We start from the raw sequence: 71,765 nt of genomic DNA, 5'->3' as shown, positions 1-71,765 counted from the left end.
TTGCAAAAAACAGATGGCGGCGGCAGGAGGAGAACTCTAAAGGCGAAAAGGCTGAACTGCCTTTTTCTTTTCTGGAGAATGAATGAGATCCTATCTCAATTCGCAGGAGATATCCTATCTCTTCAAGGTGGTTCGAAATCTGAAATTTTCTCTTTCTTGGTTAGGGTTTTTCCTCCTTTCTTCTTGATTAAGAATCCTCCTAATTAGGAGTTATCCCAATCCAAATCAGTATTTGGATAGGGGATAATCTTAATCCTGTCTGCAGATAAAGTTAGCTTACTCCTGATCTTATCAGGAGGTTACCAGATTCAAATCTAATTTGAATTTGGTCTCCAGGAGTGGATAAGGCTAAAGGCCCAATCCTTTTACTAACATTAATCTCATATTCGCCCCAAGGATGGGTGATCATATCAGCCCACCTCAAAATGGGCTTCTGGCCCATTAAGTGTTCAGTGTCTAATTACTTTCCAATCTGCTGCCCAGTTGGGCTTCTTTGTATGGCGTGGGACCCAAGCATTGATCTACACACCAGCCACATGGGTTCGACCCAGCCTCTAAAACAAGGCCCAGCCGAATTCACTGAAAAACTCAATGAACCCCTTGAGTCCATCATATGGACCCTATGGGCCCAACACTTACATTAAGTGGTCCCTGGGCCAAGCCATCTTATAAAAACCCAGGGACTGTGGGCAGGTGCAAGATTAGCCCATCAGGTATTATCCTCAATGGTCTTACACTTAACCTCTCAGCCCTTAATGATCAAGCACTGCCCGACAAGAGAGGACCTCTCCCTTGGCTGCAAGGAACAGTGCCACACTCTCCTCTCACATGGATCCCGGGAATTAAAACCATTTGCAAACAATTCGAAACCGTACATATATATATATATAAATATATTAATTTTGCAAAACAAAATTCCAACGATTGAAATCAACTGCCGGCAGTTTGGTTTCCATCAGAGAGAGTGCATTCCCAATCATTACCCTTTGTCCGACAAAGTGGCTGATTCTGTCACTATGATCACCCACTCAGATGAATTCTCAAACTGCCCCAACATACCCAGGTTTTGATCCCCGCTAAGGATCTCACTGAATGGCATATCAAAGGCAGCCTGATCCAACACCTAGTGAAATGTCATAATCGAGTCTAGGGGTCAGGTGTAACTTTCCAGTTTTGCCCATCTATCTCCAAGGTCCAGGGCAATACTGGAAATCTGGTCCGGTTCAAGGATTCAAGTAATCCCATACTGCATGTGCCTCGGGTCTTACCCTGGTGGCTGAGACCGGCCATCCCAACACTTGGTGGCACACCAGTATCAGCCTTGGCAGGATAAATCTCCCCAGACTTATCCAACGGCTGTGAACATTTAAAACTAACATGAGTCTCTATAAATGTCCAGCTTTAGGGTTTTACACAGAATTAAACCAAACAACATGAATCAAACATGCACTTTATTTATTTCCACTAAATAACAAAAGTACATCAAATCAGATTGAAGCTAAGGGCATACAAAAAACTGTCTAACATGCACTTTATTTATTTCCACTAAATAACAAAAGTACATCAAATCGGATTGAAGCTAAGGGCATACAAAACTGTCTAACATCTTTAGTGAGTTCGATCTGATCGAATTGCCTGTTTATCGGATTGTCCAAAGAGGTTATGATATAGCAGCGGGCCAGGGAGTTTTTATCCTCCTATTCTTGGTATTCTCTCCTTTGGGCCTTAGAAGCCCTATCCCCCGGGCGATCCGGAGCAGGATTTTTAACCACCTTATCCAGTTTTTCTGAAGCCAGGATTAGCATAAGGTTTCTGTACCAGTTGGCATAATTGTGTCCCTTAAGCTTGTTGTCATCAAGCAACTTAGCAAATTGTCCGTTTTCCATTTTTTGGTAAAACAGCAAAACGTTAGTCCACAACCTTTAGTTTGATTCATGTTACCTACATAGATATGACTTTTAATCTATGTTCCATTTCCATTTGTTCATTTTTGAGATTTCCCTCCTATCTCAGTGACGGAGACGGTGAAATGTCTCTGGAAATGTAGGAAATCACATAGGGTGCATGGAGCGAACTGTATCAGCTGCATAACCCTACCACCTTTCTGCGACGGATCACATCCACTCATCGTATGAGTTTCCTTTTGGCCTTTGTCAGACAAGGTTCAGAGCCATTTTCAGGTAAACCTTTCTGTCCAGTGAGTGCTCACCCATCATATTCAGGTTACGCCAAGGTACCGTGAGAGAGTTCCCATTTCTTGGTGAAGCTCCTCCCACATCGGTCTATGACGCCTCTATCATCTTATGAAACACTCTGACAAACCCAACAGCAAATGGATAGCCCAATTTTATGGTGCGTTTCCTCATTACTGAAGGACCCATCATCGTGCTAATGATGGAAGGCCTTTAGAGAGTCCATCATATGGATCTCCCTATTACATGCACTCATATTACCGGAGGGAACAAAATTATGCCCTAGTTCTATTTTAGGTCAAACCAAAGTGGCTCCCACTGACTTTCATAAAATCAGATTTCTGGTGGGCCTAAATCGGCTTGGGTTTTCGCACGTACCCTTTTCAGGGTTGTGGGGCCCACCATACAAGGAGGGGTCATCCAATGACCTTAGGGGACACCATGGCAATGATGCGCATTCAGCCATGGTGTACGCAAGAGCCACTATTGAATCATCATGGGCCAAGTTCTTATGGCCCATGGTCGCAGCACATCAAACATCCACACATCACATGATATGGAAGAATTGATCCAATCAATCACTAGCTGTAAAGCCCATTAATCATCACAACAAAAACACAATATTAACAATTAATATCATCTAGGTATATGGACTGAATAGCAGTTAGCAGTTCGGCCCATATAGATTTTCTCACAAAAGTGGGCTTTTGCAGTTTTAACTCTTTAAAACTGGGATTTACAAGTTGGGCCGAATTAATCCCTGCAATTGAACATCAGATTTGGGCCTGAAAGTGTGAGAAATCTGGACTAAAAATAGTCCCCTTTCAAACCCTAGATTCGGTCCAAACAAATTTGGTCCAATCTGGTTTGAGATGGTCCGAAGCTGATTTTCAATTCAAGAATTAATTCAAGGAAGATCTGAAATTAATATTTCTGATTTTTAGACAATCATAAACCAGACATGGACTGTTTGCACCACCTGCAAAGCAGAGGTTAGTCACTAGGGTTGCAGTTTCATAAACTGCAAAACGCAGAATGCGATCCCTCCATATGCAAATCTCCAGTGCCGCCATCTTCTTCAATCAAGAACATAAAATAAAATAGAAATCCTATTTCTATTAATTAATTATATACTTGATTGAATCCTATACATTCAGTCTAGAAAAATAAAAAAAAAATATTTTACAAACCGAATTGAATAGAAATTACAAAAAGAGAATGCGCAGACAATCCGCGCCAAATCTGCACTTCAATCTTCAGGTACGAACAGTCCATTAAATCAAGAAATAAATCAAGAACCATTCTAAATAAATTTCAGATTTAAACAAAATTAATTTCAGATCAATCACCCTCAACAAGAAACAGTTTCTTGAAATAAACAGCAAACTGCGCAATACCCGGCTAGAAGAGCTTCTACCGAATTACGTAGGTTCAGATCTGAATTCTTGGTTCAAGATTAAAACCTGTGGCTCTAATACCACTGAAAGGGATGGTAGAATCCATCGTATGGATGCCAAAAAGGTTGCGGAATGGGTGGGCGAATTTCAAAAATTTTCTACCTACCTTCCAACTGGGAATCGCATTCCCTGTTTTAGAATCAAGATTCAAGGATCCTACTTGAACCAAAACCGAACCAGATCTGAACCAAAAGAGAAAGGAGTGATTATACCTGATCTACAGAAATAATATCTCCCAAAGTTGGTGTTCACGCCTAAAGAAGACACCAAGATCTGCTCCTGCTGAAGATGACACAGCAACTGTGGAACAGAACCAGCAGAGTGCGTCCAGCACACTGAATCCTTCACAAGAATCCCTTGGAAGAGAATGAGCACCAAACTGAATCAGCCTTTCAGTAAAGAGGGATATCAAGAACTCTTTCTTGATCTTTCTCTGACAGAGAAAACGAACTACAGTAGATGGTGGCAGCTGCAACAGGAGGAAGCTAGAGAAGAAGGTGGCGAACTGCTTTTCTTCTCTAGGGTTTCTGAGATCCTATCTCACAACTTGCAGGGTGTGTTTTTTCTATAAAACCTTAGGGTTTGAATTCCTGTAATTCGAATAGGATTTCCTCCAGTTGCTTAATGATTAAGAAAAATCTCCTGATCATATCAGGAGTTGCCCTTATCAAAATCTGTATTTGGATTAGAACTCTTCTTAATCCTAATCTCAGATTCGCCCCTTAATAATGACTGATCAAATCAGCCCAGTTCGAAATAGGCTTTTGGCTCAATAAGGTTATGTGCTCAAATGTCTTCCAAACTGCTGCCCAGTTGGGCTTCTTGTATGGCGTGGAACCCGAGCATTGATCTACACACCAGCCACATGGGTTCGGCCCAGCTTCTGTTACAAGGCCTAGCCGAATTCACTGGTGAGCCCAGTGAACCCCCTGACCTGAGCCCATCACATGGACCCTATGGGCCCAACACTTACACTAAGTGGTCCCTGGGCGAAGCCATCTTATAAAAACCCAGGGACTGTGGGCAGGTGCAAGATTAGCCCATTAGGTATCATCCCAAATGGCCTTACACTTAACCTCTAAGCCCATAATGATCAAGCACTGCCCGACAAGAGAGGACCTCTCCCTTGGCTGCAAGGAACAGTGCTACACTCTACTTACATGGATCCCGGGAACTAAAACCATTTGCAAATATTTTGAAACCATACTTAGATATATATCATATATAAAGATTTTGCAAAACAAAATTCCAACGATTGAAATCAACTGCCAGCAGTTTCGTTTCTATCAGAGAGAGTGCATCCTGATGTGTGGCTCATTGTGACACTAGCAAGTGCACTAGCCGTTCAAGTAATAAAGTAGTGAGTGAAGTATCGTTCCCACGAGGATTTAGGAAACAATTACCAATACTAAATTGAGCACTTCTTATCTGATCAACAAATAAATCAAAACTCTAATGAAAGCTAAGAAATCCTAAATTAAAATCTATCTAAATCATTGGTCCAATTGCCTTCAATTCAGGTTAGAAGAGTAAGCAGTAAATGTCAATCTCAGAATTCAGCAATCTATCAATTTGGATCATTCGAATAAATCATGATTGAGCCTTGGTTTGGTGAAACCCCAAGGTCATGAACAGCCTCTCTCAAGCGCATGTTCATCCTATGCATGAGTGACGGTTCTTCTATCTCTAGCAAGAATCTAATCCCCATGCATGCATTTCTTCAAACACTTCTAAGGCATCAATTCAAATCTGAATTGATCACCAACTGAATTGTGCAAGTTATCTCTAACCTTGCACTCAATTCAGTTCTTGAATAGTAGATCTGAATTCCTAGAGTCTCTCTCAAGCACTCTAGGAATTCCAAACTGTAGATTAATTCGCCCAATCTGAAAATTGCAGATCTGAATTCTCTTTCAAGCAATTCAGATCTTGCAATCTCAGATCTGAGAATTCAGATCTGAGTTTTGAAGGTTAGTTGGCTGAATTAATCTATAATCACACCCTTATTCAGGAAACTTCAAGTACAATGCATGACCATTTGAATGAATCAAAAAGAATTAAATTGCTGAACTGAAATTTTACAAGCTGAAATACATCAAGGAAGAATGGAAACAAGGAGAAAGAAGAAAGAACATATAACTAAGAAACTGAATTCAAATCAAAAGAGAATGAAACTACAAATGATTTATTACAAAAGATCTTCGAATCACAAACCCTCAATTCGAACTCACCTTCTTCTTCTAGCTTGCTTGTCTTGAACTTCCTTCAGCCCTTCTTCTTCTTCTTCCTTGCGCCTAGCCTTCTTCTCTTCTCTTCTCTCAAGGTGGCCGAACCTCTAAGAGTGGGAGAGCCTTCCTCTCAAGCAATTGAACAACTTTCTCCCCTCCTAGAGGCCTCCTTATATAGTTTTTCAAGGGGGCTCTTGCCCCTTCTTGAAGCCTCTAGAATGGGGTGTATTACACCCCTCATGAACCTTCTAGAGTGCTCCCTCCTTCTCTTCAAGAAACTCCTAGAAGTTGCCGCCCCTAGCTCCCTTTGGGCTGCTATTTGGGCTACAACTTAGCTTGGTTTTGAGCTCATGTGGGCTATACTCTATGCTGTTATTTGGGCTAAAAACGGGCTGGGCCGAAATTTCCTTCTTGCTAGGCTTCTTCCCTTGGATTTTTCAAAGAGTTTCACTTGCTCTTCTTGGGCCGAATGAAATTCTCTTGCTCTCATGGCTGGGCCGGACTGAAATTGGTAAATTTTGGGTTTTCTTTTCTTGCTTTTGCTTTCTTTTTATTGATTTGGCTCCCCCTGAAATCTTTCTTGCACTCAAGCTAAAATAGGGCAAAATTTAATTAAACCATCATAAAATTTCATGCAAAAACCTCATAAAATATAGATAAATTGTAGGTTCATCAAATACCCCCACACTTAAGCTTTTGCTTGTCCTCAAGCAAAGACATCAGTCATAAACTTAACATTCCCCCCTTCTGTTCTCACCATTTACCTGGTGAACTTTTTAAGATAGAAATGCATTAAGTAGTCGGGGAACTTTTGTAAGGGCTCAACTTTTATTCTTGTAAATTACCATTTAAGATATGTATCAGATCCAAGGAAAGAAGAATATGAATTTCATCATAGTCTAGCCTTCACTCCTAATTCATATATAAATCAGCTCCTTAATTGTCAAGGTTAATAATCAAATTTCACTAAGTTTCACATCTGTAACTAAATCTTAATGAGAGTTCAACTTTAGAGTGCCCCTTTGAACCTCGGTTGTCACCACAATTACTTATTTCTAAGGGTGAGTGCATTTTATGCTCCATCTCACCCTTTTTTTCTTTTCGGTGTGAGTGCATTTTATGCTTCATCTCACACTTTTCTCTTTTTTTTTTTTTTTTTTTTTTTTTTTTTTTTTGGTGTGAGTGCATCTTATGCTCCATCTCACACTGGTCACTTGCTTGAGGTAGGTAAATAGGACTCATGTTCTAAGCTGCTAGTTTTACTATTCAGCTCAGAATAGCGGAGTCAATTTGGGCTTTTGTCCTTCTTTGCAATTATTGAACCTCAAGAATCAACATTTCAGATGTGCACTAGTTTTCTTGACCATTAACAATGAAATCAAGGGCTTCCATACACATGAAGGAAGTTAGGGCTAGTCATGCTAAAAGGCATATTCAGCTCCCCTTTTCTCCTGCATATATCAAATTGGGTCATTGACAAGAATAAAAACTTAACAAGTACATCAGTCTCCCTCAACTCATTGAATTCCTTCTTAAAAAAAATCATCAAATAAATAGTAATGAACTTGAGGGGTTCCAGTCTTTTTTTTTTTTTTTTTTTTTTATGATGTCATTGCCTGCATATGTGTGTTGGGGTGCATGAGGTGCATGGTTTCAACCCCCATACCCTAGCCTCGGGCTCACTCCCCCACACTTGAGATGAACATTGTCCTCAATGTTCGTAGTGTTAGGGAGTCACACTTGCTAGAGAAAACTGAAGAAAAGAAAATGATGAACTGAGTCCTTAAAGAATTGGAATTTTGAGAAAAAGATCTTTATTTTACTAACTAATATTCTAAAAAGATAAATGACAAAAAGATTCCTTAACTTGTTCATGAGCAAGCATAAGAGATTATTGGTTATCTAGATAAACAGTGGATGGAGGGGGTACAGTACTGCCCATTAAATATGGTTTCAGGCGCTGATCATTTACTTTAAACGTGCCCTGAACCGGGTGGGTGAGTTCTATAGCCCCATGGGGAAAAACCTGTGAAATGGTAAAGGGTCTAGACCACCTGGATCTCAACTTACCTGGAAACAAGCAGAGACGGGAATTATATAACAATACCTGTTGGCCTACATAAAAGTCCCGTCTCAGCAAGTTCTTATCATGCCAGTTTTTTATTCTTTCTTTATAAACTTTGGCATTCTCATAGGTGGTAAGTCTGAATTCATCCAATTCATTCAATTGCAACCGCCTTTTAGCCCCTGTGGCCTGAATGTCAAAATTTAAGAATTTAAGAGCCCAATAGGCCTTGTGTTCCAATTCAACTGGTAAATGGCATGCTTTACCAAAGACCAATCTGTAGGGGGACATGCCAATGGGTGTCTTAAATGCAGTTCTGTATGCCCATAATGCATCATCTAATTTGATGGACCAATCTTTTCTGGCGGATGCTACGGTCTTTTCCAGAATTCTTTTGAGTTCCCTGTTAGCCAACTCCACTTGGCCACTGGTTTGAGGGTGATAAGGGGTAGCTAATTTATGTGTAATTCCATATTTCTGCATTAACCTCTCAAATTGGCTATTGCAGAAGTGAGTTCCCCTATCACTAATTATAGCTCGCGGAGTGCCAAATCGGGAGAATAGCTTCTTTAGGAAGTGTACCACCCTTCTTGAGTCATTTGTGGGTAAAGCCATGGCTTCTACCCATTTGGATACATAGTCAACTGCAACAAGGATGTACTTATTCCCAAAAGAATTCGGGAAAGGTCCCATGAAATCTATACCCCAAACATCAAAGATTTCACAGATTAAAATATTGGAAAGGGGCATTTCATTCCATCGGGAAATGTTTCCCGATCTTTGGCATTTGTCACATGTGGACACATACCGATGGGCATCTTTGAAAAGTGTGGGCCAATAAAAACCTGATTGCAAAACCTTGGCTGCAGTGCGACTAGCTCCAAAATGACCTCCTGCTTCTTTATCATGGCAAAATTGGAGTACCGACTCCATCTCCTCCTCGGGGACACATCTCCTTATGATCTGATCTGCACACAATTTATACAAAAAGGGTTCCTCCCACAGATAGTATTTTACATCAGAAAAGAATTTCTTTTTCTGTTGATATGAAAGGTTAGGAGGAAGGACTTGTGCAGCTAGATAATTAGCAAAATCAGCATACCAAGGATATGAGTATTTCTGTATTGAGTACAACTGCTCATCCGGAAATTCTTCTCGAATGTTGTTGGTTATCTCCTCTTTTGAGCTTACCGTGTCCAACCAGGAGAGATGGTCAGCAGCCAGGTTTGCAGCACCCTTCAGGTCTCTAATCTCAATGTCAAACTCTTGCAATAAAAGGATCCACCTGATCAGTCTTGGTTTTGAGTTTTGCTTGGTAAGCAAGTGCCTTAATGCCGAGTGATCTGTGTGGACAACAACCTTGGATAATATCAGATATGAACGAAACTTATCAAGTGCAAATATTACTGCTAACAGCTCCTTTTCTGTGGTGGTGTAATTGAGTTGGGGTCCAGTCAAGGTTCTGCTAGCATAGTAAATTGGCTGAAAATGTTTGTTCATTCTTTGTCCTAAAACAGCTCCTATAGCAAAATCACTCGCATCACACATCAATTCAAATGGGAGGGTCCAATCTGGTGCTACCATGATAGGTGCATGGATCAATTTGTCTTTCAAGATGTTGAAAGCATGAAGACATTCAGTTGAAAATTCAAAAGACACTTCTTTCTGAAGCAAGGTAGATAATGGCTTGAAAATTTTTGAGAAATCTTTAATAAACCTTCTATAGAATCCGACATGTCCTAAGAAACTTCTCAAAGAACGAACAGATGTTGGGGTTGGCAATTTTTCAATTGCCTCCACCTTGGCCTTGTCGACTTCTATACCTCTTTGAGAGATCTTGTGTCCAAGCACTATGCCTTCTTGCACCATAAAATGACATTTCTCCCAATTTAACACAAGATGTGTTTCTTTACATCTAGTAAGCACCTGTTCCAGATTATTCAAACATGCATCAAACGAAGAGCCAAAAACTGAAAAATCATCCATGAAGATCTCAATAAATTTTTCAACCATATCAGAAAATATAGACATCATACATCGCTGAAAGGTTGCTGGGGCATTGCATAACCCAAAGGGCATCCTTCGGTATGCAAAGGTTCCATATGGGCAAGTAAAAGTGGTCTTTTCTTGATCTTCTGGTGCAATTGGTATCTGGTTATACCCTGAATATCCATCCAAGAAACAATAATACTCATGCCCGGCTAGCCTCTCCAACATTTGATCCATAAATGGGAGAGGAAAATGGTCCTTCCGGGTGGCTTCATTTAATTTTCTATAGTCAATACACACACGCCATCCGGTAACGGTTCTAGTAGGGATGAGTTCATTTTTCTCATTTGGAACAACAGTCGTACCCCCTTTTTTTTTGGGCACAACTTGCACAGGGCTTACCCAAGAACTATCAGAAATAGGATAAATGATCCCAGCATCTAACAACTTAATTATTTCAGCCATTACCACTTCTTTCATGTTGGGGTTCAGGCGCCTTTGGGGCTGAACGGAAGGCTTGCTGTCCTCTTCCATCAAAATTCTGTGAGTGCAGATTGATGGATTAATGCCTTTGATATCTTCTACCTTCCAAGCTATAGCATTTTTGTGTTCCCGCAACACTCTTAATAATTTTTCTCTTTGTAAGGGATTCGGCGCTGCGGAAATTATCACGGGGAGATCTGATGGTTCCTCAAGGAAAGCATACTCTAAATGGGATGGTAATTGCTTCAGTTCAAGGGTGGGGGGTTCTTGGGGTGATGGCTTACCTGATGGTCCGGGCAATTTGCCTAAGTTCTCTAATTTAAGAAACCCCTTTCCCTTGAATTGAGGCTTATCGTTCAGGTATGCTATCATGAGGTTTATTTTTTCATTTTCTGCTTCTTCAAGTTCTCCCTGCTGGAGGCAGAGTTCAAGAGGATCAGTTATTCTACTTACCTGGAAGCATTCATCAATTGTCAATTCAATGGCATCAATCATAAAACAAGAATCATCACTAGAGGGTGCATGTTTCATAGCATCAGACATTTTAAAAATTATCTCCTCATCTTGTATCCTAAGGCTGAGTTGTCCTTGTTGGACATCAATCATTGCTTTCCCGGTAGCCAGGAAAGGTCTCCCTAGGATAAGCGGGACCTCCACATCTTCTTGCATGTCTAACACAATGAAATCAACTAGAAAAATGAATTTGTCAACTTTAACTAACACATCTTCTATGATCCCCCTAGGATGTCTAATGGATCTATCAGCCAATTGTAATGCCACTCTAGTGGGTTGGGGTTCATTCAACCCCAATTTCTTGAAGATAGAATATGGCATTAAATTGATGCTAGCTCCCAGGTCACATAAAGCTTTTTCAATTTTTAAACTGCCAATGGTACAAGGAATAGTGAAACTCCCTGGATCTTTGAGTTTCTGAGGCAGCTTGTTCAAAAGGATAGCAGAACATTCCTCATTTAATGCAACTGTAGCCACATCTCCCAGTTTCCTTTTGTTTGCCAATAATTCCTTCAAAAACCTTGCATAGTGTGGCATCTGGGCTAAAGCATCAGCAAAAGGAATATTAATATGTAAACTTTTAAATATTTCAAGAAACTTACCAAATTCCTTCTCCAATTTTTGTTGCTTCAGCCTATTAGGGAATGGAACTTGCGGTTGTTGGTGCATCCCTTGTTGTGCTTCTGGTTGTTCCGTCTTCTGTTGTCTGGTTCCAAGGCTTGTTTCTGCCTTGGGTTCAGCCCAATTCTTCTTTTCTACCTCAGGCAACTCTTTTCCACTTCTTAAGGTAATAGCTTGCACCTGCTCTCGTGGATTCACTTCAGTGTTGCTTGAAAGAGTTCCCGGCAGTCTGGAAGAGATTAATTGTGCCAATTGCCCCACTTGGTTTTCCAGGTTTTTGATTGAGGCTTCCTGGTTCTGGAACCTAGTTTCTGCACCTGTTATAAATTTTGTCATCAGTTCTTCCAAATTGGATTTTGGTTCAGGCTGATGATAAGTCTGGTGGAACGGCTTGGAAATATGCTGATTTGGCCAGGACTGGTTTGAATGTCCCCTCCATCCTGGATGAAAAGTATGGTGACTCTGGTAACCCTGCTGTCTTGACGAATTGCTGACATAGTCAACTTGTTCAGTAGATGGTCTGAACTGATTGCCAACTTGGCAGTCTGTACTGATGTGGCCTCCCCCACACAATTCACAATTAAGAGGCTGCACATGCATGGCAGCTATCTGCATTTCATCTATTTTTTTACTGAGTGCTCCTATTTGTGCAGCTAGTGCTGTATAAGTGTCAACATTATGCAAGCCTTGCTGCTTCCTAGTTTGAGTCCTTTCCGAATGCCATTGATAATTGTTGGCTGCCATTTCCTCAATAAGTGCATGGGCAACCTCAGGAGTTTTATTATTTATGGATCCTCCGGCTGCAGCATCTAATATGGTCTTATTTGAGTCAGTAAGACCATTATAGAAAGTCTGCACTTGCAGCCAAATGGGGAGGCCATGGTGAGAAACTCTCCTTAACAGCTCCTTGTATCGTTCCCATGATTCATATAAAGATTCCCCCTCTTGCTGGAAAAAAGTAGTGATGTCATTCCTCATTTTAGCAGTTTTAGAAGGGGGAAAATATTTAGAGAGAAAACGGCTGGCCATTTCGTCCCATGTGGCTATAGATCCTGCCGGTAATGAGTTCAACCAAGCTTTGGCTTTATCCTTCAAAGAAAATGGGAATAACCTCAGCCGGATGGCATCATCACTTACCCCATTGTGTTTGAAGGTGTCACAGATTTCCAAGAAGTTAGCAATATGGGCATTCGGATCCTCATGGGCCATACCACAAAACTGAACCGTATTTTGTATCATTTGGATTATGGCCGGTTTAATTTTGAAGTTATTGGCAGCAATAGTTGGCCTGATAATGCTGGAGACAGTCCCGGTGAGGGTGGGCTTGGCATAATCCATCATAGTTCTTTGTTCAGCCATTTCTTGTGCTTCTTGTCTGACTTGCTTAGCAGCTCTCAAACGGACACGGAGAGTCCGTTCAATCTCCGGGTCGTAAAGGATCTCTTCTAGTTCAGGTCTGCTTGTCATAAACTGTTAAAGTCAAAGCAATAAAAATGCCAATATTCACAAAAGAAAATAAATAACTAATCCTATCACACTGTAAAGTGAAGTATTGGAATACAAAACCTACATCCTATCATGAATAAATGAAGCCGATTATACTAAAAGCAGATTTAAACCAATCATCTTATTCAAGGTTCCTTTATCTACATCCATCGATTGCAACATCTGAATTCAGACCCAATTTAGATCTGAGTTCAGATCTACAAGTCTTTGGTATTGTTAGTCTAGAGAAATTAATAAATAATAATTCAGATCTGAGCTGGATATCTCATACACACTCATTGGTATACACTACAATATACATCCATTAAGGTTGGAATCAATTCTGTGATGCTTTAGGGCTGAAATCAGATCTGATCTGAAAAATAATTTAAAAGGATCTGAAAAAAAAAAACCAGTCCTGAGTTAGGCTTGGGTTAAAGATTTTAAACTCTACAATTGAAGCTCAAACCTGTATAGCTGATGCATATCAAACACTTGCTAAGACCTGAAAATTGGGTCTGCAATGTTTGGTATTGCAAGCTATTCGGTCCATACAACTTTTGTAGAAATCTGAAATCAGGTCTGCTAACTGTTGCACTATAGCAGCCCTGCTACAGATCTGAATGCTAAAAGAAATACTTGGAAAGTGCTAATTTTTCTTAAATATCTGAGGCATAACAATTATTCAATCCAAACATAAACCTCCTTAGCTAATGTAGCTTGGTTACAAGTGGGTAAAGCCAAGAATTCAGTCCACCTAGAATTCATAGTATGCTCTGTATCAGTTCAGTCCTCACATCATATCAACTGCATTTCAGATTTGAATTTCTCTCATTCCTTGCTATCCATTCACCCTTGAGGCAGGTTGGATGTATCATAGGGTGGATTGGGGTAGTGATGGCACCCAATTCACCTCAAACTTGCATCGGTTCAGATCTGAGTTCAGAGGAATTCAGATCTGAACTGAGCAGATCTGTAACAGCAGAATTCAGATCTGAACTCAAGTCTGAGTTTGGATCTGAATTCTCAATTGCCTTACCTTCAGTTATTGCTACCAAATTGTTTTTGGGGAATAGCAGAAGTGCCCTAGGGTGAATTGGGGTGGTGATGACACCCAATTCCCCTCAAAATTTCATCAGTTCAGGTCTGAGTTCAGAGGAACTCAGATCTGAACTCAGATCTGAGTTCTGATCCGAATTCTCAATTGCTCCTCTGGTTGTTCAAAAGATCTCCCCTTTTTTTTCATTTGTTTTTTTTTCTTTTTGTAATGAAAGAAAAAAATAAAAAAAAAATAAAAGTCTGAAACACAAGCAACTCTTTTCGGCTGAGTGCTGCAGATCTGAAATCTGCTGATCTGAGTGCCGAATGCAACTCAGATCTGCAACACTCATGTTTATGTGAATTTTTTTTTTTTTCTTTTTGAAGGGAACAACATCAAGATTGAATAGAAATCAAATATGCCTTTATTAAAATGAAACTGAAACCAGAAAAAGAAAGTAATCTACTTAAGAAAGAAGAAACATAACTACAGTAGTACAGCAGTTGCAGTCCAAGCTGAAATGAAAAATTTAGCAAATTAACCCAACTATGAATGCAATGCTGAATGAGATCAGATTAAGAATGCTCAATGTTTCCTAATATTGTTTCTCTAATTCCCCGGCAACGGCGCCAAAACCTTGATGTGTGGCTCATTGTGACACTAGCAAGTGCACTAGCCGTTCAAGTAATAAAATAGTGAGTGAAGTATCGTTCCCACGAGGATTTAGGAAACAATTACCAATACTAAATTGAGCACTTCTTATCTGATCAACAAATAAATCAAAACTCTAATGAAAGCTAAGAAATCCTAAATTAAAATCTATCTAAATCATTGGTCCAATTGCCTTCAATTCAGGTTAGAAGAGTAAGCAGTAAATGTCAATCTCAGAATTCAGCAATCTATCAATTTGGATCATTCGAATAAATCATGATTGAGCCTTGGTTTGGTGAAACCCCAAGGTCATGAACAGCCTCTCTCAAGCGCATGTTCATTCTATGCATGAGTGACGGTTCTTCTATCTCTAGCAAGAATCTAATCCCCATGCATGCATTTCTTCAAACACTTCTAAGGCATCAATTCAAATCTGAATTGATCACCAACTGAATTGTGCAAGTTATCTCTAACCTTGCACTCAATTCAGTTCTTGAATAGTAGATCTGAATTCCTAGAGTCTCTCTCAAGCACTCTAGGAATTCCAAACTGTAGATTAATTCGCCCAATCTGAAAATTGCAGATCTGAATTCTCTTTCAAGCAATTCAGATCTTGCAATCTCAGATCTGAGAATTCAGATCTGAGTTTTGAAGGTTAGTTGGCCGAATTAATCTATAATCACACCCTTATTCAGGAAACTTCAAGTACAATGCATGACCATTTGAATGAATCAAAAAGAATTAAATTGCTGAACTGAAATTTTACAAGCTGAAATACATCAAGGAAGAATGGAAACAAGGAGAAAGAAGAAAGAACATATAACTAAGAAACTGAATTCAAATCAAAAGAGAATGAAACTACAAATGATTTATTACAAAAGATCTTTGAATCACAAACCCTCAATTCGATCTCACCTTCTTCTTCTAGCTTGCTTGTCTTGAACTTCCTTCAGCCCTTCTTCTTCTTCTTCCTTGCGCCTAGCCTTCTTCTCTTCTCTTCTCTCAAGGTGGCCGAACCTCTAAGAGTGGGAGAGCCTTCCTCTCAAGCAATTGAACAACTTTCTCCCCTCCTAGAGGCCTCCTTATATAGTTTTTCAAGGGGGCTCTTGCCCCTTCTTGAAGCCTCTAGAATGGGGTGTATTACACCCCTCATGAACCTTCTAGAGTGCTCCCTCCTTCTCTTCAAGAAACTCCTAGAAGTTGCCGCCCCTAGCTCCCTTTGGGCTGCTATTTGGGCTACAACTTAGCTTGCTTTTGAGCTCATGTGGGCTACACTCTAGGCTGTTATTTGGGCTAAAAATGGGCTGGGCCAAAATTTCCTTCTTGGTAGACTTCTTCCCTTGGATTTTCCAAAGAGTTTCACTTGCTCTTCTTGGGCCGAATGAAATTCTCTTGCTCTCATGGCTGGGCCGAACTGAAATTGGTAAATTTTGGGTTTTCTTTTCTTGCTTTTGCCTTCTTTTTATTGATTTGGCTCCCCCTGAAATCTTTCTTGCACTCAAGCTAAAATAGGGCAAAATTTAATTAAACCATCATAAAATTTCATGCAAAAACCTCATAAAATATAGATAAATTGTAGGTTCATCACATCCCCGATTATTACCTTTGTCCGACAAAGGGTCTGATCACTCACTCAGATGAATTCTCAGACTGTCCCAACATACCCAGGTTTTGACCCCCGCTAAGGATCTCATTGATTGGCATATCAAAGACAGCCTAATCGGACACCTAGTGCAGTACCATAATCGGGTCTAGGGGTCAGGTGTAACTTTCCAGTTTTGCCCATCAATCTCCAAGGTCCAGGGCAATACTGGAAATCTGGTCCGGTTCAAAGGTTCAAGTAATCCTACACTGCATGTGCCTTGGGTCTCACCCTGGCGGCTGAGACAACCCACCCCAACAGTTGGCAGCATACCAGGGTCAGCCTTGGCAGGATAAATCTCCCCAGACTTATCCAACGGCTATGAACATTTAAAACCAACACAAGTCTCATTAAGTGTCCAGTTTTAGGGTCTTACCCACAGAAGTATACAACACAACAAGAATCAAACATGTACTTTATTTATTTACATTAAATATCAAAAGTACATCAAAACTAATTGAAGCTAAGGGCATACAAAAACTATCCAACAAACTAGTCCTAATCGCTCTTCGGCATCGGCGAACAAGTTCTAGTCGCCTCTTCGGAATGGGTGAATAAATCCCAGTCGCCTCCTCGACATGGGCAGATAAGTCCTAGTCGCCTCTTTGGCATAGGCAAAGTACCTCTAATGCCTAAGGCATAGACAGCTCGGATATAAGCCCTATGATGTCTAGCCTACTTCGGCATATAACAATAGGTTAGGACCATTAGGGACAACGGACACCTAAATGAGTAGCCCGTGCGCAGACAGGTCGGGTATATACCTTGCAATATCACTCACCTCGGCGTGCATTACGTGAAGTTACCACTGGTTACCCCTACCAATGGTCCGGGTAGACAATTCGGAGTGACCTCCACTTAGAAAAATTTTGTTTTTGGTTATCCTTACTTGTTGTCTAGCTCAGTAGCTCGACAATTCGGGGTAACCTTTACACCTACTCCTACTTTTTTCTGGTTCAGTTCGCCAGATCAGGAGTCATTTACACTTAAAATATTTTTGCACAAGGATTAATCAAAAAAGTTTGTATTTCATTGATGAAAAGATTTTAAGTGCAAAGATCTCATTATGACCCGAGCTCAGTGGCCTCGGGGTGTACATCCAAACAGTAAAACGAAGAAAAAGCAAGGATCATGCATGCGGACTACCAGGCAGGTCGGTCTCCATATGTTCCTCCGCGTCCTCTTGACCTGATGGGCCCGCCTCTAGGACTTCGTTGTCACTTTCTTCTTCAAATGAGCTGGGCTCTTTGTTTGCCGCCTCCGCCACCTCAGGAGTAATGCTAGACATAGAGACAACTCCATTGTCAAGATTGGGGAACTTCTGCTGCATTAGGTACTTGCACAGCTTGAAGCCGGAACGATAGGAGCTCGATCCATATTCGACCTAGAGATCGTGGAACTCGGAGGATTCTTTAAAGCGGTCGATGGTGTGGCTTCTTTCTTCAGCTCGCGCCTCTTGGATGGTGGTGTTGAAGATCTTAGTTCGCTCTCAGATCATTGCTTCATGATTCTTGATCTCTCATTGAAGTTATGCCTTCTCCTCGGTCATTGCTGATATCAGCTCCTTTTGCTTCACCTTCTCCTCAGTCATGAACAAGATCAGCTTCTGTTGGCTCCGAGCTCCCTTCTTGGCCTGAAGTACCTCACCCCGAGCTTTGTCTAGCTCACGATAAAGCTTTCGTGCCTTCTCCTCACCATCCTGAGCTTGTTTCAGGCAGACCTCGGACTGGTAGACCAACGAATGAATGGTGGAGTTCACCTAGTAAAGAAAACCGAGGTAAGTACCTTTGAAAGGTTGACAAGGAAATAAAAGGTAAAGTAAGATACTTACCACCATGCAATAGCTGGAAGCTCGGCCTCCAAGCTGGCTTGTAGGCAAGTCAACCCATTCCAAGACCTCGGCAGGAAAAACGACATCCTTGCTCTTGAGTAGTCCGAGCCAAGGGGTCATTATGCTTTCTTTGGGGGATTCGGGCTCGGGTGCGGAAGTGCTCTCCGACTCATGAGACTGAAGGCCTTCGACCTTGTCTTCGTCTAGGTCCACTGTGGGGGGTTGAGGGCGGACCTCCTCCTCAGGGAGCTCATGAGGGCAGACCTCCTCCTCAGGGAGCGCGACAGAGATCGGCTCCAGAGCAAGGACTTCGGATGTGGCGGGGGTAGAAGGATCGGCCTCCCGGTGAGACTTCTTCAAATCCTTCCTCTTCTTCCCTCTCTGAAAGCTCTTAAGAAGGTTCTTAGCATCGACCTATGGCATGGTAATTGCATGAGTAAAAGAAAAGGTTAGCTGCAAACTAAAGAAAACCTTAAAGTAATAACCGAGGTGGAGACCTACCGGGAGGGCTCAGTCCAGCTCGCACAAGCTTCTCCTCGGCCAAGAAATCTTTCATCTCCAGGCCGAGGTCCCTCCAAGAGTTGATAACTGCCCTAGTCTCCGCATCTAAGTTCACCCCGGGATCCTTAATAGCCACCCTCCAATGAGTTGGAAAAGACCATCCCTCAAAATTTTGGACAATGAAGTACCTCCTCTTCCAATACGGAACCTTGTTCGAGCTACCGAACCGGATTTTAAACCCGGGCCGAGGAGAGATGTAGTAACTATGTCTGATGTCCCTGCGCAGACAAACGGAATTCTTTTTGATTGAACAGATCGATCTGAAGACGTCTAGGGACAGAGGTCGGTTGTACTCATGGAACAGGAAGATGGTACCTACTATGTTTCGGATAGAGTTCAGGTGTAGTTGGTCGATGGTGATGTTCAAAAACTTGACTATCTCTATAATGAAGGGGTGGAGCGGGAAGCACAGCCCAGCAGCGAGCTGCTCCTCAAAAACCGCGAGCTCATAAGGATCATGAGCCCAAGGATACTGACCTAGAGGAACACTAAAGACTAAACTATCGGGAAGACGATAGCGAGCTACTAAATACATTAACCTATCCGAGGTCAAGGTAGAAGGACCAAAGTCGTCTGGATCCCTACCTCGGGAAGGAGATGGGACCTCCGTTCTAGAGGTCGGTCCCTCCTCCCGAGCCTCGCGCTCCCCAGGCCGAGATAGCCCAACTTCAAGTACAGAAGTTTCCCCTAAAGACCGAAGAGGAGAGTCGCCCAGCGACGAGCTAACCTCCCCAGCAGGGGCCGCTGACAACACCTCGGTACCCTCGACCTCACTAGAGTCACCTAAGAGCCTATCTATACTAGAGCTAGACATGATTAAAAAACATAGGAGAACAAACTAAGGAAAACATGAACTCAACAAGAGAAGAGCGACCTCAGAATACAAAGAAGGAAGTAGCGAGCTAAAAGACTCCGGCGCGACCTTAGAACGAAGACTTGCGAATTTGTGGCGAAGCAATGAGTCACGGGCCCCCTACTTATAGCTGCTATGTCCGAAAATCAACTATCGAGATCAAAACTGATGAGAGTAGAATTTATCATATTTTTATCCCTAATTATTCTGTCTTTTATACTGAATTAGCACCTAATTGGACTCATATTTTTGTTCAGGGCATGAAAGAAAGCATCAGGAGCAAAGAAAGACAAATCGGATGATTCTTCACAGTTTCGACATTGTTCAGTAATCTGGGCCTAACCCGCATATCCGAACTCCGAATGGGCTGATTCAAGATCCACTAGAAAGATAAGAGCAAATGCCACAACTTTCATGTTTTGGGCTTTCACAAATTCGGCCTGCATCAAAGTTAGATCCGGGCCCGAAGTCGTGGCAATTTCATAGGAAGGCCCAATCCGCAGCTGAAGCCCAACTCGCAGAAAAGCCTAACTGATGCCCTATTCGCAAAGGAGGTCTATTACGAATCCAAGAACAAGAAACTAAGAAGAATCCTTCTAGATTTAAATTCTTGATGTAATCTTAGAGTGATAAAAGGATTGAGTCAAGAGATAAAGAGATAGGATTAGAATTAGGATAGAACTTTCTATTTCTTGTAAAGATCAACTTCAAGAGAAAGTAGGAAACCACCCCCTCCCCTTTAATCTATATAATGGAGGGGGCAGACCAGCTTTAGGTATCACTTGATCACTTGATCACTGAATCATTCAATCATTCAACTTCTGATTTGAATCAAGAAGCAAGGAGCAATCAGTCTTGAAGGGTTCAAGAGAGGTTCAATAATTCAAAAAACTTCAAGAAGAGGAGATCTCAACACCATGGCCGAATTCAAGAGTTCTTTCTTCCCCTTTGTTTTAATTCTTTCATCATGAACTGATTTGTTTCTTGCTAGGGCTATGGAAAGCCTAACCATATTAATGAATATATTTTTATTTTCTTGATTTATCCAAGATTGTGATTTCCATATAGTCTATGAATTATTGTGCTTAATGCAATTAAGAGCTTGGCCACCTCTTAATTGATTTGGGTTATGTGAATGAATTGAGAGAGGAATTCACATAACTGACAGAATAATTCATAGTGTGAATTGAATGGTATATAGAGAAATATATACATGATTCACATGAATTTAATGGTTTTCTTGGACTTAAAGTACTTCCATCTTGAGAGCTCTACTCGAGAGATCGAAGGGTTACCTGATGGGTGTAGGTTTAGTATATCTCGAGAGAGAATATTAAATAAATTTGTGAAAATCTCAGCTTATGGGAATAACAATTAGTCTTGGATAATTGGACTCATCAATATTCATTGCATTGGTTAGGTGGACCAAAAGTCCTAGCGAATCCATCATTTGCATATTCGATTAGTGATCACCCTTGTTTTTTGATGAACCTACAATTTATCTATATTTTATGAGGTTTTTGCATGAAATTTTATGATGGTTTAATTAAATTTTGCCCTATTTTAGCTTGATTGCAAGAAAGATTTTAGGGGGAGCCAAATCAACAAAAAGAAGGCAATAGCAAGAAAAGAAAACCCAAAATTTATCAAGTTCAGCCCGGCCCAGCCATGAGAGCAAGAGAATTTCATTCGGCCCAAGAAGAGCAAGTGAAACTCTTTGAAAAATCCAAGGGAAGAGCCTAGCAAGAACGAAATTTTGGCCCAGCCCATTTTTAGCCCAAATAACAGCCTAGAGTGTAGCCCACTTGAGCTCAAAAGCAAGCTAAGTTGTAGCCCAATTAGCAGCCCAAAGGGAGCTAGGGGCGGCAACTCCTAGAAGTTTCTTGAAGAGAAGGAGGGAGCACTCTAGAAGGTTCATGAGGGGTGTAATACACCCCATTCTAGAGGCTTCAAGAAGGGGCAAGAGCCCCTTTGAAAAACTATATAAGGAGCCTCTAGGAGGGGAGAAAGTTGTTCAATTGCTTGAGAGGAAGGCTCTCCCACTCTTAGAGGTTCGGCCACCTTGAGAGAAGAGAAGAGAAAAAGGCTAGGCGCAAGGAAGAAGAAGAAGAAGGGCTGAAGGAAGTTCAAGACAAGCAAGCTAGAAGAGAAGGTGAGTTCAAATTGAGGGTTTGTGATTCAAAGATCTTTTGTAATAAATCATTTGTAGTTTCATTCTCTTTTGATTTGAATTCAGTTTCTTTGTATATTTTCTTTCTTCTTTCTCCTTGTTTCCATTCTTCCTTGATGTATTTCAGCTTCTAAAATTTCAATTCAGCAATCTAATTCTTTTTGATTCATTCAAATGGTCATGTATTGTACTTGAAATTTCTTGAATAAGGGTGTGATTGTAGAGTAATTCGGCCAACTAACCTTCAAAACTCAGATCTGAATTGCTTGAAAGAGAATTCAGATCTGCAATTTTCAGATTGGGCGAATTAATCTACAGTTTGGAATTCCTAGAGTGCTTGAGAGAGACTCTAGGAATTCAGATCTACTATTCAAGAACTGAATTGAGTGAAAGGTTAGAGATAACTTGCATAGTTCAGTTGGTGATCAATTCAGATTTGAATTGATGCCTTAGAAGTGTTTGAAGAAATGCATGCATAGGGATTAGATTCTTGCTAGAGATAGAAGAACCGTCACTCATGCATAGAATGAACATGCGCTTGAGAGAGGCTGTTCATGACCTTGGGGTTTCACCAAACCAATGCTCAATCATGATTTATTCGAATGATCCAAATTGATAGATTGCTGAATTCTGAGATTGACATTTACTGCTTACTCTTCTAACCTGAATTGAAGGCAATTGGGCCAATGATTTAGATAGATTTTAATTTAGGATTTCTTAGCTTTCATTAGAGTTTTGATTTATTTGTTGATCAGATAAGAAGTGCTCAATTTAGTATTGGTAATTGTTTCCTAAATCCTCGTGGGAACGATACTTCACTCTCTACTTTATTACTTGAACGGCTAGTGCACTTGCTAGTGTCACAATGAGCCACACATCATTTTTACTTTTCTTTGTTCCAGTTTTTATTTTCAGTAGTTTTGTTTCCTTAAATCTAAATTTCGACTGTCCAAATAATTAGGGAAGACTGTGATTCTAATACTTATTTTGTTAAATCCCCGCGGAAACGATTGAAGGGATGGGATATCCATCTCATGGACATCCAAGTCTTGCGGAAAGGACTGGGCGAATTTCAAAAAAATTTCCCCCATCTTTGCAGGGAATCGAATTCCCTTTTTTTTTAGAAAACATATTTTCAATGATCAATCTTGAACCATTAACCAAATCAGATCGGAACCAAAAGGAGTAGAAGGGAGGATATACCTGATACGGAAAAATAGTATCTCCCAATGGAGGTGTTCACACCCAAGGAAGGATCCAAAATCTGCTCCCATTGAAGATGGCGCAGTGAAGGATGGAGCAGAATCAGCAATGTTCTTCCAAAAGAAATTGACCCTTCGCAAGAATCAACTGGATGGATTGAGGGTACAGCTCCAACCAATCTTTTCCCAAAAGATTGGAATCAAGATCAGATCTTGTTTTCTCCAAAGAACTGGAGATCAAACTGAAGGTGATGGCGGCGGCAGGAAGGAGGCGGCAAGAGAGAATTCGTAGGGTGCAGAAATCTCTCTTCTTGTGATTTTCAGCTCTCAAGAGAATTGAACATCAATCTCTAACTATATTCGCCCCGTTCTTCTTTTATAATCCTAAAGGGATCAGCTCCTAATCTCATTAGGAGTTGCTAATCCAAATCATATTTGGGTTAGAAGTCCCTTTAAGTGATAAGGGATAACCCTTATCTTATCTACAGATCAGATCAGCCATCTCCTAATCTAATTAGGAGGTTTCCAGATCTAAATCTCATTTAGATCTTGGACTCTCTAAGTGGATAGGGTTTAGGCCCAATCCCATCAGTTGATCCATCTCAGAATTCGCCCCCTTTAATTGACTGATCAAATCAGCCCAGTTTGAAATGGGCTTAAGGCCCATTTAAGGTTATGTACTCACTTAGCCTTCCAAACTACTGCCCAGTTGGGCTTCCTTGTATGGCGTGGGACCCAAACATTGATCTACACATCAGGCACATGGGTTCAGCCCAGCCTTTGTTACAAGGCCTGGCCGAATACACTGTTATGGACAGTGCACCCCCTGAATCCCATCTTATGGGCTCTATGGGCCCAACACTTACCCTAAGTGGTCCCTGGGCCAAGCCACCTTGTAACACCCAGGGACTATGGGCAGATGCAAGATTAGCCCATCAGGTACTATCCTCAATGGTCTTACACTTAACCTCTCAGCCCATAATGATCATACACTGCCCGACAAGAGAGGACCTCTCCCTCGGCTGCAAGGAACAGTGTTGCACTCTCTACTTATATGGATCCCAGGAATTAAAACCTTTTTGCAAACCATTTCGAGAACCATAACACACACACACACACACACACACACACATATATATATATATATATATATATATATATATATATATATATATCTTTATATAAATATATTTTGCAAAAAAAAATCTCAACAATTAAAATCGGTTGCCGGTAGTCTTGGTTTCCATCAGAGAGAGTGCATCCCCGATCATTACCTTTGTTCGACAAAGGGGCTGATCCTTTCACTATGATCACCCACTCAGATGAATTCTCAAACTGTCACAACATACCCAGGTTTTGACCCTCGCTAAGGATCTCACTGATTGGTATATCAAAATCAGCCCAATCCGACATCTAGTGTAGTATCATAATGGAGTCTAGGGGTTAGGTGTAACTTTCCAGTTTTGCCCATCTATCTCCAAGGTCCAGGGCAATACTGGAAATCTGGTCCGGTTCAAAGGTTCTATTAATCCTACACTGTATGTGCCTAGGGTCTCACCCTAGTAGCTGAGACAGGCCACCCCAACCGACTTGGTGGCACCACAGTGTCAGCCTTGTCAGGATAGGTCTCCCCAGACCGATCCACTGGCTATGAACGTTCTAAACTAACACGAGTCTCATTAAGTGTCCAGTTTAAGGGTATTACACAGAAACATACCAAGGGAACATGAACCAAATATGCACTTTTATTCATTTACAATAAACTCATAAAGTACATCATTCTGATTGAAGCTAAGGGCATACAAAACTGTCTAACATCTCCCACTTGCACTTAGGTCCAATCAGATACTAGCCGGAGTCCCATGCTTTCCGTGTGTTTTGTCAAACACTTTTTGTGATAGTGGCTTCGTCAATGGGTCGGCTACATTTTCCGCTGACGCTACCTTCTGAATCAGGATGTCCCTTCTACCAACAATCTCTCGCAGTACGTGGTGTTTCCTCTCGATGTGCTTCAACTTCGAGTGGGCTCGTGGCTCCTTAGACTGAACAATGGCTCCATTGTTGTCACACAACAATGGGATGGATGATGTGCTGGACAGAACTACTCCCAATTCATGAATGAACTTCTTCATCCACACGACTTCCTTGGCAGCTTCACTTGCAGCAATGTATTCGGCATCGGTTGTGGAGTCTGTTGTGGACCCCTGTTTGTTGCTTTTCCAGCAAATAGCACACGATCCTATCGTGAAAACATATCCAGATGTAGACTTTCTATCATCCAGATCCGACTGGAAATCCGCATCTGTATACCCTTGGATTTGTAGTGAACGACCATCGAATACTAGACAAAACTCTTTTGTCCTTCGAAGGTACTTAAGTATGCATTTCACAGCAGTTCAATGCTCCTGCCCTGGGTTGGCCTGGAATCTGCTTACTACACTCACTGCCTGGGCGGTGTCAGGATGAGTGCATAGCATGGCATACATGATGCTCCCTACGGCTGAGGCATAGGGAACGTCTTTCATGCTTCGATCTCCTCAGAGGTCTTTGGAGACATCTTCTTAGAGAGATTGACTCCATGCTTGAAAGGAACACTTCTTTTCTTGGAGTTTTCCATGCTATATCTCTTGACTACTTTGTCAATATAAGCAGATTGGGATAATCCTATTATCCGCTTTGATCTATCTCTATAGAGTCGAAGACTCAGTATATAGGAGGCTTCTCCAAGGTCTTTCATGGAGAATTGCTGTGATAGCCATACTTTTATCATAGTTAACATTCCTACATCATTCCCAATGAGTAGAATGTCATCTACATACAGAACCAGAAACGCAACCTTGTCACCACTGGTCTTTCTGTAAACACAGGGTTCATCCAGGTTTTGCGCAAAATCAAACTTTTTGACCGTAGAGTCAAATCGGATGTTCCAACTTTTAGAAGCTTGCTTCAATCCATATATGGATCTATTTAACTTATAGACCATGTGTTCCTGACCCGCAGCTACAAAACCTTGCGGTTGTTGCATATAGATATCTTCAGTAATATCTCCATTCAGGAATGCAGTTTTGACATCCATCTACCAAATCTCATAGTCATAGTAAGCTGCTACAGCTAGCAGGATCCTAATGGATTTAAGCATGGCCACGGGCAAAAAGGTTTCCTCATAATCGATGCCTTCTTTCTGAGTGTATCCTTTTGCCACCAGACGAGCTTTGTAGGTCTCAACCCTGCCATCGGGGCCCTTCTTCCTCTTGTAGATCCATTTGCAACCAATTGCTTTTACCCCGGAGGGCAGATCCACTAGAGTCCAGACTCCATTGGTCTCCATTGAGTCCATCTCAGCTCTCATGGCATCTACCCATTTAAGGGAGTCTATGTCCAACATAGCTTCCGCATATGTTACGGGATCCTCTTCACTAGTCAACGTTTCGACCAGGTAACTATCCTGATCATAACCAAAATGGACCGGTGGCCTGGACACCCGGGTAGATCTTCTAGGTTGGTCACTACCTGGAACATGTGGGACACCTCCCACTGCATCTGAACTCTCCTCATCAAGAACAATTTCCTGATGTAGATTGTCCAGGATGTAGTCATTTTCCAAGAATTGTGCATTTCGACTGCAGAACACCTTCTGCTCACTTGGATCATAGAATAGGTAGCCCACTGAGCCCTTTGGGTAGCCTACGAATAGGCAACGGCTGGTCTTGGATTCCAATTTGTCCGGATTCGTTCTTTTAACGTGAGCCGGACAACCCCAAATCTTCAAGTGTCGTACACTTGGTTTCTTTCCGGTCCAAAGCTCATAAGATGTCTTAGGAACCGATTTGGTTGGAACCCGGTACAGCATGTATATCGTAGTCTCTAATGCGTATCCCCAAAAGGATGTGGGTAACTTTGAATGGGTGAGAAGTGACCGGACCATATCCAACAAGGTCCTATTCCTCCTCTCTGAAACACTGTTAAGTTGTGGTGTAGCAGGAGGAGCCAACTGTGATACTATCCCATTGTCCTTTAAGTAGTCCCTGAATTCGTCAGAGAGATACTCGTCACCTCGATCTGATCGAAGGGCTTTAATTTCTCTCCCTAACTGTTTCTCGACTTGTTGCCTGAACTCCTTGAACTTTTCAAAAGATTCAAACTTGTGTCTCATTAGGTACATGTAACCATATCGTGAAAAATCATCGGTGAATGTAATGAAATACACGTGTTGGTTACGGGTCCTAACACTCAGGGGACCACATACATCAGTATGTATAAGGTCAAGCGTGCCTGTACATCTTTTAGGCTTACCATTAAATGGCCTCTTTGTCATCTTACCCTGAATGCAAGGCTCACAAGTGGGAAGATCTTCTGTAGTTAGAAAATCCAAAGGACCATCCTTTACCAGTCTTGTGATTCGGTCAATACCAATATGGCCAAGTCGGTAATGCCACAGGCACGTGGGATTAACTGTATCACATGCTCTTTTCTTGGGGATTTCGGCCGACGTAGTTTTGGCTATGTTAGTTTCTAGAGAAGGATGTAGAACATAGAGACCGCTCTCCAGTTCCCCATATGCGATGAATTTATTATTTCTTTTAATAGTAATCGTATTACTGAAAAAAGACAGAATATCCATCCGCACACAGTTTTGAGATAGAAATCAAATTTCTTCTTAGATTTTGCACAAAAAGACAATCTTTAAGTACAATATTTCCTTCTCTAAATTTTAATTCTACGGTGCCTATTGTCGTAGCTGCAACGCTTGCAAAAGTCCCCAAGTAGAGCATCACTTCTCCATCATTCAGCCTTCTGCTTACCTTGAACCTCTGCAGTGAGTTACACGCATGAGTTGAAGCCCCGGAGTCAATACATCAGGACACAGAAGCCACTAATAAGTTGGTTTCTATGACACAAGATTCGAAATTACCTTTCTTGGATTCCAGGTACTGAGGACAGTTCCTCTTCCACTGGTCGGTTTGTTTGCAGAAGTGACATGCATCTGCTGTCCTGTCCTTCTTCTGCTTCTTGGGCTTGGTAGTCTTTTTCTGAGGCTTCTTTGCCTTCCTCTTTTTCTTGCCCGTTTTGATAGCTTCAACAAGCATCACCACAAGCTCATCCTTCTTAAATAAGTCCTTGGCCCTTTGCAACATATTGCTCAGCTCTTGGATGCTGACATTCAGCTTGTTCATATTGTAGTTTAATATGAACCCATTGAAGGAAGAGGGCAAGGAGTTCAGAATGGCATCTACTTGAGTTCCAAGATCTAGCCTGGGTCCAAGGGCTTCCAGCTCGTTAATGTAACCCATCATCCGAAGACAATGGTCGTGAACTTTTTGCCCCTTGGACATCTGAGCAGTCATGAACATTTTCAAGACCTTCTGCCGAGTAGAACAGTTCTGCTCTTCATACATTGTTTTCAGACTGTCCAATATGTCCTTAGCGAGTTCGATCTGATCGAACTGTCTCTGTATTGAGTTGTCCAAAGAAGCAATGACATAGCAGCGGGCTAGGGAGTTTTTATCCTCCCAATCTTGGAATTCTCTCCTACAGGCTTCAGAAGCCCTTAAGCTTGTTATCGTCAAGAAGCTTTGCAAATTGTCCGTTTGCCATTTTCTGATAAAACAGCAAATATCAGTCCACCACCTTATTTGATTCATGTTCAAATCACAGATATGGATTTTAATCTATGTTCCATTCCCATTTTTTTCATCTCTGAGTTTTCCCTCTTGCTCAGGGACGGAGACAGCGACTTGTCTCTGGAAATGTGGGAAACCACATAGGGTGCATGGAGCCAACTGTTTCAGCTGCAAAACCCCACCACCTTTCTGTGAAGGATCACATCCACTCATCATATGAGTCTTCCCTTTGGCCTCTGCCAGACAAGGTTCAGAGCCGTTTTCAGATAAACCTTTCTGTCCAGTGAGTGCTCACCCATCATATTCATGAATGCCAAGGTACCGTGAGAGAGTTCCCATTTTCTGGTGAAGCCCCTCCCACATCGGTCTATGACGCCCCTATCATCTTATGAAACAATTAGACAAGCCCAACAGCAAATGGATAGCCCATTTTCTGGTGCGTTTCCTCATTACTGAAGGACCCATCCTCATGCTAATGATGGAAGGCCTTTAGAGAGTTTATCACATGAATCTCCCTATCACATGCACTCATGCTTACTGGAGGGAACAAGAATTACGCCCTAGTTTATTTTAGGTCAAACCAAAGTGGCTCCCATTGACTTTCACAAAGCCAGATTTTGGTGGGCCTAAATTGGCTAGGGTTCCGCACGTAACCTCTTCAGGAGGTGTGGGGCCCACCATTGAGGGAGGTCATCAAATGACCAGTAGGGACACCATGGCAATGATTTGCATTCAGCCATGGTGTGCACAAGAGCCACTATCGAATCTGCATGGGCCAAGCACTTATGGCCCATGAACGTAGCACATCACACACATCCATACATCACATGCAGGGAGGAATTGATCCAGTCAATTAATTATCTGTAATAGCCCATTTGAAGCCCATTTTAATTCATAATATTAACAATTAATATCATCTAGGTATATGGGCTGAATCAGGGTTACCCATTTCGGCCCATATAGCTTGTTCCTTTGAAGTGGGCTTTTGGCAGTTTTAACAGTTTAAAACTGGGCCTTACAGGTTGGGCCGAATTAACCATCTAATTAAATATCAATCCTTAGGCCCATTTGTGGGAAAATTAGGGCTGACTTTCATCCTTGAATAAACCCTAGATTCGGTCCAAACAATTTGAGCCAATCTTGTTTCGAATGGGTCTAGGGTTTGATCTTTAATTAAATCTCTAATTCAAGAAAATAATCTGAAATTAAAGAACTGATAAAAGAAAACAAGAACCAGTCAATCCAGGGCCGTTCGTACAATCCATCCTGCAAAACAGAGGTTAGATCACAGAATGCAGTTTCATAAACTGCAAATCGCAGGTAGCGAATGTCCCATCTACGAAATCTCCTTCCTTGCGCCGCCATCTTCGATCCAATAATAAATAAAATAGAAAACCTAATTTCTATTCTGATTACATCAGATCGAATACCTAATACATTGAGTCTAAAAATAAAAATAAAAAATTATTTACAGACCAAATGTAATGAATAAATCAAGAAACTGCAAATCTTGCAGGTTCCCTACGCAAACCAAGAATTCGATCTCCTCTTGTACGAACAGCCCATAAATCAAGAAAATCATAAAGAACTATTCTAAACAATAATCAGATTTATATAAAATTAATTTCAGACTATTTGCCCATTAATTTTGGGAATAAATTTCCAAAACCCATATCTGCGCAAATCAGGTAGAACACCTTCTGCACATTTGCGCAGGTTCAGATCTGAATTAAATTGATTCAAGATTTGAACAATGGCTCTGATACCACTGAAGGGATGGGATATCCATCTCATGGACATCCAAGTCTTGCGGAAAGGACTGGGCGAATTTCAAAAAAATTTCTCCCATCTTTGTAGGGAATCGAATTCCCTTTTTTTTTAGAAAACATATTTTCAATGATCAATCTTGAACCATGAACCATATCAGATCTGAACCAAAAGGAGTAGAAGGGAGGATATACCTGATACAAAGAAACAGTATCTCCCAATGGAGGTGTTCATGCACAAGGAAGGATCCAAAATCTGCTCCCACTGAAAATGGCGCAGTGAAGGATGGAGCAGAATCAGCAATGTTCTTCCAAAAGAAATTGACCCTTCGCAAGAATCAACTGGATGGCTTGTGGGTACAGCTCCAACCAATCTTTTCCCAAAAGATTGGAATCAAGATCAGATCTTCATTTCTCCCAAGAACTGGAGATCGAACTGAAGGTGATGGCGGCGGCAGGAAGGAGGCGGCAAGAGAGAATTCGCAGGGTGCAGAAATCTCTCTTCTTGTGATTTTCAGCTCTCAAGAGAATTGAACATCAATCTCTAACTATATTCACCCCTTTCTTCTTTTATAATCCTAAAGGGATCAGCTCCTAATCTCAATAGGAGTTGCTAATCCAAATCATATTTGGGTTAGAAGTCCCTTTAAGTGATAAGGGATAACCCTTATCTTATCTGCAGATCAGATCAGCCATCTCCTAATCTAATTAGGAGGTTTCCAGATCTAAACCTCATTTAGATCTTGGACTCTCTAAGTGGATAGGGTCTAGGCCCAATCCTATCAGCTGATCCATCTCAGAATTCGCCCCTTTAATTGACTGATCAAATCAGCCCAGTTCAAAATGGGCTTAAGGCCCATTTAAGGTTATGTACTCACTTAGCCTTCCAAACTACTGCCCAGTTGGGCTTCCTTGTATGGCGTGGGACCCAAACATTGATCTACACATCAGACACATGGGTTCAGCCCAGCCTTGGTTACAAGGCCTGGCCAAATACACTGTTATGGACAGTGCACCCCCTGAATCCCATCTTATGGGCTCTATGGGCCCAACACTTACCCTAAGTGGTCCCTGGGCCAAACCACCTTGTAACACCCAGGGACTGTGGGCAGATGCAAGATTAGCCCATCAGGTACTATCCTCAATGGTCTTACACTTAACCTCTCAGCCCATAATGATCATACACTGCCCGACAAGAGAGGACCTCTCCCTCAGCTGTGAGGAACAGTGTTGCACTCTCTACTTATATGGATCCCGAGAATTAAAACCTTTTTGCAAACCATTTCGAAACCATAACACATATATATATCTTTATATAAATATATTTTGCAAAACAAAATCTCAACAATTGAAATCGGTTGTCGGCAGTCTTGGTTTCCATCAGAGAGAGTGCATCCCCGATCATTACCTTTGTCCGACAAAGGGACTGATCCTTTCACTATAATCACCCACTCAGATGAATTCTCGGACTGTCCCAACATACCCAGGTTTTGACCCTCGCTAAGGATCTCCCTGATTGGTACATCAAAAACAGCCCAATCCGACATCTAGTGTAGTATCATAATCGAGTCTAGGGGTTAGGTGTAACTTTCCAGTTTTGCCCATCTATCTCCAAGGTCCAGGGAAATACTAGAAATCTGGTCCGGTTCAAAGGTTCTATTAATCCTACACTGTATGTGCCTAGGGTCTCACCCTGGCAGCTGAGACAGGCCACCCCAACCGACTTGGTGGCACCACAATGTCAGCCTTGTCAGGATAGGTCTCCCCAGACCGATCCATTGGCTGTGAACATTCTAAACTAACACGAGTCTCATTAAGTGTCCAGTTTAAGGGTATTACACAGAAACATACAAAGGGAACATGAATCAAATATGCACTTTTATTAATTTACAATAAACTCATAAAGTACATCATTCTTGATTGAAGCTAAGGGCATACAAAACTGTCTAACAACGATATTATTATACTACTTGATAATTAGTGCATTTGCTAGAGTTATATATTTATAGCTATCAAGTTTTTGGCGCCGTTGCCGGGGATTTAATCCTAAAATAATATTAGAACTTGTTAACCTTGATTAATTTGGACTTTTTTCTGTTATTATTTTGATTTTATTTTCTTTTTATTTATTTTTATTTTTGTTATTATTTTTTATTTATTCAAATTCTTGTTGGTTCAGATTTACTAGTGCATGACACACACTAGAAGAGAAAGACTAGCAAGATTTGATCCTGAAATAGAAAGAACCCTTCTTTATTTAAAGAGATGCTTAGGGAGTATCCTCAGCATGGAATACCAGTTTGGTATCAAAATTAGACCTTTTATAATGGCATTACCCCCCCTAATCGATCTATTATTGATGCAGCCGCAGGTGGCACTATCATGAGAAGAACACCAGAGGATGCCTATGACCTAGTAGAAGAGATGGTGTCAAATAGCTACCAAGGGAGTAATGATCGAACCAATCAAAGGGGAGTACACCATATCGATTCCTTTGCTGCTCTATCGGCTCAACTTGCTAGTCTGAATAAGAAACTTGATACTCTTAATATTGCAGCAATAAATACATTATCTAGCATCCCATGTGATTTCCGTGGTCAAATAGGACATACTAATTTTGATTGTCCATTAGGTAGTCCTTTTACTTCATATGAGAATGCTAGTTTTATCTCTCATGCTGGCAGGCCGAATTTCAACTCCTACTCAAACACATACAACCCAGGGTGGAGGAATCATCCAAACTTTTCATGGAACAACAATCAACAAAAGGCACCCATGGGATTCCAACAACAGCTGCCCCCACAAGAAAAAAAGAGTAATTTGGAGGAGATGATTTCTAAGTTCATCAATGCTACTGAAGCAAAATTCCAAAGCCATGAAGCATCGATTAAGAACTTAGAAGTTCAAATGGGGCAGATTGTGCATATGTTGTCGGAAAGTAAAGAGGAACGGCTGCCCAACAATATGGAGAAGAATCCAAGAGAATAAGTAAATGCCATTGCTTTAGGAAGTGGGAAGACAGTTGGCGAACCCCAGAAGGATGATAAGGAAGCTGATGTGGCCGATCTGCAAAAGGAGATCAAAGGGAGTACTCCTAAACTAAGTTCATATGCTATTAAACTTCCTCTCCCCTACCCTGAAAGAGTCTTGAAAGCTAACTTGGATGAGGAAGTTAAGGAGGTTTTAAACAATTTGAAGGCTGGCCAGGAAGGGTGCAAGCCAAGACAAGGTAAGGTTCATTATAATATGTTGTTGATTTCTAATAAGAGATTGTTACCCTCTGTTTTGCAAGTTCCTATTCCATATTTAAACCCACCCATGATGGATGGAAGGGGAGCACACCGAAAGCTGAAACCACAAGAGTTAGAGGAGCCGACTTATGATAGGGAAGTTTGCTTTTTCTTTTTGTTCTTACATTTCTACTTTAGTTTTTTTTTGCCATTTCTTTGCATTTAATCTCACATTGGGGACAATGTAAGTTTTAAGTGTGGGGGAGGGGATTTAGGATTTAGGTTAGAATTTAGGTGGTGTTTCAAAATTTGATTTAGGTCATGTTTTTTGCATTTAAAAAAAAAAATTCAAAACCTCAACTCTTTTGAAATCAATTGAAACAATGCTCTAGGAAAATTTTTGTGAACCTTGTAATGATGTACAATTAGGAAGTACACAACCTATCTGAAGCCATTTCCAGTTAAGCTAGTCCTAAATTCGGGTTTAAGTAATAGGGTGAATATTTTTTATAGGATGGAGCATAAAATGCACCTACCAACCAGGTAATTCAATTGTAGGATGGAGCATAAAATGCACCTACCAACCAAGCAATTCAATAGTAGGATGGAGCATAAAATGCACCTACTATCCAGCAAATTCAATAGTAGGACGGAGCATAAAATGCACCTACTGGCCGAGTGATCCAAAAGTGAGACGGAGCATAAAATGCACTCACTCCCGAAAAAAAAAAGAAAAAAAAACAGAGGTTTTCCCTGATTTACTACCTGGTTTGCAGAAGGAAAAATTGGATTGGCTGATAGATGAGTTGAGTATAACTTGGTTGTGTTGATTTAATGGTTTGCAATAGTTAACCTATAATATTTGTGGAGAAAGAGGAAGGAGAGTTGAGTTTAAAAATTGGTAGGAAAGTTAGTTTTTTTCTTGCTTTATTTCTTGCTTGAGTTTTGTCTTGCCCGAGGACGGGCAAGAGTTTAAGTGTGGGGGATTTGATGAGAGTAGAATTTATCATATTTTATCCCTAATTATTCTGTCTTTTATACTGAATTAGCACCTAATTGGACTCATATTTCTGTTCAGGGCATGAAAGAAAGCATCAGGAGCAAAGAAAGACAAATCGGATGATTTTTCACAGTTATGACATTGTTCGGTAATCTGGGCCTAACCCGCGTATCCGGACTCCGAATGGGCTGATTCAAGATCCACTGGAAAGATAAGAGCAAATGCCACAACTTTCATGTTTTGGGCTTTCGCAGATTAGGCCTGCATCAAAGTCAAATCGGGGCCCGAAGTCGCTGCAATCTCACAGGAACGCCCAATCCGCAGCTGAAGCCCAACTCACGGAAAAGCCTAACTGATGCCCAATTCGCAAAGGAGGTCTATTACGAATCCAAGAACAAGAAACTAAGAAGAATCCTTCTAGATTTAAATTCTTGATGTAATCTTAGAGTGATAAAAGGATTGAGTCAAGAGATAAAAAGATAGGATTAGAATTAGGATAGAACTTTCTATTTTTTGTAAAGATCAACTTCAAGAGAAAGTAGGAAACCACCCCCTCCCCTTTAATCTATATAAAGGAGGGGGCGGACCAGCTTTAGGTATCACTTGATCACTTGATCACTGAATCATTCAATCATTCAACTTCTGATTTGAATCAAGAAGCAATGAGCAATCAGTCAAGAAGGGTTCAAGAGAGGTTCAAGAATTCAAAAAACTCCAAGAAGAGGAGATCTCAGCACCATGGCCGAATTCAAGAGTTCTTTCTTCCCCTTTGTTTTAATTCTTTCATCATGAACTGATTTGTTTCTTGCTAGGGCTATGGAAAGCCCAACCATATTAATGAATATATTTTTATTTTCTTGATTTATCCAAGATTGTGATTTCCATATAGTCTATGAATTATTGTGCTTAATGCAATTAAGAGCTTGGCCACCTCTTAATTGATTTGGGTTATGTGAATGAATTGAGAGAGGAATTCACATAACTGACAGAATAATTCATAGTGTGAATTGAATGGTATATAGAGATATATATACATGATTCATCTGATTTTAATGGTTTTCTTGGACTTAATGTACTTCCATATTGAGAGCTCTACTCGAGAGATCGAAGGGTTACCTGATGGGTGTAGGTTTAGTATATCTCGAGAGAGAATATTAAATAAATTTGTGAAAATCTCAGCTTATGGGAATAACAATTAGTCTTGGATAACTGGACCCATCAATATTCATTGCATTGGTTAGGTGGACCAAAAGTCCTAGCGATTCCATCATTTGCATATTCGATTAGTGATCACCCTTGTTTTTACTTTTCTTTGTTCCAGTTTTTATTTTTAGTAGTTCTTGTTTCCTTAAATCTAAATTTCGACTGTCCAAATAATTAGGGAAGACTGTGATTCTAATACTTATTTTGTTAAATCCCCGTGGAAACAATATTATTATACTACTTGATAACTAGTGCACTTGCTAGAGTTATATATTTATATCTATCAAAAACAATCCAATGGCTCCTAGGAAAACCGGCTACGCGACCCCGAGGTTGAAATCGATTTAGTGTGTTTTTTTACATCCGCGGAGTTTATAGATTGTGTGACGTCCGCGCGTAGACCAGACATGACCTGGGTTGTTCCTGGTCGAGCCAGGTGGCCGAACAGGTCCGACCAGCAATTCGTCCGACAAGCTGCCTGGACCTCGGGCCAAATCGACTTGGCTCGTCATGAACTCCCCGCACTGGGTCGGGACCCCTGGCTCAAGGAGTGGGGGGCAATTGATGAAGGGTGATTTGGCCCGTCGTAGTAAAGTGGGGACACGTGGATACGACCTAACTAGTAAGATGACAGCTCAGCCCGACATGCCAAGTCCGCAACAGATTGAGCTGGGATAATCAAACCACCTCAGGACGAGTTCACCTCGGTGTAAGGTCGCATCAAGAGCACCACAGTCCCAAGGCACTTCGGCGTTCACCCCAGGTCGGATCTAAAGAGTAGTAGCTCGGGTAATACTGGCAGACCATTACATGGCAACCCCGAAGATCTAGCCATCAAATCCCGAGCCTCACAGGATCACGCCTCGTAACGGTAAGCCTTATATCCTCCCCACCCGGTTCGGGTGGAATTGATAAGCCCTATCAGTTATCCCCCATTAACGCGGAAACGAATCTCATTGTGACGAGAATCCTATAACCGCTCCGTGAAACCCACGAGGACTCCACTATATAAAGGCTCTACCCCCGAGGCCCAAGGTACGCGTGATTTCTCTGCTCTCTAGCCCTCTACACTCTAAAGCTTTTCAGCCCGCAACCAAGTATACTAACTTAAACATCGGAGCGATCTCGCCAGGCAAATAACCCCGGGTTCTCTGATTCTTCTTTTGTAGATCGGCCTATTCCGCCGTTTACTAGAAGCCAGATCACCTCCACTAGGGAGCAGTCAGATCGCGCTTCATCAGTATTGAAATCAGATATCTTAGTCGAGGCTGCTTCAAATCTAAATTTTTTTCTATTGGATTTCTTGAAATAAGAGTTATAGATTGCAACGAGCGGATAATCGTTTCTTCTCAGGTGCTTTACATGAGTGTGAGGGAAATTTTCAAGCCAAGAGGTTCAAGAAAACCGAGATCAATTAAACCACAGATGAACTTTCATTCTGCATTCTAGCGCGTTTGTTCATTCGCATCCTGTCCATCGTCAAATTATTGTTCAATGTGTTTCCACTTTCCTTATGAGTGCATAAATGAGAAAATTTCCACTTTCCACGCTTGGCGGGTAAGAGTCAGATTGTTCCTCCATGCCATTGGAATCACTGGGATTAGGAATTGTCTTTATTGACTTGCATTCATGAGATGACTTGACTGGATCACTATATATATGAAAGTCTTTGGAGGTCCCCGTCAGCCCGTCCAATAGGTAAGGAGATGCAACCGATTGACCTGACTTTTTTGTCACTTCATTTGTTTTTCTTTTTTCTTTTTTTTGTACCAACGATTGACTTGACTTGAGCAGAGAAACTATAGAAACACCCCACAGCCTTTTCTGCCTCTTTATGTCGAATGCAAAACCTTGTATGCACTGTATATCATGGTGTTTGGAAGCATGGGCGTTTTTTGGGATTGATATTCAAGAAACAACGCCCATGATTCCAAAACCTATTTTTTACAAAAAAAACGCTTCTGCCACGTTGGCAGTGAGTAACACTATGCTGCTTGGTAAGGTGATTTGTATCACTATTTTTTATGTATGTATTGACAGGTAAGTACCACATAAGATATACATCAGTCAACCGTTGGGGAAAACGGTTCACCGATGCACCAGTGGGGTCCCGATTTTCAAGACATGCCCGATTTTTTAATAATCATCTGAATCAAACAATGAGATACAAGGGCATTTGTTGAAATGCCCATGTTGATCCAATGTTGCACCATTTTTTTAAAAACGACCACAGTTTCAAATATCCCCTATATTTGCACTGTGCATATATTTGTATTTGTACTCATTCAACAAATTACCTAGCAGGAACCAAATTGAAATAATCGAAGCATTACATTCTATTTATAAGTTAGTTGAGGTAACAAATACATCAAGTATTTAAATTACTGTTTATAGCTCTATTTATTAATTAGAACAATATTAAACATTTGGCAATGTCCCATAGTCTAACCGGACCCTGCCCTAAAAATGCCATAATGATAAACCAAGCTATGATTTCTGCGATAATAAGCCTAGATTAATGGAGCAATGAAGTGGGGCTGAGATAGGGCCCGCCTGCCTTGAAGGTTCAAAGTATCAAAGCCAGTATCAATCTCACCGTTGTTAACCTTAATTTGGATGTATATTTTACCATAGAGCTCCGCTAAAGCTGGGTAGAAGTAGAAACCAAGAACGTTATAAAGAGGGTGCCACACAGTGGCCGTGGAAATTTCAAAGTCAAGCTGTTATTGAATTTAAGCATCAATAAGAATGGTACTGTGTCCTGTCGGTTGTATGGCTAAATGAAATCTTATCTTCTCCTTCCCTATAAAAAGGAGATCAATTGCATTGCTGAGATTACAGGTATAGAGCAATGGCTGCAAGCTTTGCATCAAGAAACAACAGCCTTTATGTCGCTGCTGCTGCTGCTACAAGGTTGCTTCTTTGGCTGTTTTTAGCTACCACAAACTTGGCAGGTCTCTCTCTCTCTCTATTAATTTATAACTCCTCTCTCTATCCGTCCGCCAATGGTAATAGCCTTTTCCCCTTGTCTTTCTTTCTCCCCTTATAATACAAAATACAAGGTTTTGCACTCTATATATTTGTATTTGTACTTCTTTCAAACTGAGTCTAAGTTTTTGCTTCATTCTGTACAAATGTTTTGACAATAATGTCTTTGAATATATTGTCGAATTAAGAGTCCCAATCTCCTACCCAGGCAAATTCTACCCACTTTTACCCACGCATAACATTGCAGTCACACATGGAGAATATCTCATCTCCTATGCTATTATGCAGGGGGAGATGTTCCCAATTCATGGGATAATGTGTTGTGGATAGACATGGGCAGAGTTCTGGTGGACAGAAGACCTAGAATCGAGGTCTAGAGCCAGCAAAAAGTAAGTTTCACTAATATTTCTGTTGGCATAGATTAATTATTTGCATTGACTGAGATCATTGTCAAGACTGTTTAGGAACGAGATGCTATAGTCTCGTACCTTAAAAGCCAGTGCAGAGACTTCATACTTTGTCGGGAAGTCTCCAAATTCTAAAGCAGCTCGTGTATAGCAGAATCAATCTATCTAACCTTCTAATGTTCAAAGATACCAAAACAACAAAGAAAAATGAAACCCTTCTGTGCTTTGCTGTTATTGAGGTTGGAGAGAGAGAGAGATTTAATTTGGATTATAAAAACTAAATTTACAATGATCAGACGATTAAGAGACTCAATCGCTGGATCAATTATATTGCAGGTGCACAAAATATCGGCGTCTGCTACGGAGGGTCGGGAAATACCAAGAACGCGCCACTCGAAACTGAAGTAGTCGATCTTTACAAAAGAAACAACATTCCGAGGATGAGAATTTACGCACCCTACAAAGAAATCCTCCAGGCTCTCAGAGGCTCCAACATTGAGCTCATGGTAGGCGTCCCAAACGAGCAGCTTAGAGAGATGGCATCCAGCGACCGTAGTGCTGCATCTGCCTGGACCAATGAACATGTCATTCCCTACAAGGACGACGTCAAATTCAAGTATATCGCAGTAGGCAATGAAGTCAGTCTCAACCATTTCAGTGATTTCCAGTATATCCTCCCCGCCATGAGAAACATCTACGCTGCACTTGAATCAGTCGGGTTACAGAACCAGATCAAAGTGTCAACTGTTGTTTTCCCAGCGGATTTGGACATACCAAAGACCTACCCACCATGGGATTCCGTTTTCCATTCCAAAGTTCTGTCATACATGCGAGAGATCATTTCCTTTCTGGTCGAGAAACGGGCACCATTACTTGCTAATGTGTATCCCTTCTACACTTTGTTCTACAATGAACAACCAGATCTCACGCCTGAGTTTGCCTTGTTCACTTCCTCTTCAGTTAATAGATTTGGCTACCAGAACCTTTTCGATGCCCTCGTGGATGCTTTCAACTATGCTCTTGAGAAGGAGGGTGGATCATCGTTGGAGGTTGTGGTGTCTGAAAGTGGTTGGCCAAGTGCAGGTAACAATATATCGACCACTGAATATGCACAAACATACTACCCAAACCTGATTCGACATGTGAACTCAGGAAGAGGCACTCCCAGGAGGCCTGGAAAGCCTATTGAAACCTACTTGTTTGAAATGTTCGATGAGAGCTTGAAGCCTGGAAATGAGTGGGACAAACATTTCGGGCTATTCTCCCCAGATAAACGGCCCAAGTACAAAATCAATGGTTTTAATTAGGCTGAGTGACAGAAGAATTAATGTGGAACTGGGTGCTGATACATATGTTTTTCCACATACTAGAATTTGGCATAAATCTTAACTTAATAAAGTTTACTTGGTAATTATTGTGTCCCTTCTCCTTTTACACTATATATATATCTTGTTATTTTTGTTTAGGCTGCATTTGGTTGTCATATAAATCAAGAACCCATGTAAAATTTGCATTGGTTTGGTGTAATTATTATCGACGTAAAATTATACTACAATTCAGTTTTATGTGTGTATGATGGAGTGTAATTTTACATCGATAATCAATGTAAAAACTACATCGGTTTTATCAATGTAAAATTTTACATTCTTCTATCCATCATTAATTTCAAAAAAGCAATGGTCACTTTCTGGTTGGTCATTTTCAATTGAGCTAAATCAATCTAAATCAACTCAAATATTATAATTTTTATTTATGCTTGGTCGTTCGATCGACATTCCAAATTAAAACTCTCATAAGAGTGACTAATCTTGTACAGGGATGTCAATGGATCAAGTAAAATGATAAATTCGACTTAACTCACCCCTACATGATTACATTGGGGTCAGGCTTATTAGGTTGTCCAGTTATCTTAGAGTTTTGATTATTTAACCCAGACTAAGTGCACGTTTGGATGACCCAGCGCATTGGGTTATAATATCCCACACATGTAGTTTGGTCTAACTTCTAACCCCTAACCTTATATTTTATGATTTATTTCTATCCTTATTAATTGATTGTAGGTCGTCTTAGGATAGAGTTTTGATTATTTAACCCAAATCAGGTTCATGGTTCGCTAACCCCTGCCCGATCTTATTATTATTATTATTATTATTCAAAATATTATTATTATCAATTATTATTTAATTATTAGAAACTATTCAAAACAATTATTTTGAATAATAAGAATAACAAATTATTGCTATTATTGTTAAATGATCATAATAATAATAATGACATGGCCATCTTTGTTTTAATATACACTACTAAATTACTATGATTATTATTACTATTAAAAATAATAATCACTATTATTATTTCATAATTACGAGAAAATTATCATTGTTAATTATACTGAAAATTTTCACATTTTCTTAATAATTATTGAAAATTTTAAAAGTTTTAAAATTTAAAAATAATTATGTTGATAATTATATAATTATTATTCATTAAAATAATATTAATTAATGTTGTTATTATTAATTAATGTTATTAAAGAAAATAAATGGAAATAATTATGTTGATAATTTTTGGAAGTAAATTATCAATTTTTTGTAATAATTCGGACATTATTATTGTTATTTTGTCCTATGTTTCTAAAGCAAAATCAACGGCAACCATATAATTAAATCTATCAAATCATATGTTTGTATTTACCATTTATTTATTTATTTCTATGAAAGCCTTTACTTGATCCGCACACATAATTAGGGTTTTAAAAGGCTAAAGGCATAGTTTAAGTGTAATGACCCAAAAAGGTGAAACCTAACCCTCAAGGCATTGCAATGCCTAAACCTCGAAGCTTAAGAATAAAATTAATTAAAGATTATAAATTGATAAAATAACATATAATATACGAAAAGTTAGAATGATAAGCCTCTAAGGCATTGCAATGCTTGATTTACAAAGTTTATTTGCAAGGAAACAAGTCTATGTTGACTGGCCAAAACTAAGGTTATAATATCCGACCTGGTTGCTCACTCTTGCTGTCTTACATTGCTACTCTCGAGAGATCTCGTCTGAGCTCTTAAGGACTAAGCTCTGAGTCCTGACTGACTTGTCCATCGGAATCTCCTCGATCCCCTGAGATAACACTCGAGGCCTCTGACATGTGCTCTTCTCCTACTCATATTTAAAGTCATCAGTCTCGAACGACAAAAAATTTATTTTATTGCCCTCGACCCCATCCTTGACAACAACAATATCCATTCAGGAAAACATGACTGGCTTTCTCTACTGTTGTATCAATATTCTTTCTTCCCCCAACCATTTCTAGATACAACATTTCAAAACTATAAACATCTGATTTATAGGACACATGTCCAAAGTTTCTAGAGAACACTTCAGGTGCAATATATCCCATGGTCCCTCTGGCAGTAGTCATGGATACAATACTTTTATCCTTGGAGCACAACTTTGCCAGACCGAAATCAGAGATCTTTGTATTGAAGTTATGGTCTAACAAGATCTTATGGGGCTTGATATCAAAGTCCAGGCCAGATACGTTGATCACAAACCTGATGGAGATATTCTATTCCTTTGGCTATACCAATTGCAATATTCTAAAGGTTTTCCCAATCAAGGGAGGGGTTATTAGCAATTTAACATCCTTTGAGAAGATAGATTTTTCTAAGGACTCATTTGGGAGGAACTCATAAACAAGAGCTCGTTTGAACCCATCTGCACAGAAATCAACTAGGCCTTCATCAATGAATTCGTTTCCATTTCCCTGGGTGTAGTTGAGGACCTTAACAGCAACAAAAATAATAAATTACTACTAATTATATTATAAAATAATGATTTTTTCATATTATCTATTTCTATTTTATTTATTTTAATATATTAATTATTAAATATTTTAATATGTTGTAAATATTACTTAAATATTTAAAATATTTAAATAAACTAAATATATAAAATTAGGTTGTAGTCAACACATGTATTCGTAATTAGACTGAACCAAAATGAGCACAACACATTTATTCATTATCAATGTAACAGTCGTAATTGGACTGAAAACCATCCAGTCAACTAATGGTGTTTTACACCTAACCTAGAATCCCACTAACCTGAACGGTCAAACCATCGATCCGTTTGATCGAGACAATAATTTTGACTGTCTTTTATTTTAATTGAATTTTTAATATTTTATCTTTAAAAATTATAACAGGTTTTTCATTCAAACCAGACAGTCAAACCATTAACGCAAAGGTTGGTGGGCGGTTTTAATTCTGGTTTGATTTTTAAAACAGTCGTTTGATTAGAGTGATTGTCCTTAGGCATATGTGGTAGGCTTGAAATGAGCACCTCTTTCTAGAAAGATGTTTGACCTGGAAATGATAATTGCAAAATCACATCCCTACATGGATTATACTCTATTCACTCAAGTCTGGAAGTGGAAAACTCTCTTATAGCCTCGTTCTCAATGCAGTTGACTAGATGGTGTTGTCCTCGTGGAGATCATGTAAACATAAATGTTGATGTTGTGAATGAATCAATAGGGGTGCAAATGGATCGGACTATGATCCGACTTAATCCAAAATCTGATCCTATTTTTGTTGGACTTGGACATCCTCTTTTTGAATTTTTGGGTCAGATCGGATAATAAGATGTAATTAAAAATTGGATTGAATTCGGATCATGCTCTATCTGATTCGAAAGGATCTAATCCTATATATGTGTGTATTATTTATTTATTTATAAATATGTTTATATTGCATTTTTGAAAATTTTTTATATTATTTATTTTGTTATAAAAACTTATATATAATGGAAACAGTTACAAAATATTTATATTTTTTGTTATTCTTTATATAAATTGTTAAATTTTGTTTTCTTTTTAATATATATATTTTTTAAATTAAATCAGATCAGATCAGATTCAGATATTTGACATTCAAATTCAGGTTCAAATCAATGTTTATAATATTTGGTCGAATTAAATCTATGGTTGATAGTATCAGATCAAATTGGAATTGGAATGTACCCAGTCTTTTTACATCCCTGGGGGATATCACATGCTACTGTTGCTTTGATTGTACTAAGCATCACAATACTTTCATCTTGGCATCTGTTGTACCCATTCCTAGGGTTGTCAACGGTATTTGAAAATTCGAATTTTGAATTCGATATTCGACATAATCGAATCAAATTCGGATAATTCAAATATTTAATTAGTCGAATTCAGATGTCCTATTCTTACCGAATAGTTAATCGGATTCGAATTCAGATATGACTTGATTCGATTCAATTAATATCTGAATTCGACCAATTATTTAATTCTTATATAATATATGAAATATTTTATATAGTTTATATATAATATTAAGTTATATAAATAATTTATATATTTATATACTTTATATTAATAAAATATTTATTTTATATATTTATTAAGTATCTAAAATAATTAAATAAAGGAATTTGAATCAAATATTCGAATATTCGAATATTTAATTGGATTCGAATTTAGGTATCACCTGATCCGATTCGAATTCCATCCATTTACACCCCTACCCATCCCCTTTCGTTCCCCCACTCTAGGGGAAGCTATAGGTTTGAATATTGGTTTAGGACCACTCGGATTCTGCTACTCATAAATTGTTCCCAATGCGCAATTGTCATGCTCATTGGTAGAGTTCTACCTCTCCAAATACTAGGCGATGCTTAAGGTTACAATTAATCTTCTACTGATGGCAAGCTAGCTATTCGCCTTTTGCCAGCGTGGTGTCTCCGAAAGTCCGAATAATAACTGCAAATTGAAGAAGTCATTTCACGCCTTCCCTTGTGGCTTTCCTTTCTCTCGATCGTCCAATTACTTGGTAATTTCATTATGTAATTGTATGATCAGCTGAATGGAATTGGAATTGTCTATGGGCTTTTTTAAAAGAAAAAAAAAAAAAAAGTCAACGTCACCAACCACCATACAAGCCTATAATACAACTTAAGGTAATTGTCTAATACTCCCTTTCACTTTCTTTCAATTGCCTTAAACTCACCCAGACTTTATCTAATACTCCCTCATGTCACTGTCGAGCAAGTGAGAAGGGTCGTCTTTTGAGTTAAAATGGTAATTTTGCAAAAAATCGTCCAATTTACTAACGGCTGCAGATCTCTGCCATTTCTCCATACATTTCCAAAGCCAGGGTGAGTTTAAGTCAAATGAGAAAAAATGAAGGTCAGTTTTAGATAATAACCCTATAATTTATTAACAATTTGATTTCTTAATCAACCAACCAAGTTATTCGGCTTTTAGATGGTTGTGCAAGCCAAACTGTTCCCTCAACAACTACCTCACAATCCATTAAATGATTCTCTCTCTTATTAATATAATTATCTTTGTAAAAATATATTCATTGACTAATAGCTTTGGCATTTCCGAAGACTCCCTTTAAATAAGTGGACACCGGAAATGAACTTGTTAAATGGCTTATCAAAAAGAAAAAAAAATGGGTTAAAGAAAAGAAAAGAAAGTTGGTAAATGAGACCATAGTAGGTCTCAATAAATATTGCTCTCTTGGCAAATAATAGGTTGCTAACTAGAAAGAATCCGTGTTTTGTTAAGCAAAAATTTAGGAAGAATGAGTCTTATAACATTCTTAATTAACTGAATTCATCCTCAAGCATAATTTTTAGGTTTATGTATTATCTTATAAATTTGTATTGATTTTTATTATTATTTATTAAATTTTATTATTTTTAGAAAATTTTATATTAATTCTTAGTATTTTTTATTATTTTTTAAATAAAATTTAATTTTTATTAATCATTATTTGAAATACATGGGTTTTGACAAGCAAAACAAAGCCCATTCTTAGTTTTTTTATTATTTTTTAATTTTGTACTATTTTCAGATGGTTTTAAATTAAAATGTTATTCTTAAAATCAATGGGTTTTTTTTGTTATTTTTATTTTTAAATTAATCTAATTGGATTTTGAAATTGAATTTTTAATCCATTGGTTAAAAGTTATTCCATTTATTAATTATTGAATAGTTTTATTGTTTACTTTGTTATTTTTAATTACTTAACTAATGTTGTGAAGTACAATTTACTAAGTTGACAAGGTTAATTACATTTAACTAAGTGCTTAAATTAACTAATGAAAGTTTCAAAGTTTCAAAGTTGGGTACATCACATAATTTCCATTTTTATATGACTAGTTGCATAAGATTTTATTATTTTTTGTCTCAGAATCTTTTAAGACCCATTGTAACAAATGAATTAATTAATTCCAAATTGTGTATTGAAGAGGAAGCAAGCTCATATGGTCTCTCCTTATAAAGGGACATCAATTCTTTTAGGACACATTGTAACAAACGATTTTTGGGTTTTCTTTACTAGTTTCTCTTAATGGCTACGTGCTATGCAGCAAGTATTTCTTCTTTGCCTACTGCACTGCTATTTCTTGGGCTTCTAATGGTTGTTTCTACTTCATACATAACAGGTCTCTCTCTCTCTCTCTCTCACTCTCACGCATGAAATTATAGAAGAAAGATCATTTCATCACGTGCTATTATAGTTTTCGTAGCATTTGAGTCTAGCTAGATAGCCTTCCTTGTACATTGATTTCATTCTTTTCATTCTACTGAAGTGTACATTGGAACTCATAGGTATGTAATGCTCCTTGTTCCCAATGTCAAATACGCTCCAATTCCAACACCATACTCCCAATGATCGTTTTGGAGGGCTTTCATGAAGAATTCAGATCTTCTAAACACAAGAATCCTACCCACATCTACCTATATGACATTACAGCTGTACATTGGGTACATCTCCCCATGAATGGTGGTAACATGCAAACAGGTGTGAGAAATGTTCTCAATGTACCAGCTGTAGTAAAGCGTGGATAGGTGTGGATAGGGTTCTTGTGGGTAGATGTTAATCTTCTCAATGTATATGTGCTGATTAACCTGGAAAGCTGTAAATTAGAAAGCCAAAAATAAAGCTTATATATGAGCTGAAAATTTGACTTTTTGGAGAAACTATCTTAAGTAGTTTCTCTGAAGTGACTTGGTCAATGGAACTCAATCATTGCAAAAGGCCTCCCAAACGAGATCACATCTCCGCCACACCAGGAGCTGCCCCACAACGCCTCACAGCACATCCCCGCCGTGTATAGTACCAGTCCCAATGATGTCATCGGGAGATTTTCCTAATACACAACGGGGATGTGCTGTGGGATGTTATGGGACGGCTCCTTGTGGGGCGGAAATGTGAACTCCTCCCAAACAATCCCTTGATTCACTATGTTAGATTTGGTTGATTTGTTGGGTTGGGCTTATTCCCACTTCGTATTTTTTTTATAGTTTTTGGTTCATTGGGCTATACAAGAGGGTAAACTATCCCACTCCTTGGTCTAAAACCAATTGAGCCACATATCAATTACTATTAATTCAGTTGGAGTGTATCATTTGGTATTGCTTCAGTTGGAGTGTTTACACTGAATGAAAATGCAAGCAATGGAATAAATATATGGGCTCAGTTTTGGAAGAGTGCAAATACAAATATGTTCAATGCAAAAACCTTATATACAGTACTTGTAAACCTTGCTTCGGTTTGGCATCATTGTGGTTGCTCCAAGAAATGGCATCACATCAGCGCCACATCCGAAAAATTGGTGCTCTAGGAAACGGGCACTTGTTTAGAACCATTTTTCCATAAAAAATGGTGTTTCTAGCCATGCCATGGAAATTAAGAAGGCATAACTTGGAGCAACGCCGGATTTGGCATTTCCTGGAGCTGCAGCTCATTGCTGCCAACAGGGACATGATGCGACACTGGATAATAGGCACCAGTGCTGAAAACATTTCCTAGAGCATTGATTCCAAAAGAAAATGTTGTTATTGTTCCAGAAAACGTACTACGTGGCAGCAATGTTTTCACACATCAGCAGCACCTTACCTCGTTTTTGCACTCTTTGCAAACTGAGCCATATGGAAAAATCTATACTGCCGGCCGGAAAAACATGATACCAGCTGAAGGAAAAATCTTTCATCAGTGGCTGCAATGGTAGGAATGGTTACAATATATGAGCATTCTTAAGTCTGTAAGGGTCATGTCTTAAGATGGTATTGGCCATAGAGCATTCAATTTGTACTTAATTAGCTTTGCTTTTATAATCAACAATCTTACGTACCTGATCTGAACTATAATGCAGCTGCACAAGCTATTGGCGTTTGCTACGGAGTTTTAGGCGACGACTTACCACCCGCAAATGAAGTTGTGGATCTCTATACAAGAAACAACATAGAAAGGATGAGACTTTATTTTCCAAGGGATGATATCCTACAAGCTCTTAAGGGCTCCAACATTGAGCTCATGCTAGGCATTCCAAATGGGGAACTTAAAAACATCGCATCAAACGACCCTACACCATCCTTTTCCTGGGTCTATAAATATGTGAATGCCAGCAGAAATGATATCAGATTCAGGTATATTGCAGTTGGCAATGAAGTGACCATGGCCGAGTGGGAGTATGTCCTGCCTGCAATGAAGAACATTTACAGGGCGCTTGAAACCGCTGGTTTACAAGACCAAATCAAGGTGTCAACTGCAGTTTTCTCTGGGCACATTTCTGCAACCTACCCACCTCGGAATTCCGTGTTCAATTCTCAGATTCGGCCATTCATGCGGGAAATCGTTGCCTTCTTGCTCGAGAAACAAGCACCACTGCTTGCTAATGTGTATCCCTTCTTCGCTTATCTGAGCAATCAAGATCAGATACCGTCTGAATACGTCTTCTTTACATCCCCAACAGTGAATGAAATCGGATACCAGAACCTCTTCGATTCCATGCTTGATGCTTTCTATTATGCTCTTGAGAAGGAGGGAGGGTCCTCTTTGGAGGTGGTTGTATCTGAAACTGGTTGGCCAAACGCAGGTGACTCCATATCAAACACAGAAAAAGCACAGAAGTACTACTCCAACCTGATTCAACATGTGAACTCAGGAAAGGGTACTCCCAAAAGGCCTGGAAAGACTATTGAAACTTACTTGTTTGCAATGTTTGATGAGAACCAGAAGCGTGGAGATGAGAGGGAGAAACATTTTGGGCTTTTCTTTCCAAACAAACTGCCCAAGTATCACATCAGCCTTTCTTAAGAGGTCGGTCCTGCTGTACATGTTACGCATTTTTCATCTTGTTGAATGAAGTTTATTTCCTCATGCATGCTTGTATCCTTCCACGAGGACAATAAAAACTCTGATGAAATAATATTATTCCCTAAACAATCACATGTCTGTGGACTGTGGTTAATTAGGGTTATTATCTGAAATTGTATTCAATTTTTCTGATTTTATGCAATGAAATAAGGGATAGAAATAAGTCAGAGGTATTTTTATTGTGGCATAAAAATTAGTTAATAGAGTAGACAGGTTGGTTAAGGTTAGTTTTGTCATTAAAAAAAAAATGGCACATGTGCACCAATTCTATTATGCAAAATAACGTTGAGTTAACAGAATGTATATATATATATATATATATATATATTATAAATAAGGAAAAATTTATGCTGACAGAAAGACACCACACCAGAAGGTCTTTGATCAATCAAAGTATGAAACACCCTGTAAATTTTGATAAATATCACCTGATTAGTTACCATGTATATCATACTGGTTGATTGGTAAGTCAGGTTGGGTCATGGGTCAACCTGCTAACCCGATTGTCAGGTCTAACAGGGACTATTTATGTGTTGTTATAAGTTTTGACTCTTTAGTCTTTAGTATTTAGTCTTTATTTTTTGTTGTTAATTCCTTGATTTTTTTTTTGAATTTTCAAGTTTTTCTTTTAAATTTGGAATTTTAAGATTAATTTCTTTAATTTTAGCATTTTTCATGTATTTGTGTTCTTTAGTTTTTGAAATTTTAGATATTTGTAGTATTGACTCAAATTAACCCATGGGTCAACCTTAACTTGAACATTTAAACATTTGTTGACCCAAGCCGAACTGAAATTGACCCGAAAGTATCTTGACCTGATTAGAAGCCAATTGCCAGCTCTACTTTGGGGTATTAGATCGAAAGTTAGGTTAACTTAAAGAATGATAGAAAAGTGAACTAGACTTAATTTGGGAAGAGTGTAAATGCAAATATGTTATGTGCAAAATCTTGCATACGGTATATCTAAACCTTGTATTTGAAAGAATGGTAGGATCCATCTAATGGACGCCATAAAGGTTGCGGAATGGGTGGGCGAATTTCAAAAATTTCCTACCTTCTCCCAACTGGGAATCATATTCCCTAAATTTAGAATACAATATTCAAAGATCCTACTTGAACCATAATCAAACCAGATCTGTACCAAAAGATAAATGGGAGGAATATACCTGATCCGGAGAAGCAGTATCTCCCAAAGTTGGTGTTCACGCCCAAAGAATGCTCCAAGATCCGTTCCTGCTGAAGATGACACAGCTGTGAATGGAACAGAACCAGCAGGGTGCGTCCTACACACTGGATCCTTCACAAGAATCCTCTGGAAGTACTAAACACTGAATCTTTTTCAGTCTTTCTTCCAAGACTGATGTCAAGAACAGGTTTCTTGACTTTCTTTTCTGCAAAGATCTAATCTTGCAATGGCAGATGGCGGCGGCAGGAGGAGATCTCAAAAACGAAAAAGGCTGAACTGATTTTTCTATTTTTCTGGAGAGTATGAGATCTAATCTCAATTCGCAGGAGATATCCTATATCTCTTCAAGGTGGTTCGAAATCTCCTCCTTTCTTCTTGATTAAGAAACCTCCTTTTTAGGAGTTATCCCAATCCAAATCAGTATTTGGATAGGGGATAATCTTAATCCTTTCTGCAGATAGAGTTAGCTTACTCCCGATCTTATCAGGAGGTTACCAGATTCAAATCTAATTTGAATTTGGTCTCTAAGAGTGGATAAGGCTAAAGGCCCAATCCTTTTACTAACTTTAATCTCAAATTCGCCCCATGGATGGGTGATCATATCAGCCCACCTCGAAATGGGCTTTTGGCCCATTAAGTGTTCAGTGTCTAATTACTTTCCAATCTACTGCCCAGTTGGGCTTCTTTGTATGGCGTGGGACCCAAGCATTGATCTACACACCAGCCACATGGGTTCGGCCCAGCCTCTAAAACAAGGCCCAACCGAATTCACTGAAAAACTCAATGAACCCCTTGAGTCCATCTATGGACCCTATGGGCCCAACACTTACATTAAGTGGTCCCTGGGCCAAGCCATCTTATAAAAACCCAGGGACTGTGGGCAGGTGCAAAATTATCCCATCAGGTATTATCCTCAATGGTCTTACACTTAACATCTCAGCCCTTAATGATCAAGCACTGCCCGACAAGAGAGGACCTCTCCCTCGGCTGCAAGGAACAATGCCGCACTCTCCTCTCATCTGGATCCCGGGAATTAAAACCATTTGCAAACATTTCGAAACCGTACATATATATATAAATATATTAATTTTGCAAAACAAAATTCCAACGATTGAAATCAACTGCCGGCAGTTTGGTTTCCATCAGAGAGAGTGCATTCCCGATCATTACCCTTTGTCTGACAAAGTGGCTGATTCTGTCACTATGATCACCCACTCAGATGAATTCTCAAACTGCCCCAACATACCCAGGTTTTGATCCCCGCTAAGGATCTCACTGAATGGCATATCAAAGGCAGTCTGATCCAACACCTAGTGAAATGTCATAATCGAGTCTAGGGGTCAGGTGTACCTTTCCAGTTTTGCTCATCTATCTCCAAGGTCCAGGGCAATACTGGAAATCTAGTCCGGTTCAAGGATTCAAGTAATCCCATACTGCATGTGCCTCGGGTCTTACCCTGATGGCTGAGACAGGCCATCCCAACACTTGGTGGCACACCAGTATCAGCCTTGGCAGGATAAATCTCCCCAGACTTATCCAACGGCTGTGAACATTTAAAACTAACACGAGTCTCTATAAATGTCCAGTTTTAGGGTTTTACACAGAATTAAACCAAACAACATGAATCAAACATGCACTTTATTTATTTCCACTAAATAACAAAAGTACATCAAATCAGATTGAAGCTAAGGGCATACAAAACTGTTTAACAGCTCCCACTTGCACTTAGGTCCAATCTGGTACAAGCCGGAGTCCCATACTTTCCACGTGTTTCTCAAACACCTTCTGTGTCAGTGGCTTAGTCAATGGGTCTGCCACATTATCCGCTGATGCTACCTTCTGAATCAGGACGTCCCCTCTACCAATGATCTCCCGCAGTACATGGTACTTTCTCTCGATGTGCTTCGACTTCGAGTGAGCCCGAGGCTCTTTAGCCTGGGCGGTCGCTCCATTGTTGTCACACAACAACGGGATGGGAGATGTGCTGGATGGAATCGCTCCCAATTCGTGTATGAACTTCTTCATCCACACGGCTTCCTTGGCAGCTTCACTTGCGGCAATGTACTCGGCCTCGGTTGTGGAGTCTGCAGTGGACCCCTGTTTGCTGCTTTTCCAGCAAACAGCACACGATCCTATCGTGAAAACATACCCAGATGTAGACTTTCTATCATCTGGATCCGACTGGAAATCGGCATCGGTATACCCTAGAACTTGCAGTGAACTACCATCGAATACCAGACAAAACTCTTTTGTCCTTCGCAGGTATTTGAGTATGTTCTTCACAGCAGTCCAATGCTCCTGCCCTGGGTTTGCCTGGAATTTGCTTACCACACTCACCGCCTGAGCAATGTCAGGGCGAGTGCACAGCATGGCATACATGATGCTCCCTACGGCTGAGGCATAGGGAACGTCTCTCATGCTCTCAATCTCCTCAGAAGTCTTGGGAGACATCTTCTTGGAGAGAGTGACTCCGTGCCTGAAAGGAACGTTTCCTTTCTTGGAGTTCTCCATGCTGTACCTCTTGACAATTTTGTCAATATAAGCAGCCTGGGATAATCCAATTATCCGCTTCGATCTATCTCTATAGAGTCGAAGACCCAGTATGTATGAAGCTTCTCCAAGATCTTTCATGGAGAACTGCTGTGATAGCCATACCTTGACCGAAGTCAACATTCCTACATCATTCCCAATGAGTAGGATATCGTCCACGTACAACACCAAAAAAGTGATCTTATCCCCACTGGACTTCCTATAAACACAGGGCTCATCCGGATTCTGCTCAAAGTCAAACGTTTTGACTGCAGAATCAAAACGGATGTTCCAACTCTTAGAAGCCTGCTTAAGTCCATATATGGATCTATTAAGTTTACATACCATGTGTTCCTGACCAACAGCAATGAAGCCTTGCGGCTGCTGCATGTAGATATCTTCACTAAGATCTCCATTCAGGAACGCGGTTTTGACATCCATTTGCCAAATCTCATAGTCATGGTACGCTGCTACAGCTAGCAGGATCCTAATGGATTTAAGCATGGCCACGGGCGAAAAAGTTTCCTCATAGTCGATGCCTTCTTTCTGAGTATACCCTTTCGCCACCAAGCGAGCTTTAAAGGTCTCAATCCTGCCATCGGGGCCCTTCTTCCTCTTGTAGATCCATTTGCAACCAATTGCTTTTACCCCGGGGGGCGGATCCACTAGAGTCCAGACTCCATTGGTCTCCATTGAGTCCATTTCAGCTCTCATGGCCTCCACCCACTTCTGGGAGTCTATGTCTAACATAGCTTCCGCGTAAGTCACGAGATCCTCTTCACTAGTCAAGGTTTCCACCAGGTAACTATCCTGATCATAACCATATCGGACTGGTGGTCTGGATACCCGGGTGGTTCTTCTAGGTTGGTAATTACCTGGAATTTGTGGGACATCTCCAACTGCTCCTGAGCTCTCCTCATCAAGAACTATTTCCTGACGATGGGTGTCCAGGATGTAATCGGATTCTAAGAACTGGGCGTTTCGACTGCAGAACACTTTCTGCTCACTCGGGTCATAGAATAGATAACCCACCGAATCCTTTGGGTAGCCAATAAACAGGCAACGACTGGTTTTAGATTCCAACTTGTCCGCACTTGTTCTTTTAACGTGTGCAGGACAACCCCAAATCTTCAAGTGTCTTACACTTGGCTTCCTTCCGGTCCAAAGTTCATATGGAGTTTTCGGAACTGATTTGGTTGGAACCCGATTCAGCACGTAGATAGCAGTCTCTAATGCGTATCTCCAAAAGGATGTGGGTAATTGTGAGCATACGAGAACTGACCGGACCATGTCTAACAAGGTCCTATTCCTCCTCTCTGAGACACCGTTGAGTTGAGGTGTAGCAGGAGGAGCTAATTGTGACACAATCCCATTGGCCTTTAAGTAGTCCCTGAATTCGTCAGAGAGATACTCGCCACCTCGATCTGATCGAAGGGCCTTAATTTTTCTCCCTAACTGTTTCTCGACTTCCTGTCTGAACTCTTTGAACTTTTCAAATGATTCAGACTTATGTCTCATTAGGTACACGTAACCATATCGTGAAAAATCATCTGTAAAGGTGATGAAGTACACGTGTTGATTCCGTGTCCTAACACTCAGGGGACCACATATATCAGTATGTATTAGGTCAAGTGTGCCTTCAGATCTTTCAGGCTTACCGTCAAATGGCCGCTTAGACATCTTACCTTGAAGGCAAGGTTCCCAAGTGGGAAGATTTTCTACAGTTAGAAAATCCAAAGGACCATCCTTTACCAGCCTTGTGATTCGGTCAATACCGATATGGCCAAGTCGGTAATGCCTGAGGCACGTGGGACTTACTGTATCACGATTCCTTTTCTTGGGATTTTCAACCGACGTAGTTTCAGTTAAGTTAGTTTCCAGAGAAGGATGTAGAACATAGAGACCGTTCTCTTGTTCCCCGCATGCGATGAATTTATTATTCCGTTTAACAATAATCATATTACTAAAATAAACAGTATATCCATCAGCACACAGTTTTGAAACAGAAATTAAATTTCTTCTCAAGTTCTGTACATAAAGACAATCTTTAAGTACAAGCATTCCTTCTTTAAAAACTAATTCTACGGTTCCTATTGCCGCTGTTGCAACACTTGCAGTTGTTCCCAAGAATAATGTCACTTCACCTTCACTCAACCTTCTGCTAACTTTGAACCCCTGCAGTGAGTTACATGCATGAGTTGAAGCCCCGGAGTCAACACACTAGGACACAGAAGTAACTAACATGTTAGTTTCTATGACACAAGTTTCGATGTTACCTTTCTTAGATTCCAGGTAGGCAGGACAATTCCTCTTCCAGTGGCCGGTCTGCTTGCAGAAGTGACAGACATCAGATGCCTTGTTCTTCTTCTGCTTCTTAGGTTTGGCAGCCTTCTTCTGAGGCTTCTTTGCCTTTCTCTTTTTCTTGCCCGATTTGTTAGCTTCAGCAAGCATAACCACAGGCTCATCCTTCTTTAGTAGATCCTCGGCTCTCTGCAACATATTGTTGAGTTCCTGGACGCTGACATTCAGCTTATTCATATTGTAGTTCATTGTGAACGCATTGAAGGAAGAGGGCAACGAATTGAGGATGGCATCCACTTGCGTGCCAAGATCTAGCCCGGATCCAAGAGCTTCAAGTTCGTTAATGTATCCCATCATCTGAAGACAATGGTCATGAACTTTCTGCCCTTTGGTCATCTGCGCGGTCATGAACAATTTCAGGACCTTCTGTCGAGTAGAACGGTTCTGCTCTTCATACATTGTTCTTAGACTGTCCAATATGTCCTTGGCTATTTCGATCTGATCGAACTGCCTCTGTATTGAGTTGTCTAATGAGGCAACGACAAAGCAGCGGGCTAGGGAGTTCTTATCCTCCCACTCTTGGTAGTCCATTCTACGGGCCTCAGAAGCCCTATCACCTGGACGTTCCGGTGCAGGATATTTCACTACCTTGTCTAACTTCTCGGAAGTTAGGACCAGCATAAGATTTCTGTACCAGTCGGCATAGTTTGGGCCCTTAAGCTTGTTATCATCTAGAAGCTTTGCAAATTGACCGTTTGCCATTTTCTGATAAAATAGCAAAATCATTAGTCCACAACCTTAGTTTGATTCATGTTACCTACATAGATATGGATTTTAATCTATGTTCCATTCCCATTTGTTCATCTCTAAGATTTCCCTCCTTTCTCTGTGATGGAGACGACGAAATGTCTCTGAAAATGTGGGAAATCACTTGGGGTGCGTGAAGCCAACTGTTTCAGCTGCATAACCTCACCACCTTTCTGTGACGGATCATATCCACTCATCAAATGAGTTTCCCTTTGGCCTCTGTCAGACAAGGTTCAGAGCCGTTTTCAGGTAAACCTTTCTATCCAGTGAGTGCTTACCCATCATATTCAGGTTAGGCCAAGGTACCGTGAGAGAGTTCCCATTTTCTGGTGAAGCCCCTCCCACATCGGTCTATGACGCCCCTATCATCTTATGAAACACTCTAATAGATCCAACAGCAAATGGATAGCCCAATTTTATGGTGCGTTTCCTCATTACTGAAGGACCCATCATTGTGCTAATGACGGAAGGCCTTTAGAGAGTCCATCATATGGGTCTCCCTATCACATGCATTCATATTTGCTGGAGGGAACAAAAACGCCCTAGTTTTAATTTAGGTCAATCCAGAGTGGCTCCCACTGACTTTCATAAAGTCAGATTTCTGGTGGGCCTTAATCGGCTAGGGGTTCTGTACGCATCCCTTTTCAGGGTTGTGGGGGCCCACCAAACAAAGAGGGGTCATCCAATGACCTTGAAGGACACCATGGCAATGATGTGCATTCAGCCATGGTGTGCGCAAGAGCCACTAACGAGTCTTCATGGGCCAAGTACTTATGGCCCATGGTCGCAGCACATCAAACATCCAAACATCACATGTAAAGGAGGAATGGATCCAATCAATTAACTGCTGTAAAGCCCATCGAATAGCCCATTTAAAAACTAAGTCATTAACAATTAATGACTACTAGGTGTATGGGCTGAATCGCAGATAGCAGTTCGGCCCATACAGCTTATCTCATAGTAATGGGCCTTTTGCAGTTTTAACCCTTTAAAACTGGGCTTTACAGGTGAGCCGAATTAATCCTTGTAATTGAACATCAGATTTGGAACAGCAAGTGTGAGAAATACAGACTGAAAAACAGTCCGTATCGAACCCCAGATTCGGTCCAAACAGTTTTGGTCCAATCTAGTCCAAGAGGATCCAAAACTGATTTTCAATTCAAGAATTAATTCATGAAAGATCTGAAATTAATAATTTTGATTTCAAACAATCACAAATCAAACTATGGACTGTTCGCACCACCTGCAAAACAGAGGTTAATCACAAGGGTTGCAGTTTCACAAACTGCAAATCGCAGAAAGCGATTTCTCCAACTGCAAATCTCCAGTGCCGCCTTCTTCTTCCTTCTTCTTTAATCAAGAAAAATAACAGAAATCATATTTCTATTAATTACATTCTTGATCAAATCCTATACATTCAGTCTAAAAATAAAAAAAAATTATTTACAAACCGAATATAAATAAATAGAAAGAAAAAGGGTGCGCAGACTATCTGCGCCAAATCTGCACTGTGATCTCCAGGTTCGAACAGTCCATTAAATCAAAATAAATAAAGAACAATTCTAAATAAATTTTGGATTTAATAAAATTAATTTCAGATCAATCGCCCTTAACAAGAAACTGTTTATTGAAAAAAACAGAAAACAATCTGCGCAAATCCAGAAAGAACACCTTCTATCCATCTGCGCAGGGTCAGATCTGATTTTCTTTTGGTTCAAGATTCGAACCTATGGCTCTGATACCACTGAAAGAATGGTAGGATCCATCTAATGGATGCCATAAAGGTTGCGGAATGGGTGGGCGAATTTCAAAAATTTCCTACCTTCTCCCAATTAGGAATCATATTCCCTAAATTTAGAATACAATATTCAAGGATCCTACTTGAACCATAATCAAACAAGATCTGTACCAAAAGATAAATGGGAGGAATATACCTAATCCGGAGAAGCAGTATCTCCCAAAGTTGGTGTTCACGCCCAAAGAATGCTCCAAGATCCGTTCCTGCTGAAGATGACACAGCCGTGAATGGAACTGAACTAGCAGGGTGCGTCCTACACACTGGATCCTTCACAAGAATCCTCTGGAAGTACTAAACACTGAATCTTTTTCAGTCTTTCTTCCAAGACTGATGTCAAGAACAGGTTTCTTGACTTTCTTTTCTGCAAAGATCTAATCTTGCAATGGCAGATGGCGGCGGCAGGAGGAGATCTCAAAAACGAAAAAGGCTGAACTGATTTTTCTGTTTTTCTGGAGAGTATGAGATCTAATCTCAATTCGCAGGAGATATCCTATATCTCTTCAAGGTGGTTCGAAATCTCCTCCTTTCTTCTTGATTAAGAAACCTTCTTTTTAGGAGTTATCCCAATCCAAATCAGTATTTGGATAGGGGATAATCTTAATCCTTTCTACAGATAGAGTTAGCTTACTCCTGATCTTATCAGGAGGTTACCAGATTCAAATCTAATTTGTATTTGGTCTCTAAGAGTGGATAAGGCTAAAGGCCCAATCCTTTTACTAACTTTAATCTCAAATTCGCCCCATTGATGGGTGATCATATCAGCCCACCTCGAAATGGGCTTTTGGCCCATTAAGTGTTCAGTGTCTAATTACTTTCCAATCTGCTGCCCAGTTGGGCTTCTTTGTATGGCGTGGGACCCAAGCATTGATCTACACACCAGCCACATGGGTTCGGCCCAGCCTCTAAAACAAGGCCCAACCGAATTTACTGAAAAACTCAATGAACCCCTTGAGTCCATCATATGGACCCTATGGGCCCAACACTTACATTAAGTGGTCCCTGGGCCAAGCCATCTTATAAAAACCCAGGGACTGTGGGCAGGTGCAAGATTATCCCATCAGGTATTATCCTCAATGGTCTTACACTTAACCTCGCAGCCCTTAATGATCAAGCACTGCCTGACAAGAGAGGACCTCTCCCTCGGCTGCAAGGAATAGTGCCGCACTCTCCTCTCATATGGATCCCAGGAATTAAAACCATTTGCAAACAATTCGAAACCGTACATATATATATAAATATATTAATTTTGCAAAACAAAATTCCAACGATTGAAATCAACTGCCGGCAGTTTGGTTTCCATCAGAGAGAGTGCATTCCCGATCATTACCCTTTGTCCAACAAAGTGGCTGATTCTGTCACTATTATCACCCACTTAGATGAATTCTCAAACTGCCCCAACATACCCAGGTTTTGATCCCCGCTAAGGATTTCACTGAATGGCATATCAAAGGCAGCCTGATCCAACACCTAGTGAAATGTCATAATCGAGTCTAGGGGTCAGGTGTAACTTTCCAGTTTTGCCCATCTATCTCCAAGGTCCAGGGCAATACTGGAAATCTGGTCCGGTTCAAGGATTCAAGTAATCCCATACTGCATGTGCATCGGGTCTTACCCTGATGGTTGAGACAAGCCATCCCAACATTTGGTGGCACACCAGTATCAGCCTTGGCAGGATAAATCTCCCCAGACTTATCCAACGGCTGTGAACATTTAAAACTAACACGAGTCTCTATAAATGTCCAGTTTTAGGGTTTTACACAGAATTAAACCAAACAACATGAATCAAACATGCACTTTATTTATTTCCACTAAATAACAAAAGTACATCAAATCAAATTGAAGCTAAGGGCATACAAAACTGTCTAACAGTATTTGCACTCTTCCCAAGCTGAGCCTTAATTTTAATTTGTATCTGTACATGTTCAACTTTATAGTTGATCCTTAACATCTGGGACAACATAGGCTTTAAATCAAACATGATCGTTAGACAAAGGAAACTATAAGTTAGTTACACGTCCAATGGTCTCGATCAACACAATGTTCAAACCTTAATTCCATGAAATCAAATCTGACACATCAATTTCCTTAAGGATATTAATATACGATTAAACCCCAAAATCCCACCATGAATCTACAACAATAAATCATAAAAATTCTAAGACTTTGTTTCTAATGGCCTTGGATGAATAGAATTAGACAACCAAGATCAATAAATTCTTTTTCAGATTTTAACCATTCACTTGACTCCTCATCACAGTCCATGTCCACACACAAAATTTTAACTCAAAATTCTCTTGTTTAATCGTCCAATCAACCATGACTCCCATTTGACATTTATGATTAAATCACACAAGAAGTTATAGCCCAAGAAACCATGCACCTCTCATTATCTTTCGTTAAGTCCAAAATCCTCAAAATAACCTACTTGTCCTTAAATTCTTGAATTTCCATCCAAAACAAGTAAGATTTCATTTTTATCTTTCACATTAATTAGTGAGCCATAAGCCAAAATCTTGATCTGAACCAATCTTTTAATCCATGCCTCTAATCAAAAATATGATTTTTCCATCAAATTTAGGGCATTTAAAAATGTCTATCAACCAAATTCAATCACAAAAATCACTACAAGAAAATGGATCTATATATATACATATATATATATTGATTTAGGTTCTTGTGTGTGCAAAACTAATTCAGACCTAGAATAGGTTATTTTATTAAATATATAATATTTTTTTGATTTTCTTATAATTTTATCATATTTTAACTTTGAAATGGTAAATTTGATAAATAATAATTAAGACAATATTAATTAAAAATGTTTAATTTCTAAAATTATAAATAATTTAGTACTTTTCTATAATTTTTTTTAAGATTATGTTATCAAAATTTAAAATTTAAGTTATTATTAATTGGGACGATTCTGAGTCTATGATTTTGTTCCGATGAATAATTGATTCAGGGCTGATTCTACATGGCCCAACCCGTTGACAGACCTACATTGAGAGATAGGTGTAAAGGGAGTTCAGATCTACTAACCACAACACATTACTGGCCACACTCGTCCAGCTGCACGTCTATAATATCGGTGACAACAACACAACCAATGTACATTCCATATGTATGGCTGGATGAGCGTGGCCAGCAATGTGTTGTGATCAGCGGATCCGGACTCGTGTAAAGGGTGTTTCATCTCTATGTAAGGGGCGTAAGGTCTTGGATGTTGGCCTAGAAAGAGGTTGGTGAGTAGTCTAATTTTTTAGTTTTAACCAATAAACCACCTCCGCTTTCATGTAACTCGAAGGTATGGAGATAAAGTCCCTCTTTTATATTACTTTTATAACTTGAATTCTACCACAATTCGGTTCAATGGTTTGAGAGGAACTATAATCAATCCCGCAAGCTTTTTGTTTTGGCAAAATGGTATCTGGCAGAAGTGCAAAAACAGAGAAAGAGCACATCAATTTGGTTCTATTACAATATCTAGAATTAAATTACCACCACAATATCCAGCCGATTTGTAGGCTGAAGTCCACCTCCGCGTTTTAAAACCTCTTAGAATCCATGAATTTAATTTTCTTAACCAGAAGATACCACTACAATAATATCCAATTAATCCATTAATTGTTGTTCTGAATTCAATTGTCGGGCAAGGTTAAAGAATGTCATTGGGGCACGCTCAGGGAACAAGGTCATGGAACAAAAATATGAGCCATGCATATGGGAGAAGTTCTAGGGTTGCAATTAGAAATGAGGTGTTGAAAATAGTAAAGAAGACAGATGAAACTTATCGGTAATTGTTTTCCAAACTGAGAACTTGTGAATCTGTAGTGTTGTAGCATTGTGAAACCGAGAACTTGCAGAGAGGAGGGTTGAGTCGTGCCACTTGGTTACTCTCCTTAAAACCGCATTTACCCCCTACCATGCAGCCAGGTGATTGCAAATTAGTCACCAAGATAAAACAGCCCACAGGCCACTGGTAGGCATGCATTCGCTTACCAGGCCTCTGCGAACCACAAAGAATAATGCTCAGATGGATGCTTAGAGAAGAAAGATTGACAGAGAATACTGTGCACTGGTGTGTGTTTTTGGGTCGACCAACACTCCTTTTATAGAGTGTTCTCAGTCACCCAAACGGATACAGAAGTGTCCTTTCAAACAGAGGCATATTTGGAACAATGCACCTGTTCGAAGAGACACAAACAGACAAGAAAATGTTTTAAAAAATAAATTTGAAATTTAAAAGTCAAAAAGTTTAATCCGTATACACGACGCCACCCGACCCGGCCCGGCTTGGTTCGGCGCGTGCATGTAAAATGCATCCCCAATCCCCTCACATGCATGGGAATATCTATAGTGCTTTCCTCCTATGGGCGCCTACCCATAGAGAGAGCAAATCTGTAGATATACTCAAAATCAACTCCTTTCACGATAAATGTGAAACAAGGAATCTTTTCATGCATTCAAAGGTGGGAAAAGGAAAAAACAAAATTAAAGGAGCGCAAGGGAAGGATGAGAGATTCTTGAAATTTTGTATCTCCCTCCAATAGGAGGAAATCACGTTCACGAGACCATGATGATCCTACCATAAGAGGCTAGGATGCCATGATGCATCACAAGAGTATTATTGCAATGTAGGTTGTACTAACAAGATGCACTGGAAGGTCATAACATGTATTATCAAATGGTCTTTCTACATTGAGAATTTTGAGGGCGGTGTTTGTATTTGAAGGAATAGTTGTGCTAAAGACTCAATGTACTTGAATTAAATTAATAGTAGGTCACTTAAATTAACAATTGTCCTAAAGACTCAAGTTAATACCCCATTGCACTACTACTACATACTCGTATGATGGTCACTCATCTAATATATATATATATATATATATATATATAGATAAATAGATATTAAAGGAAGGATTTCAGGCTACAGCCCGACCACAAAGACACGTGGCTTTTTCAAATTTAGACACATGACGTTTTATGAGAAGTTGTTCTTAAAACCTAGAGCCCACTACCACCATTCAGACAAGTGGCCTTCTCATTTTCTAGAAAGCTAGACACATGGCAATTTCTGAGAAATTTCTACTAAAACCCATAACCCACTACCTGGCTAAAGCTCCCTACCATTTAGATACATGGCCTTCTCATTTTTCTGGAAAGCTAGACACATGGCATTTTATGAGAAGTTGCTACTAAAGCCCACAACCCACTACTACCATTTTCAATCCATTCCTAAAAAAATATAGAAAATGCAAAACTGGTTATCCACAACCACTTGTGCCTACATTCTTGCAATCTCACTTAATCATTCACCCTCTAAGTATCATAACAAAAGAAAATTATCCATATTCTAATAATTATTGAAAAACTATTTTTTAAAATAAATATTTTTTGAAAGTTTAATAATTATTTAAAATATTAATAAATATAAATTAAAAGTATTGATTCCATAATGTAGTACGGGGTTATTCACTAGTTTAAATTAACAGTAGGTCACTTATAACAAGTGGTGCGATGTCCAACTAATGTATTTGCATTAGTTTCCCCAGTTTCTAATAAAAGTTATTCTATCAATAAACTTAGTCTGTCAGTAAACCAAAAAATGGGTTTGGTTATTTTTCTATTTATTTATCTTAATCATAGATCGCAGACTATAAGTTTTGTGAAATCACAAATCGCAAAGATTGTGATTTTGCAAAATTGCAACTCATAGACTTTATGATTTGTAAAATCACAACATGTGCAATTTACAAAATTGCAAATCATAGATTATAGAATTTGCGACATTTCAAAATCACAAGATGAGCAGCACATAAGGGTGTGTTTGGTTTGAATGATCAAATATGACTGTTGACGTTTTAAGTTGATCTAATAGTCATGACTTGATTGGGTGTGATCAAATGACAAAATTTAAATATTAATGGTTACTAACCTTAACTAAGTGAGAAAAGTCACCAAGTTTGAAATCATGACTGTACAAAGAAACCCTTCAAACCAACACGTCCCTCTTTGAGATGATTCTCTAGATTTTATTTAATGGTTGTAAACCAAGTTGAGTTACATAAAAGTTTTCCTATCAGTCCTCACTATCTCTCTTAGTCTAATTTGATATTGCCTCACAGAAAGGTTTGTTCAGAGATTCTTTAATTTTGCTAGTTGCAATTTCTCACCTAAAGCTTTGTTGTATCCTGAGAACGAATTTTCCTATAACCCAACAACAAACTCAGTGAAACTGAGTTGGGGGGAAATAACATTCTAAAGACATTGTCTTTAGATATGCCTTAGAGCTTCTCCAAAATTTGTGACCCCTTTTACCAACAAAACATGGTGTTAAATATGGGCATCATGTATTTAAATTTGGCCTGGATAGTAAGTTTCCTTTAATCATATATGGGAGAACAACTTTTTATCTTCTCATCTTCTTCTACCTTTGGTATGTGAAACTTCATTCGTTGCCTTTGTAAGTAATTTGAGTTTGTAATGGTGAGAACCACGTCTAGGGTAAAATACAAAAACCTCCCTTGAGTTTTCTAATAATCATAAAAATCTCCCTTATAGTTTCACTTTAACAAAATCCTCCCCTATACTTTTTATAAAATATGCAATTACCTCCTTTTAAATAGAAAATCCAACTTAATGTATTTTTTTTAATTACCTATTTTACCCTTATTTTTATTAAAATATTGTCGGCACCATCCATGCCTTTGTCTCCATCTCCATTCTTTGCAGCAGCTCCAACTCCTCCGATTTTAGACAAGATCCTTCTTCGTGGATAAATGGTGACAGCTTCAACCTTGCTTATTCCCTCTTTATGCAAACATCACCCTCACTATCGTTGCCTTAGACTGCTTCTGCCTTCTTAGATATCCCCAACCAAGACCGACCTTGTAAGTCCTAGTTCCAACTCCTCTACCTCTTACTCGGCGGGAATAAATGGCATCAACAACATGGTCATGGGTTCTCCTCCGCCCACATCATCTATGTTAGCTACTACGTTGGCTTCTCCTTTCTATAATGGTGGTACCAATTTCATTGATGAGCTTTAGCTCCAAGGCTAGTTGTCATTCATCAACAATGCTTCCCCCACATGAACTCAAAAACATGCCCCTCCTCGTCACCCTATGATCTCTATGGTATGGTATGTATTTTTCATCCCCGTCCTTTCTTTTACCCTTCATTAGAGATGTACGCTTACAACAAACTACTTAAGTGCACCTCCTATTGGAAAAATGGGGTCACTAAAACTTGGAAGAGAAGCTCTAAGGTTGGTGGAGAAGCTCTAAGGTGCGTCTAAAGACATTGTCTTTAGAACGTTATTTTCCCCCACTCAGCTCCACTGAGTTTGTTGTTGGGTTACAGGCAAATCCATTCCTAATATACAACAGAGCCTTGGGCGAGAGTCTGCAACTAGCAAAGTTGAAGGGTCTCCGAAGAAAACTTATGTTAGATAACAATAGATCAAACTGAGAGAGACAGGAGTGATTTCGAAAACTTGTGTGTAAATGCTTGATTCACGCTCATTAAATAATTTTTGAAGAGTTATGGAGTAGAAAAAGGTGCTGGTTCAGAAAATGCTCTTTGAACAATCACAATTTCAAACATTGTGATTGTTAAAAAGGTAGTTAACAGTGAATGACTGTTAACTTTGAATTGTGCCGCTTGATCACACCTGATCGAATCATGGCCATTGAAAACATCAACGGTCAGTCTCACACCAAAAGTCAAAGTCGCCTTTCGTTGGTGTGTGTGAAGTGCGAGCAAGTCGCCCTTCGTAGGTGCGTGTATTGCGCAGTAGCAAGCCGCCATACTTTCCTCTTTATATCTAAGGAGTGTAAATAAACTCCTATTTAAAAACTCAAAACAAGTCTTGTAATTTTCCAATGTGAGATAGGTTAAAAACTAGTTTTAACAAGAAGTAAAAGCTATTTTTCAAGACATGTGGGCAGGTGTGCTTTTCATGTAATTGATCAATCAAACCCGATTAAATTTTATCTCTAATGAGATTAAAATCCAACAATCCCCCACTTTGATTGATCATATACATAGGTCCCTTTCGGTCCAAACTACTATAATAAAGTTATTCATGTGAAAGGTTTTTCACAACTTAAACTTATTATTAGTACAAATATCTTAGAGCTTAGCCAAAGTTATTGGTGGTAAGACAATAAACCAATTACTCTCAAGACAGATCGGAGATACCCATACACACAAAAATGTCTAGTCTCTGTAAGGGTTTCAAGTTATGCTTAGCATTGTTATGTGTTATGGCAATGTGCTTCTTTCCTAATTTCATGAACAATCCCGAGAGCAAACCCAAACTCTCATGAGAAGCGGCACTACTTCTATGTTCACATAGGTGAAGTTCCACTATGTGTTCCGTTATTTGACACATTTCAAAACTTTATTAAGAATTTAACTCAACATCTCTTCATAATGGACAACACTGTTTATGTTGCGATGGAAAATTTCTCAATGTCAATGCTAACAGTCACATTGTTGTAACTTGTTGTTACCCATTAAACCCAATACTGATGTTTTTTTAGTTCATGTTGGGTTACCATTACAGGTGACCAAGTAAAGGTTTTAATCCTATCTCTTTAGTTGTCGTTCTTACCAATTCTCTAAGCAAACCTTTGGTAAGAAAATCATCCAAGTTTTTACTTGACCTCACATAAGTTATAGTGATGACTCCATCTTGAATCAATTGCCTAACAAATTCATGTCTCGGACTTATATGGGCTTACCATTGTAGGTACAACTATAGGCTCTCGACAGAGTTGCCTTGCTATCATAGTAAATGGAAATTGGAGGCATAGGACTAAGCCAAAGTTTTATATCTAATAATAAATTCCTAATCCACTCAACATCTTTTCCAGCAAACGCCAAGGCTATGAATTTGGATTCCATGGTCGAGTGAGATATACAAGTTTTTCTCTTTAATGCCCAAGAGATGCCACCCCCACTAATGACGAAAATCCTTCTAGAAGTAGACTTGTTATCTCCATTACCAGTAATCCAACTTGCATCAATGTACCCTTCTAGTACAATTGGATAATTATAATAAAATAAGCTAAATTCCAAGGTTCTTTTAGGGTATCCAATAACTCTTCTAATTGCTTTCTAATGCTCTGTACAAGGATTACTTGTAAACCGACTAAGTTTACTTACTACAAATGCAATAATAGGTCTACAACAAAGCTTGGCATAAATCAGACTTCCTACTACAGTAGTATAATCAAGTTGTGTAATTGCTCTACCAGAATTTTCTACTACCTTTATACTAGAATCATATGGTTTGCTATATTTTTTAAATCCTAAATTCTTAAATTTCTCAAGTATTCTCTCAATATAATGTGATTGGCTTAATGCATAACCCCTACTATGCTTTTTAACTTTTATTTCTAAGATGGTATCTACTTCTCCTAAATCTTTCATCATGAAGACAGAGGAAAAGTATTTTTTAGTTTCATTTATCCCAACCATATTATTACCCACAATAAGCATGTCATCAACATAAAGACATACAATTACACCATAATTTTCAGTAAACTTTAAGTAATACATTTATCAGCACTATTGTGTTTAAAACCAAAAGCTAGAATGCAAGAATCAAATTTCTCATGCCATTGTTTGGGTGCTTGTTTTAAACCATACAATGATTTAATCAGTTTACAAACTTTCTTCTCATTTCCAAGAAAAACAAATCCCTCTGGTTGTTCCATATAGACTTCTTCATTTAAATCACCATTTAAGAAAGCAGTTTTAACATCTATTTGATGAACAAATAAGTGATAAATGGATTGCTTGTGCTATAAGTGTTCTAATAGATGTTGCTCTGGCAACTGGTGCATAGGTGTCAAAGTAGTCAATACATTCCTTCTGACTAAATCCTTTGGCAACCAATCTAACCTTAAAAGTTTGTACAATTCTATCAGTGTTATATTTTCTTCTAAACACCCATTTACATTTGATCATTGTAAGTGTTTCTCTATTCTTTGTCTTTGACTATTTCTAGGTTCTAGAGTAGGTATTATAGTTGCATAATTTCTTCTTTCAGTCCCATTATTACGAATGGGTATTGAGATTTGAGTTTCTCTTCTAACTTGGTTTTTTTTTTGTCTCAAATTCTGTAATATGCTAAGCACACCCACACTTTTAGGTATGCTAAATTAGGCTTTCTTCCTGTCCATATTTCATATGGACACTTATTATTAACTCTAGAAACAATTATGTTATGTAAATGACAGACTATTAGGAGTGCTTCCCCCCACAGGTTTAAGGATACATTACCTTTTTATTAGCATAAAGTTTATAATTTCTGTAAATGTTCTATTTTTCCTTTTGGCCAGGCCATTTTGTTAAGGAGCATAGGGAGCAGAACTTTGATATACTATTCCAAATTCTTCATAGAAAGAATTAAACTTATTCTTAAAGTGCTCAGCACCCCTATCACTTCTAATATTTTTAATTTTCTTTTCCAATTGATTTTCAACTTTAATTTTGTATAGTTTAAACATGTCAAAGGCTTCATCCTTAGTTCTCATAAGGTAGACATAGGTGTACTTTAAAAAATCATTAATAAAGGTTATGAAATATCTCTTACCTCCTCTAGTTAATACATCGCTAAGTTCATAGATGTCAGAATGAATTAGTTCTAAAAGTAGAGAATTTCTCTCAACACTTGGGAAAGGTTTCTTGGCCATTTTAGATTTTAGACATATCTCACATTTTTCATTTAATTCATTCTTATAAGCAACTAAACCAAGTTTACAACTAAACCAAGTTTACTCATGTTTTTATGGATTTAAAATTCAAGTATGCTAATCTAGCACGCCATAAAGAGAAAGAGTCAATAATATAAGCAGAACATTTTCCTTCATTAATACTCAATTTGAACATACCATTCCAATCATATCCCTTTCCAAGAAACATTACATTATTGGATATGATTAGTTTGTTGAATTCAAAGACAACTTTGAATCCCCTCTTATAGACAAGATTTACTGAGACCAAGTTCTTTCTAATGTCATGAATATGGAGAACATTCAGGAGAGTCAGTGTCTTTGTAGAGGTGAAGTTTAATTTCACGTTGCATCTTCCAACAACTTTGTCACATGTTTGGTTTCCCATCTGTACCTCTTGGCCATCAGTCACTTCTTCATATGTCTTGAATAAGGATTTGTCCTTGCAAACATGGACTGTGGTGCCTAAATCAAATAATAATCTAGAAGACAATTCTGTCATATTGAGTTCAGTAATCATGGCCACTAGATTGTCTTCCACCATGTTTGCGGGCTTGGTTCCACCCTTCCGATGTTGGCAGACTCGGATGTAGTGCCCCTTCTTTCCACAAACATAACAAGATCATTTCTTATTGTTGCTCTTCTTGAAGTCTTGTCCTTCTTCTTTACTTGTAATGCCGAATTAGTCTTATTCGGTCAATTTTCCACAAAATTAACCTTAGAGTTCAGCATACTGGCCACGGTCTTATCCCTATTGTCTCTAATCCGAGACTTTTCTTCAATATGAAGGTATTGCTGAATTTGCTCCAAGGTAAGCTCTTCAGCCTTGTGTAGAAGTTTCTTCCTATAATCCTTCCAAGAGGGTGGAAGTTTGGCAATTATTGCTCCCACTTGGATAGATTCAAGAAAGATGATATCAAAGGATCAAATTTTATTGACTATCACCTGTAGTTCATGAACTTGCATATGGGTTTATGGTCGTTCATGGTGAAGTCAAAGTATTCTATGATAAGATACTTATTCATACCTACTTCTTGCACCTTGTATTTGAATTCCAAAGCCTTCCAGGTTTCTTTTGGAGATGTAAGTTCCTTGTAGAACTTGTAGAGCCGACCTGATAAAGCATTCAGTATATGTCCTCAGCATAGAAGTGAATCATCTTCTCGTTTTGCCCTTTCTTTGTTTAGCTCTTCTAAGTCTTTATTAGTGGGTTCATGAAGTGGTTGTAGATTCAGATCTAGGAGAAAGTATAATTTCAATGTGGTAAAAAAGAAGATCATCTTGTCTTACCATCGATTGAAATTTTCTCCATCGAACTGGTTAAGTCGAACAAGATTTTGGTTCATCATCTTGATTGAAGTCATGCTTGCTTCCGCCTCCCATTGCAGAATAACATTCTAAACTTGTTGGAAAAATGGGGTCACTGAAACTTGGAGGAGAAGCTATGAGGTGCGTTTGGTGACACTGTCTTTATAATGTTATTTTCCCCCACTCAGTCTCTGAAGAAACCTTTTGTGAGATAGTAGCAGATCATTTTGAGAGAAACATGAGTGATTTCAAAAAATTGTGTGTGTAAATGCTTAACACACGCTCCTTTGGTGGTCAAAACCTAGGTATGTTGGGGCAATTTGAGAATTCACTTGAGTGGGTGATCATAGTGATAGGATCGGCCCCTTTGTCAGATAAAGTGAATGATCGGGACTGCACTCTCTCTGATGGAAACCTAAACTGCCTGTAGTGGATTTCAACTGTGTTTGAGATTTGTTTTGCAAAATATATATATATATATTATCTTTTAAGAAAAGTGTTTGTAAAAGGTTTTAATTTCTGGGACCCGGCTGAGTAGAGAATATGACACTACACCTTGCAGTCAGGGGAGAGGTCCTTTCTTATTAGGCAGTGTTTGATCATTGTAGACTGAGAGGTTAGTTGTAAGAGACCATTAAGGGTTGATTACCTGGTAGGCTATATCATACTTAAGTCCATTATCCTTGGGTCTTCATAGGATGGCTGGATTCAATGATCATTTAAGTGTAAATGTTGGGTCCACTTTGATCCCATAGTGATGTGCTCAGGGGTTCACTGCATTCAGCAGTGAATTCGGCCAAGCCTTTTCATAGAGGTTGGGCCGAACCTATGTGGCCACACCATACAAATTAAACCTAAATAGGCCAACAACACTCTTGGGTCGTGAGTCATACATCTAATGGGTCTAAAGCCCATGATTAATATGATTAATCAAGATGTCACATGACTACTTAAGTTGTCATGTAACATGGGCAAATATAGGTTTGGATATGGGTATGGAGCACCCATTCTCTTAAGGGGATAAGACCTATCTTATGATAGAGCCTAGATCCAAATAAAGATTTGGATAAAAGCTCATAATTTGATGGTGCTCCTTAAAGGTTAAGAGAAGAAGATATCAAAATGCTCCAGCTCACTCTGCATTCAACCCTCTCTTCTCCTTTTGTCGCCCAAGAAACCCTAATTCGATCTCAATATTTGGGACTGATCTTGATCAGTTCTCTCTCTAATTTTTGTAAGAAAAATACAGAGAAAATTCATGCTCACCTCCCTAGTTCGATCCAAGGAGTTGGATTGCAGTTTTGCTAAAAACTGCTTTGTTGAATTGCCTTCAACTTCAAGTTGTGCCATCTTTAGTGGAAGCTGATTTTGGGATTTGATTTGGGCGTGAACTACCACCTTGGGAGCTACATTTGTGGAATTCGTATCAGGTATACATCTCCCTCTTGTTTGGATTCAAATCTGATCCAGTTTCAGTGCAAGATCGATCCTAGAAAAAATGTAGTTTTTCTAAAACTAGGAATATGATATTCAAAAGGTTGAAAGAAAATTTTTGAAATTTTGCCCAGCCATTTAGCATGGTTCGGCCATCCATATGATGGATTCCCACCTTCCTTCACTCGCTTCAAACCATTTCGACACCTGCACAAGACAAACACCAAGTTAGTTACCAAGTAAAGAACTCGAAAATAAATG

General features: G+C 39.4%; 1 protein-coding gene, 1 non-coding gene and 1 pseudogene across 3 annotated transcripts; all 3 read left to right on the top strand.

The window, feature by feature from the left end:
- Positions 1–12,422: 12,422 nt before the first annotated feature.
- Positions 12,423–12,529, top strand: LOC148872253 (small nucleolar RNA R71). Its single transcript, XR_016108579.1, has one exon. It is a non-coding gene; the product is annotated as a small nucleolar RNA R71 (small nucleolar RNA).
- Positions 12,530–38,368: 25,839 nt separating this feature from the next.
- Positions 38,369–40,724, top strand: LOC148872252 (glucan endo-1,3-beta-glucosidase, acidic-like). 2 transcript variants are annotated; one of them, XM_088973462.1, is made up of 2 exons: positions 38,369–38,756; positions 39,534–40,724. In XM_088973462.1, the coding sequence occupies exons 1-2, from the start codon at positions 38,654–38,656 to the stop codon at positions 40,502–40,504; spliced, it is 1,074 nt and encodes a 357-aa protein (XP_088829588.1). In that variant the 5' UTR covers positions 38,369–38,653; the 3' UTR covers positions 40,505–40,724. The 2 variants fall into 2 exon arrangements, with proteins under 2 accessions (XP_088829588.1, XP_088829589.1); XM_088973463.1 differs by lacking the exon at positions 38,369–38,756 and adding an exon at positions 38,766–39,179.
- A 5,861-nt stretch (positions 40,725–46,585) lies between these two features.
- Positions 46,586–49,336, top strand: LOC148872251 (glucan endo-1,3-beta-glucosidase, acidic pseudogene; annotated as a pseudogene).
- The last annotated feature ends 22,429 nt before the right edge of the window (positions 49,337–71,765 follow it).

The sequence above is a fragment of the Nelumbo lutea genome, chromosome 2, assembly GCF_056320005.1.
Source record: "Nelumbo lutea isolate HS-2025 chromosome 2, American lotus-T2T, whole genome shotgun sequence".
In the NCBI taxonomy this organism is placed as follows: domain Eukaryota; kingdom Viridiplantae; phylum Streptophyta; class Magnoliopsida; order Proteales; family Nelumbonaceae; genus Nelumbo; species Nelumbo lutea.
This window is presented reverse-complemented; position numbering and strand designations above follow the sequence as displayed.

Excerpts from the sequence above, each read along its gene's own strand:
- LOC148872252 (XM_088973462.1), top strand. The coding sequence starts at position 38,654 with ATGGCTGCAAGCTTTGCATCAAGAAACAACAGCCTTTATGTCGCTGCT. Across the intron at positions 38,757-39,533 it reads AGCTACCACAAACTTGGCAG|GTGCACAAAATATCGGCGTC; the intron begins GTCTCTCTCTCT and ends ATTATATTGCAG.